Source organism: Pinus tabuliformis, chromosome 7 (genome assembly GCF_031772625.1).
Source record: "Pinus tabuliformis cultivar Carrire ecotype Pingquan chromosome 7, CPIR1, whole genome shotgun sequence".
Classification (NCBI taxonomy): Eukaryota; Viridiplantae; Streptophyta; class Pinopsida; order Pinales; family Pinaceae; genus Pinus; species Pinus tabuliformis.
Window position 1 is genome coordinate 1,128,071,142 of NC_142293.1, and position 72,089 is coordinate 1,128,143,230.

General features: G+C 39.9%; 1 protein-coding gene across 1 annotated transcript; it reads left to right on the plus strand.

Annotated features, from left to right (window-relative positions):
• The first annotated feature begins 20,421 nt into the window (after nt 1–20,421).
• On the plus strand, nt 20,422–48,869 carry LOC149251485 (syntaxin-132-like). Its single transcript, XM_089459461.1, has 13 exons — nt 20,422–20,795; nt 21,854–21,967; nt 22,335–22,391; nt 22,818–22,866; nt 22,998–23,086; nt 23,271–23,344; nt 23,556–23,598; nt 24,093–24,153; nt 24,321–24,346; nt 24,477–24,554; nt 24,650–24,730; nt 43,952–44,017; nt 48,263–48,869. Exons 1-13 carry the CDS (start codon nt 20,778–20,780, stop codon nt 48,431–48,433), a joined length of 927 nt encoding a protein of 308 aa, XP_089315587.1. The 5' UTR covers nt 20,422–20,777; the 3' UTR covers nt 48,434–48,869.
• Nucleotides 48,870–72,089: the final 23,220 nt, after the last annotated feature.

Consider the following 72,089-nt stretch of genomic DNA (forward strand, 5'->3'; position numbering starts at 1 on the left):
TTCATGAATCTAGCACATATCCACATAATGTCAGACAATATCAAGATTAATAAGAATCCATGTATGCAAAGAACTCATTTTTTTGGAATTAGGGTTTCCAAACATAACCAAAGGAATTATTGTCCAATTCCTTTCTTTCTCCCTTTTTACCTTATTGCAATCGAGGCTTACTATGTGTTGTCACATCACCCAACTGTTAGTTATATAAACACATCAACTATTACCTTGTCACACTAATACCAAGCATGTTTCCTGCAACTACTCACACATGTCAACCACATGTTCCAAACATCAATACAATCATATGTATCAATTTGAAATCAACCTTTACCAAGACTAACAATCATGTCATAATCCATAGTCAACTCATAGTCATTAGACATAATGCTACAACTATCACCTACTACACTCAAGTACATATCAACTGTCTCAACACATATGTGTTAGTACAATCATCTTAAAACAAAATCATTTGAACACATACTCATATTATGCAATTCATCAAACATTAAACCAACTTGCAACCATACCATGTTAAATAAATCAACTAGACAACATAATCAAACAGTCAAGTACCAAATATATGACATAAGAAAACTCATACCTTAATGTATCTCAGGGGAGGCGATCTTGTCTGCACAATCAATCCAGGTTAGCACAATACAACTTCACAACATATCAACTCAAACATAAATCATGACATCCATAACAGTAACTAACTAACAAGTTCACATCATAAGCTCATAAGCATTTTTCATTCATGCATAAAAATAACATATGTACGATCAGTCTAGATTAGTACGACACCATATCACAATTAGGTCGGCTCATACCTGAATATCGTAGCCCTAACCATCTGCATAGGCCAATCCAACTCAGTGTGATACATATACCATCAAGATATAAATGTGATAACCGTATTCATCAAGCTAGCTATCATTTAACAATAACAAGTTAACCTATAATAGACTTCATCAACAACATATAACATAATCATCAGGTTATCTAATATAAAACAACAATAGCAATGCATACAACTACAAGTTACTATCATTCTTGACAATCTGACACGTGCATATAACTACACTAATCAACTAACATATATCATGAATGTAACCATAACATAAAAATACATGTACATAAACCTAATGCATATAACAATCCTTGACTTACATACATGCATGCCAAACATACAATACTTGTATGACGATCTACTCTTATCCCAAAGTCCAATGCTGCAACCTCATTATGATGACCTACACTTCCTGCTCTATCTCAGCCAACACATTAGCATCATAACAACCAACAACATCATGATGACCTAAATTTCATACAATGACTTCACTAGGAATGTCTGACATACTATTCATGCATAACCGTAACCAAGACCATATATGCATAACAATTGCATATAGACATATAACATATGAGTACCAAACCATATACACCTCATTCTAGCTAGAGTCCAATCATCAATGCATGACCATATCAACTACACAAACCATGACCTCATGCATGACAACAACAACCACATCACGCCACTGTACACATTGCCCCATGCAACCATCAACATGCATAAACAATGCATAATCAACTACACATACACATGAATGCATGTACTCAAGCATAAGCAATCAATTCTTGTAATCAACCTACAAGACTGATACATGTAATCAAACACACAATAATGCAACCTAACATACAAGGATGTAGTCAAACTGCATATAATCATGTACCCAATCATATGCTCCTAACGATGCATTCCACAAAATCAACATCAAGTTCCTCATGACAACTCTGCTACAATCACGATCAATCATTTGTAATGCAACAAGCACATGTAATCTAAGTGTAAGAGACACACATCCAACTGAAATGCATGCATGACCAACACATTCACCCAAGGATAGCATAACCACGCTCTAAGACCACTCTGTAACACCCTCCTCCCACATCTACCCAAGTAACTAGCCAACCAGGGTAAACATGAGACGAGAGGCCACTATGATTGGATTCGACTTCCTATGTGACCTTAAGGAAGTGGAACCAACAGAAACATCACACACAGTCATCCAACATCAGCTTCAAAATCCTCAAGAGACATGTCAGCGACTCAGACAGCTTGCCCCTGGGTCCCATTGTTGTTCTGGATCTGTTAAGCCATAGTCACTTTCATGTTATGGGAAAGGGAGCGACCAAAGACCCAAAGTCGCTCTCACATGCTTGCCTGCCAGTGACCAGAGCAAACTTTCCAGTTTTGTGTCAGTGACCTCAGGATTTAAGCCACTTTTTCAGGCCCAGAGACCAAAGTTTCCAGTTTTGTGCCAGCGACCCCGAGATTTAAGCCACTTTTTCAAGCCCAAAGCCCAAGTCACTACCCAGAATGGAGTGATAGCTTAGAATCAGCAAAAATACAGGGAAACAATGATGAAAAAGAAATAAGTTGAACACGACCATAACCAGGCCCCTACTAGCCATGACAGGAATTTCGTCAAACATATCATCAACATGTAACCTACAGGTGTAAACAACAGAATTAAGTGTAGGGATCTCATACTTATCTGAGAATTTCTATGAACCATTGTTCCCTCATGTCAATTATTGCATTATTATCTATTAGGTCATAGACACCTTATCCATTCAGAGACAAGTAAAAACATTTTGAGAGCCATACATAGTTGTTGTCATAAAATATACATATAAACAACATAATAGGAACAAAAATACCATAAACATATCAGCCATCAAATTCCACATATACATCAGTACATTTACACATGAAAATCAAGGGAATGAATTTATCATTAACGAATGCAATGAACTAACCAGAGATGGGACTACCAGGTTCCACCCGACCATAGATTGGATAATCCAAGTCTCTCTTTAGCCAATTTCTCCCGTGCCATATTCCAAGCATGAATGTGGGACTCAAACCAAAAGAACTCAACCTGGGCATATCGAGGCTAAACCATCTCACCCTCATCAATAGAAACCAGGCTTTACTGTAATCCATCTCGGATCACTAGGCCAACACAATGAACACATCATAGGATTTACCATTATCTCCACCCAATCACCAGGCCAAACAAGCATGGATGCCACTAGATTTCTCCACTTACACTGCGAGGAATTTTCCTGTCTCCTAGTCTCTTAGGCTTTACCGCAATCCAAACCTAAATCACTAGGCCCTAAACTGAGACCCACTCTCCAGACTCTACCGCATATCCCAAACCCGGGATTACTAGGCCCAACTGAGAGAAAACCACCTCTTGGCTTTACCACATATCCTGCCATTCACCGACAAGGATTCCTAAGCCAACCGAGGCAACGCAATCCTGTTTTGACCGCAACCCACAGTCTAACTCAAGGGTCACTAGGCCAATGGCTTTATCGTGATCGACAGTCTGGTTAAATGACAATTGAGCCATGTTCTCTATCAATATGAGATCCACCCCACTCAGCTTCAAATCCATCCGACAATCTAGCTCAGCCAAAGCATGAGAACCCCATCACACCATGGTTATCATAAAATTGCAAGGCTAGGCTGAAAACAATGTTACACTTGGCAAAACCCGTGCCATGATAGAAACGAACCACATGCAATACCATGCATGCAAAATCTAGCAAGGAAGATACACATGCAAGTTGATACCTACAATGAAGCCTGTTATAGCTGTTTGATCCTGCCTGTCCCTGCTTGATCTTTGCTTCCTCTTACCTTATTTGCCTTTCTTGCTCCAATACCAAAGTGCTCTAAGAAAACTCTAAGTGTCCAAGAGCGAGTGAGAGAGAGAGAATAATGAGAGAGATCCAAAACTGAATTGATCAAGCTTGCCCATTGATCCTTAGAATCCTTTTTATCATTAAGGCCTCTATTGTCTTCATTTTCCATTATTTTCCTTCATTTTCCTCCTCACATGCAACTTGTGACCTTTCATCTTCCTTTCTCCTAATTTCCATTATTTTCATAAAAAAATGTGCCAAAAATGCATTTTTTTCCTTTTAATGCCTTAGCCATTGCCTTTTCCAATTTCCTTAGCCATAAATAACCAAATGAACACCCCCTAGGATGTCTTTCCCAACATTCAACTTTGAATGCATGTCCCATCAACTGTGGTTTTTATATATTTTTACATGGAATTTTCACTAGGGCTGTTACAACAAGAAGATTTTGAAGGTATTTTTGTTTAATAGTCTGCTACCAGATGCCATTCTCATTTATAACTGTGTGCCACATGCTCTTAACCAATAGAGCCCATCTGAAATTTTCAATGTCCTTTATACCCTAACCTCCCTCCTCAACCCTAAGAAATTTTCTCTAGTCAAATAAGATGGTTCATGTGAACGTTTTGTGTACCCGCCCATAAAAGCTTGGATATAATTGAATTTATTCTACTGATGATATTCTTGGGCATCATACAAAGATGCATCCAATAAATAGGAATCTTTGTAAGACAAATTGAACAAAAATCAATATACCCCACCAAAGTCAACCAAGAATGTGCATAGGATAAAAATATACATTCGATTTTTTCGATCAACTAGCTTTAGTCCTTAAGCCCATAATTATTTGGTTTTAGATGGAAACTGAGATATTGGAAGCCCACACCCAATTTGACCAATGCCACATCAAAAATATTTGCAACCGCTGAAACAAAGCTCTCCCCTAGTGCCGTGAAAACCAATAGGAACTTTGCTTTACTCATGTATAGACCTGGTGCATCACCAAAAGAATATTCGATCTAGTCTAAATATCGTCATTCTACAACAAAGGCCTTCCCTAGGAAGAGGACATTGTCCAGAAAAATAAGTTGGTGACGTAAAATAAATTGTGACCCAAAGTCTTGAGAAAAACCCATAAGAGTGAGCCTTTGAAATCAACTTGCTCATCCTTTCAATCACCAATAGAAATAGTAAAGGTGTTAGAGAACATCCCTGCCTTAAACCTCGTGTAGCCTTGAAAAAACGAGAAGGCACCCCATTAATTAAAATTAAAAAATTTGTAGATGAAACATGGGCAATAATCCAATCTACAACCATCATAGAAAGATTGATCTTATGTAATACAATCATCAAATATCCCCAATCAACACTATCATGTGCTTTGATCAAATCAATTTTCATAATCAGATCATCCATTTTTTAAACCTTAATAGAATGAATGCATTCTTGGGCAATGGCCATGACATGTTGGCACGAAAGAGTCATCAGGGATAAAAGACCTTGGGTTCGGGTGCAGAGGGCCAACAATGGTCCGTTGTAGTCTAGGACAACACCGACATTTTCACCTTACCCAAAGGGTAAGGAGTCTCACCTGAGGCGTGCCGCGACCAGAAGTAAGAAAGGTTCAGCATGGGATCAAGGGAGCACCAACTGAGGCATCATCCAATAACAAATATATATTCATTACACACGAAACAGATATAACAACATAACAACGATTACATAAGAATTGCTAAATACATGCATTTGATGGGACATTTAATTTTTTTAGAAACACATCACACCAGGGAACCCATACATATCATGATTTGCAACCAGTCTATCCTTCTTTCTATTAACTTAACAATAAAATAGTACAACCTAACTTCGGCATTCGCCGCAAGAAACTATAAGGAATATCCGGTTTAGATCCACGGGTTGGGTCTCAACCTTAAGGGCCCAGTTCGTCTAGACTCCTGCATTCTGCTATCAGTCTGCCGCAACCAGATGTCTGCTCGCCAACTCCAACAGCCTTGCCAACTATCCCATTAACCAGCCAACCTCTCTTCTTTTCTGGCCCTCTCCTTTTATATTCCTTTTTCCCACCTGGACTGACAGTTCCTGCTTGGCTGCTCTTGCACCTTCCCACCCACTCCGTTGCCTTTGTCTTCCGCTGCCACCTTGCCACAACTGCCTGTTCCTACCTTGTTGTCCAACTGACTCCTCCACAAAATAACCGTTGCTGCCACCCGCTTCCTTCTCATCCTTCGGTCAGCGAAAATTGATTGAAACCTTTTGAAAATTAAACGAAGGCCCCAATAGGCCCCAACCACAATCCTTTGACTCGTCCCTGAGTCAATTCATTTCGACCTCGGTCATTCCTACTGGTATTTTCATTGGCTCTACAGGTGGTGGTTGTTGGTTCTACTGACGGCTACGCTGGTGCTTCTTTTGCCTCGGCCATTGCTCACGAAGTAAAATCTGTCTCTACTACACTTTCCTGCCTCTGAGGGTCCCCCGTTCCAAACAAAGGCTCTAACTCCGGAAGAGTGGCCATGGTCTGTTGCATGAAATCTCTGCATCTTTGAATGGCAGTGTCCCATTGAGCAAGGATTGCATCAACACGTTGAGTGAATGCCTCGGTCGAATTAAGGTTAGCTCTATTGGCCACTGGCTTTGCAGGTCGCTCCATTGCTGTCCGCTGGAGTCACACACCTCCTTCAGAGTCAAAACCTGCATCCAAACCGGTGGCTGCAAATCTTTGATTACCTTCTTCATCTTTGCGGACTCCTCCTCAATATGATCAACTTGGGCCTGGATGGTATCAATCTAGTCGTTGATCTACTGTAGTTGGGCGGGGTTTGTATAGTCCTTTGTTCCGGCAAATAGGGTCTGTATTTTCTCTCTCATTGGATAGACCAAGTGATTCTTCAGCGCCAGGCTTCCTAGCCAGTCATGGACTTTGTTCATCAGAGTGTAGCCGTTGACGAGGGCGTCTGCTAAGGCTTGTTTCTTTGCTTCCCCTTCGGCGATTTTTCCCTCAGTCATCCTTGTGTAGATCTCCACTAGGTTTGACAGTGTGGACCTCACCGTCTCTAGCTTCTTCTTCATGTCAGCATTGGTAGCTACCAGGTTCGAGCATGTCGCCTAGATGTGGTCGCAACATTTTACCAGCGTGCATGTCATGATGTCCGTCACCGCCTCTATGTTTGCCTCAATGATCGATGGCCATAATGTCCGGAATCACTACGTGATTTGATCAACCTGGCCTTGCAAATATGAATTTGCTTATCGTAGGTGACCACACTCCCCTGTTATTTCCTGCAACCACTTTGCTTGTTGTTCATGTTCCTTGGCCAGATCCTCATGGATCCTTTCAGCCCTGTGCATTGCTTGTTGTATAAATGTAAATAACTATGTCGACGACCAATTTTGGAGTGTGTCAGCCTGCATTGCATTGGGTTTAAGGAACTGTTCTTGGATGGGTAGGTCGCTAGCGATGGATTTTTCGGAGTGGGAGGCAGGCGAATGAGCTTATTATGACTGCGGAGTGAATTGTGGAGTGGGTGGAATGATGCTAGGGTTTGGGACTACTGTGAGCTTTATAGGGAAAGGTGGCAGGTACGGTTCAATCCTTGCTTCCTGTAGAATAACATCTAGGCTTCCCCCTTGTGGTGGGTCCGACCCAAGCATCGGTGATGCAAGTGATGTTGGTTGCGTTCCATTGGCAGGAGTGGTGCCCTCTACTTGCCTGGCTGACTAAACTTCCATTTCCATAGTCGTCTTTCGTCGGCCTGTCGGAAGGGTCTCTGACAGGGTTGTAGAGGTGGAGGTTGTGTGTGGGAAAGACTCCTGTGACTGATTTAAAAAGATGGAAATGGTGGGAATCTCTTCAACTATGGGGGCTGCAGAGACTGAATGCTCGGTCTCGTCAGTAAGGTCGACAATCGGGGCTGGTGGAACAATTTTCGGCTTTTTGGCAGCCAGACTGCGGACAACTCGTTTTTTCTTTGGCTTGGGGACCGTTGGCTGGGAGGGAGCCTAGGCTACTCCAATGGGGATTTTCATGGCCAACGGGGTTGTTATAATAGGAGAAAACATGGTAGAGCCTTGAAATTGGGCAAGATAATTGCTCTCACTTGATTCAAAACTAGCAATTGTTCGCCTGAGTTTGAACACCTTCTCCTCCTTTTGAAGAACCATTGGTTGGAGTTCATCATGGGCTGGACGCTTCCTACTACTCTCCGTCACATCTCCCCCTTGCGCCTGCTGCTTCAAGGATCCGAAAAAAACAGTTGTATTTCCCTTCTATGATTTCACAGGCCACTCCCGGCCATGATCCCACCTCTTTGTGCAACGCTTCTACCGTTAGTACAAACCTCTACTGCCTCACCTTAAATGTCTATGGGTGGAAACATCGTGGTCTCAGGTAGATGTGCGCATGTCAAGCCTCAAACCAAAGCTTTTATGTGAATTCATCCAACAGAGCCTTTGGTATCCTCTCCATTGACCTTATGGTGGCCAACATATGCTCGTACCAATCCTTTAAAGCTATTTCATTTATCTCCTTCGTGTTGGGGTCTCCTGAAGCCCGTCATGGATCATAACAGAGTGTTATTGGTTGGCCTTCGACAATGGTCACCATTTCCCTCTCCTTCGGCGGCCTCCACTTCCACATTGCCAACGACATCAAAATGTACCCAAACACGAAACTGGTACCTCGCTTGTACACATCTTCACAAGCTTCAAATAGCTCGTTGACAACAAATGTGGACGAGTTAAGTACCTCTCCCCAGCAACAATGTTCTGCCACCAAAATTGTGTCCAACGTGCATTCTTTCTTCGTAAAGTGTCGCATTGTTTTGCTTGCTCTAATGTAGCAGGAAAACTTGATGTCAACCTTGTTGATCAAATCCAACTTCTCTCCTCTCCCCCCCTCGCTCAGTCCCATATCTGGCATAGATATTATCCTCAGTCTGCTTCTTGGCTCTCTTAGCCCTTGTCTGGAATGTTGTGCTAACTGCATTCCCTCTTGTGGACAACCTTGTTAGCCGACTAATATCCTCCACATGGATGTGATACTCCTTGTCCAACCAGAATGATCCTTTGTGCATCCTGCTCGCCAAAAGTTTGGTACACTGCATTGCGGCGAATTGAATTCCGAACATAAGTAAATTCCTCAAATGGAGTAACATTGATCTATGTATGCCTTTAAACTCCTCCCTGACCCTGGAGGTCTTGGTGCCATCCTCCTTCTGGAATTCCTCTGCATAAACTTCTCTTTTCATGGTTGGGAACTGGAAACAGTCTGTAAAATCATTGTCGACCAAATTCACCTTATCATATTTGCCATACAAATTATCAACCACTGCAATTCTTTCATATAATGTGTCCTGTGGGACGGATACAATTCCTTTCGCCTGTGATAAACAATCTGCACCTGAGGTTTCCTACTTCTTTGTTTCTGCAATTGTTCTTCAGAGCGGCCCTATAATTCTTCTGCTATCTGCAATTGAAGTTTTGGAATGCCCTTCATTATCCTGCAAGTTAAGTAGCCGAACTTGACATGATGTTTCCTGACTGACTGGACCTTAGCAACTAATTACTCTGGCAACTTTCCCATGTGTTCTAGCTATACCTTGCCGCCATCGGCCGACCTGGACGTGACAACCATGACGTGGACTAGGAAAGTACAGAGTGGGCTGCATGGTGTATTTATTTTTCCGTGATGGGGTTATTTATTAACTAATTTTGTGCTTAATGGGAAAATATTTTGCAGCTCCTACTTTGACAGTTGCATTATTAGTTACTTAATATGGAAATGACTATCGGTACGGCGGAAAGGATGGGTACAACATGTGATCATAAAGTCTGGAAAAAGTGCATGCCCACATGTACCTTGCTGACTGGGATTACATGTGTGACTACTAACTCTACCTCTTCTTCCCCTCCCCCCCCCCCCAAACCACAAATGGGTTGCAGCGTGCTGAAGTTGTTGCCACAACCTTATTATCCTTCTGCTTATTTTTATGACAAGACTAGACTTGACCTAGTGGCTTAATTTAATTGACTAATTCTTATTACTTCCTATCTACTTGCAAGCTCGTTTCCGAGACCCCCCCCCCCCCCCCCCCTTTTGTTTTTGAGTTATGCGTTGTGGAAGGGCTTTAGGCATGTGCCATTCACCCATCCATGTAGTAGGACTCCATCCAGTTGCGCGAGCCTTACTTCTCCCGAATCTCTGATTTCCATGACTATAAATGAGCCTAACCAGTGCATCTGCAGTTTCCCTGGGAACTTTTGGAACTTGTTGTCATATAGGAGTACCTGTTCCCCTATTTCAAAAGACTTCTTCCTGATATGCCTATCATGCCAAGATTTTTGCCTTCTCTGCTCCACTAATTGATGAAACTCGGCCAAGAACCGGGTTTCATCAAGTTCCAACAACTGACCCAGTCTGTCCCGCAAGGCTATGTTGTCTGTCATTCCCGTGGCTTCAGATATGAACATACTTGGTAATATAAATTCTGCTGGAACCACAACTTCCCTTATGTATACTAGCTGAAACAGAGTTTGCTTATGAAGTCTCTTTACTGTTGTCCTGTACGCCCATAGAGTTGCGGGTATTCTTTCATCCCAGTTGTCCCTGTTGGCTGACACAACCTTTGTTAGCCCTTTCTCCAGGATTTTGTTGAATGCTTCAACTGCGTCGTTGGCCTGTGGGTGATAGGGGCTACTCTTGTTATGCTGAATCATGAAGGTCCTTAGCAGAGTCTCAATGGTTTCATTCAGAAAGTGCGTTCCCTGGTCACTTGTGAGGCTCCTTGGGCATCCAAACCTTGAGACTATGTTCTCGAAAATAAACCTTGCAGTTGTTTTTGTTGTACAGTCCTTGACGACTTCTGCTTCTGCCCATCAGGTGAGGTATTCTGTTGCTATTATTATGTATCTCACTTGCGAGTGCCTCGCCTGTGGTGTAATGGGTCCAATAAAATCTACTGCCCCTCAAAGATTTGCATTGTGTGGACAAGATGTAGAGGCAACTCATCCCATCGCGAAGGCTTTCCGACCCTTTGACTGACGTCACAACTCTTAGAAAATTATTTATAATCTCTATGAATAGTTGGCCACCAGAGTCTTGCGTGTAGTATCTTTCTTGCGGTGGCTTTACCTCCCACATGGCCTCCTGCGACCCCCGCGTGGCATTCCCATAGCACATCGTTTCTTTCATGTTGGAGGACGCAACACCTCAGTATTTGATCTAAGCCCATCTTATAGAGGTGTCCTGCGATCAACTGGTAATCTGCTGCCCTTACTACCAAGTGTTGTCTCTGTGCTGCCGTATATCCTTCTGGGCAATGACCTATTGTTAATAATGTGGCGATCTCTTCTAGGTGATCTGGGATTGCCTCTATTCTGAATAAGTCGGCGTCGGGCAATTGATCATCCATTGCTCCTTCATTCTCCCCTGTCTCCAATCGTGAGAGGTGGTCTAGTCCCACATTCAATTTGCCAGGTTTTATGACCACCTCGAAAGTAAATTCCTGGAACAATAATAGCCATCAACATATTCTCCCTTCTAGTATTGGCTTGTTTACTAAGTATTTGAGCATGGAATGGTCTGTAAAGAATTTGAATGGTGCGCCCAATAAATAATGCCTAAACTTTTGGAGAGAATAAACCATTGCCAGGGCATCTCTCTCGATTGTTGTATAGTTTCTATTTGCAATTGACAGCTTTCTGTTATCATAGTACACCAGGTGGTCTATATTCTTCTCCCCTGGTTGCGTTAAGACCGCTCCCAGCACTATACCTGACGTGTCGATGTGCACATGGAACATTTTGTTCCAATCGAGATATATGAGGATATGTGCGCTTACCAACCTTTCCTTTAACTTATTCATAGCTACCTGACAATCCTCAGTCCAAATGAACTCTTTCGTTCTCTTCAACAATTTTTCCATTGGGATTGTGATTGATGCGTAGTTCTTGTTGAATCACTTGTAGTACCCATATGACCTAGAGTTGGTCTTAGTTGTTTTACATTGCGCGGTGGTTCCATGTGGAAAATTGCCACAACCTTCACTGGGTCTACACATACTCCATCCTTGCAGACGATATGGTCTAGTAGTGTTCTAAATGGGACTGTGAAGATACATTTCTTGAGGTTTAAAGAAATTTGCAGTTGCCTGCACCTTTCAAACATTACTCTTACTAAGTTGGTATGTTTTTTTAACAGACTATACACTGTCCAGTCATCCATGTACACCTCTAGAAACTTGTGAATATAGTCTCGGAATGCAGCTATGACAATCCTTGAGAAGACCGCTGGTGCATTCTTTAGTCTGAATGGCATCACATTGTATGCATATGACCCCCACTCAGTAGTGAATGTTGTTTTTATTTTATCCTCCTCGGTTATTCGAACTTGGTGGTAACCTGAAAATCCATCTGTGAATGAATATGCTTCGTTCCCCGCCACATTGTCTAGGACTTCATCACTGAAAGGTGTTGGGAACGGGTCATGCACACATGCGTTGTTAAGGCTTTTGTAATCAACACATACCTAATCTCGATTGCATCCTTCTTGTTCTATATGACTATCGGGCTTATCCACTCAGCTTCATCTACCATAAATATAATTCCTGCTTCCAATATTTTGTCAATATCCTTCTTAACTTTGTCCTTCACCCTTGGATTCAATCTGTATGGTCTGTGCTTTACTAGCCCGACATTAGGTCTCAAACCAATCTTCATTTCCCCTTTATTTCCTTTTATCCCCTTCAGCTCTGCTACTGAGGCTGGGAACAGGTCCTGATATTCCTGTAGTAGGTCAAAAATTTCTTTTGTGGTCTGTTCGTCCTAGTAGTCTCCCACAGATGCTATTTTGGGTTTATCCTCCGTCCCAAGATGTTGTTTTCTTAGTTTCATTGGTATAAGGTGGGCACCTCCTGTTGAGGGGCTCTCCTGGATGTCCATCTCTCCTTCCGTTTCCCCGAAGGTTAGGCGTCCCAATCCATCCAACCAATCCTCCTCTGGCTCTGCATCCACCTTGTTGTAGGTCGCATATCCTGGCGATTCCATGTTGTATAGATATTGCAGAAAATTTTCATCAGGCCCTCCTTCAACCAATGGCTCTGGGGTGAACATAACCCATTTTATCGCTTTGAGTGCCTCTGTCATGTGTGCCTCGTTACCTCTGAATGAAAAGTTGCTAACAAATTGTACCTCCAAAGCATCCCAATCTGTCGTTTGCGGATGGAGCTCCTCTTGTACATACCAAGCTCGAGGGATAGTTCCAAGGGTATGTATAAATGCATGTACTCATCGATCCTTCGACATTCCCTGGCTCTTCCAATTGGTTATGCAATCTTCGATGTGCTTCTCAGGACTTGAATCCCCCTTGTACCTTGCCTTATCCTGTGGCCGATCTTCCTCCTGGGCAAATCTTTCCTTCATGGCTTGCTTGATGCTCGTCCAGTCTCTTAGTGCATTGCAGTGCATCTTCCACCATCTTGCCAGTGTTGCCATGAGGGCGATATCAAGAAAGGGAATCTTTTGATCCTCCATTATTTCCTGGTCTACCTTGTTCAAGAAGGTGTCCATTGGTTCAAGGCCATAATATTTGGGATAGTCGCCTATCTCCATTCCTATCCAATTTACTTGGGTTACCATTGCACAACATCTAGTGTTTAGTTCATACTTGCCTTGCTGCCATGCATCCCATGTAGCTTCCGAGCCAGTTTCTAAGCTTTGGATACTTCTCCAGCTGATGGAGCCTCCTGTCGTGGGATTTATATTCTCTTCCCTCTTCCCAGCTGTGAGCGTGTAAAGCTGGTCCAGCATTCCTGGTTCATCCCTGTCATCTACTGGTTCTGTGAACCTAGGTCGTTGATAGGGTTCCAAGGGCTAGATCACCCTTAATCTTTTTCTTTGAAAATCATTAGTTCTTTCTTTAGGTCTATGAAAACATAGTTTTCATAGGCCCAATCGATCCCAAGGAGCACCAGGTATGGGTCCTTATCCCCCATGATGTCAATCACCTCGAATTCAGTGTGCGTCTTCACCCCCACCACATCGACTTCCACATTCTCCAACCTCCCAATGGGCAGTATAAAGTATTGATTTTCCATTCTTAGTTGAATTGGTGAGTATTTCAGTTGTGGCTTCCCCATTTCCTCCCATGTTTTTCTAGGTAGGATGTTTACATCCGACCCCAAGTCTAACATTGTGTCCCTTATCTGGAACCCTGCAACTTGCGCATTGATTCAGAACTCCTTGCCGCTTCTCCTCTTGTTCTGTTTCACTCTTCTAGAGTTCTTTTCTGGCAAATCTACAAGTGATCACTCCACTTCCCCTTCTTCTATGGATACCGCAGCCTTCAAACTTTTCCGTAACTCCTTCAACATGCCTTCATCCTCAACAATCTTCATGAATAGTTTAAACCATTCTTCAATCATCTGGTCGTGCTCAAGCACATGATCCTATAATTTCTGGTTGTCTCTCTTCTCGGTCATCCCCTCGAACAGCTTAGTTGCCTCATGATAATACTACTTTTGGTGTTCGAGCTGATATACTTTCTATGGAGATGTTGCTTTAACAATCAAGGGTGGGTCCGTTGTGCTACGATCCTCTCCTGTCTTCTTTCCTCCTTGGGTGATTATATTAATATTGGTTGCGGGAAGACCGTCATCGGTCCGCGGTTCAACATTAACCAGGTTAGCCCCCCTTTGCCTGGTCCTTTCTTCCCACTTTGCAATGAGTTCTGGACAATCCTCCGTGGCGTGGGTATTAATCCTACACTGTGAGCACCAAGGTCTCCTCAGGAGCAGGCATTCCTTGGCGACATGCCCTTCCTGGTCACAGTTGTAACACCTCACAGGTCCTCTTCCTCCAGTTCTCCCTCCTCGCCCGTTTCCTCCTCGTCCTCCCTGATTTGACTCATTAATTTTGAACGTAGATCTGTCCAGACATTCTATTAGAGCATCCAATGCTATGCACTGATCAGTATGATGCGTTGTAGATTCGTAGAACTCACATAAGTTTTTATTGGGGACATTGGAGTAATTTTGCAGTATCAGGCACATCCGTGGCAGGTGTCCGTACACTCTACAAATTTCTCAAAATTCTTGGCTATTCCTTCCTGGTAAAGATCCTTGCGCTCCTATTGCCGCAACTCCTGTGGTTGGTGAGGCCCCTGATGACCCCGCGACTCCCCCTGGACGATTAATCCCTCGCAACTTGGGGCACTCTGTCGCAACATGCCCTTCCACCATGCAGTGGGTGCACCATACATTGGGTCTGGTTGGTTATACCGGCTGAAGATCCTTCAGCTTCTCTGTTAACATTACGATCTGATTCTAGAGACCCATGATCGACTAGTCTTTCAAGCTCGTCCCTCCCCTATATTCATGAGGATACCCAACGATGACTTCTATTCAAGATGCTTGCTCCAACACATCTTGGAGGGTTCCGATTTTCTGTTGCGTCATTAGCATTCTGGTCAGGGGCAAGAGTGCTTTGATAAACTAGGCCCGCTGGTGATTCGGGTCCAGGGTGTAACTCAACTTCACGATGGCATCCTTGAACCTTTTTGTGAGCTCTTAGGCTGTCTCACCCTCCTTTTGCATGATTTACCACAACTCCGATAGCCCCTGCTGGTCCGTTTGTGGTACTTTGAATTCCTACACAAATCCTCTCTTGATATCATTTATCGTGGGGTTCTGGTTCTACTCCGCCCATTTTATAAACTAGCGCAGAGCCCTCTCCCTCAAAATGGTCTGAAATTCCACTGTCCTAACATTGTTTGGAGTTTGACAGGCTCTCCAAATAGCTTCACAGAGATACCAGTGCTGCTCCACATCCTTATTTCCCCTTCCTGCAAATTCTAGATATTTGGTAAAAGACCTTGCCATACTGACTTGGGTGTAAGCTAATAGCACAAACCCTTTGTTCCTAGGTTGCTGGGATCCCTGCAATCCTAAGTTACTGATACTACTGGCTCCTTTGTTGCTCCCAATATTAAAACTGGCTTTATATTTCTCACGTGCACTATATACCCGTACTGCCTTGGCTAAGCTAATAACAAATTCCTCTGGATTGTAATAAGGTACCAGGGGAAGATCGGGGGAAACGCCACTGGTGTCTCGGGGGTATTGCTGCTGACTCTTAATGGATGCTTCTCCTTCATTAAATAATCTCCTCATCACGTCGCCCATGTCCTCTTCTCTTTCCTCTCCATACCCACTCGGCCTTTGCTCTTGCGATCCACCTTCCGCAACCTGTAGGGAAGGTCCCTCTTCATTCCTCTCGCTCTTGCTCTGCCCAATGTCTTCCTCTCCTCCCTCCTCAACTCGGGGTTTTCCCATCACTGCTCCTACTTGGTGGGGCCCCATCCTCCTCTTCCCCAGAGTCTGAATCACTCTCGTCTGCCACTTATCCGCTAGCAGTGCTCTCCTCTGCGCTCTGACATCTCTAGCTTTCTTCAATTCTTCCGCATCCATCCCTTCAGCAACATCTCTATTCCTCAACTGGTAGCATTCCCCCCTCTACGTCCTTCCCCCAGTATTGGGGTTTTATGCTGCCATCCCCGCGGTGGGCGAGGGCAGTAATCCTTCTTCTACCATAAACATCTTAATCCACGTAGGTACTTCCCTCATCAACCTTCCTCTTAATCTGGAGCTGAATACAACTTCTGCCTTTGAGAAAGACTGATAACTCTCCGCAACAAACTTGACTATATATCCTTCCACCGTAGTCTTTACCCAAAAATCGACTGCTCTAGTCAGATCATTGTCCAATTGTTGGAGCAGTGCGATATCCGACGGAGTCCAGTTGCAGCAAACTGTCGTCGATCCCCCTGACTGGTTCTGCCCCTTCAGCCTTCTTAACCAATTGTACAGGTCTTCTGGAAACTTGCACCAGAAAATCTCATACTGATCATTGGTACCATCGGCATATAAAATCCCCTCACTCACCTTGCTGATCGGTTGATTTCTACGGGTAGCTTGCTCTGCTACAAACTAATCTACTTTATGATTCCACCAATCCCTGATCTCTCTCTTGAATATCCTCGACACCATGTTCCGAACCAGTTCTTGTAACTTCAGGTCCCGAGCAACGGAACCATTTGTTGGCACGAAAGAGTCATCAGGGAGAAAAGACCTTGGGTTCGGGCGCAGAGGGCCAACAATGGTCCGGTGTAGTCTAGGACAACACCAACATTTTCACCTTACCCAAAGGGTAAGGAGTCTCACCCGAGGTGTGCCGCGATTGGAAGTAAGAAAGGTTTAACATGGCATCAAGGGAGCACCAACTGAGTTATCATCCAAGAACAAATATATATATATATATATTACACACAAAACAAAGATAACAACATAACAACGATTACACAAGAACTACTAAATACATGCATTTGATGGGACATTTAAATTTTTTAGAAACTCATCACACTAGGGGATCCATACATATCATGATTCACAACCAGTCTAGCCTTCTTTCTATTAACTTAACAATAAAATAGTACAACATAACTTCGACATTCGCCGCAAGAAACTACAAGGAATACCTAGTTCAGATCCACTGGTTTGGTCCAAGCCTTAAGGACCCAGTTCATCTGGACTCCTGCATTTTGCTATCCGTCTATCGCAACCAGATGTCTGCTTGCTAATTCCAACAACCTTGCCAACTATCCCATTAACCAACCAACCACTCTTCTTTTCTGGCCCTCTCCTTTTATATTCCTTTATGCCGCCTGGACTTACACTTCCTGCTCGGCTGCTCTTGCACCTTCTCGCCCACTCGGCTGCCTTTGTCTTCCGCTGCCACCTTGTCGCAACTCTTCCGCAACTACCTGTTCCTGCCTTGCTGTCCAACTGCCTCCTTCGCAAGCTAACCATTGCTGCCACCCGCTTCCTTCTCATCCTTCGGTCAACCAAGATCGATCGAAACCTTTTCAAAATTAAATGAAGGCCCCAACACAACATCTTAAATATGTCTATGTTTTAAGAACCCAAAGTGTTCAAGAGAAATATATTTAGATGGAATACTTTTTTAATATGAATGCAATAGTCTTTGATATCAACTTGTAAATGATATTATAAAGTGAGATAGGCCCGTAAATAATAAAAAATTAGGCTTAGGGACTTTTGTTATCAGGGTGATGAATGAGGAGTTGAGAGCACCCGAAATCCAGCAGGTGGTCCACGAATCCTCTCCCAACTAAAGCAGGTTTGGACCCATGATGTATAAGAAATAAATAAATAATTCCACAGTCCACCCATTCGGGCTAGGACTCTTTTCTTCAGTGAAGAACTTTAAAACCGCCACCAATTCCTCATATGAAATTACCCGACCAATACCAATATTATCAGCTTCAATAAACATTTGTGGATATAGTTGAATGACCTTCAACTCGTTAAATGTCCACATTCTCTCTGGAACAATACAAATTACTGAATAAGACACTGCCTCCCAATGTAAATCCTTTAATGAAGAGATACATCTATCCTAACCATCCTGAAGCTCCCAAATAGTGTTTTTATGTCTTCATTGAGAAGCAGAGTTATGGAAACATTTTGTATTTTTATTCCCTATATATATCAAAATAACACGACTTTTAAGCCTCCACTCCTCCTCTTGTTGTTTTAAGATCGCCCTCTTGCAACCTTCAAGTTTCAGAATCAATTGTTTATGAGTAACTGGGAAGAAATCTGGATAAGATGGTTCAAACAATAAAGAGTTTTTTGTTTGTTTGTTTGTTTATATCCATCAATTCTTTAATATTGATCCCCTTCTTCCTCCTTTCCCAAATGCAAATCTCCTTTTTAAATTCCGATAATTTCCAACAAACCGCATCCATACAAGATGAATCTATAGGATAAACAACCTTTTTCCAAGAAGACCACACCAGGTTTCCGAAATCATTGTCATTTAACTAATAATGATTAAATTTTAAGGGAAGTCCCTTCCAATCAAGTTCACCACACCATTGGAGGAGAATAGGACCATGGTTGGACATAATCTCTTGAACGACCCATGAACGCATCACCCCAAAATGCTCCACTAGGTTTTCCTGTACCAAAAAGCAATATAATTATTTTGGCAATCCCATATGTCCCAAGACGATCATTCTTCCATCTAGGGACCAACGGGTCTGACATGAAATGCACAAGGAAGTTCAACTCAAACAAATCCTTAAAATAACCCCCAGAGGGTCAATCCTGCACTTAGTACCCCAAATCTCCTTCGACGACAGAGTCAGATCAAGATCACTGACTAGGATAAGCGAATTGATCTTTAACATACCACATTCATCCAAACGACCCCAAAACTCTCGTTTGGAACCATATGGTGCATAAGCGTTTAAAATGTGAAAGTGAGCCGACAATCCCTTAGAGAAGCTGGAGAGCAATATACCTACAACAATTTTAAAAGCCACAAATGTAACAACCATTGGATTCCACATGGCAACAAAATCCCCAAATAGACATAGAGTGTCCATTGCTCAAACTCGCCACCCCATACACAATTTCAAGAAATAAGGCTAAGCCTTTACCCAAGAGCCATAGTCTCCTAAATGAGGATGATAGATGGTTGCTGTACACTTATCAAAACTGAAGGGACTTCCATTTCGAGCCATGCCCTAGACCCCAAATGTTGTAAGACATAATCATCACAGGGGAACGATTTTTTTGGGTGAATTCTCTCTAAGAGCCTTAGTAGCAAAAACCTCACGTAAAGGAGGTATATGGGAGTCCAACTCATCCAAAAAATTTAATGATAAGCCCAATTGCCGAGGGGCCCTAGGTGAGTTTAGCTTAAGCTTATCTCATCTTTTCTTTCTCATGATAACATTTCCACGAGAATTTGGGCTAATGGGAAGACAATTAGCAAGAAATAAAGACGAATGTATGGTCAAAGGTGCCATGTCCAAAGCCGAAATATGCTTAAAGAGATCTAAATCACTACTAATTGAGTTAGCAAGTGAGAGCTCCCTAGAAAAACGAATGACATGAGCAAAATGAGACAAGCAAGAGTGTGCATTCACATCCCGAATAGAATGATAGGGTTATTTAAAGAGACCCCAAACTTGGTGAAACAATAAAGTTTGTGCAAGAATGTAATGAGAAAAAAATCTTAAAAATGGATTAAAAAACCATTAATTATTTGCCCAAATCCTTAATATATCTAAGAGTTACTCAACTAGTTACCACTTCGCCCTAAGAGTTACTCACCTAGTTACCACTTCACCCTAATAAGAAAAAAACAAAAATAAATAAAAAAATAAAGTTTGATATCTATCTTCAACTTCAGATTAAATTATTAGTATTTTATTATTTTACAATATGCATTTGGCACACATGTCGTCGCAAACCATGTATAACAACATATTCTTTGGTGAGTTGACTTGTTAAATTTGTTTTCAAAACAAGTCAGCCTACAGGTTAAATATATACATGTCTAACTTTAGAACGGATATACATCCAAAATTAAAGCCAGTGCGATATAGCCGTTGCAAATATAGCTCTTAACACGCTCCAACGCTGAACCAGGCCAGTTGTCCAACTTAAATACGTACCGTCGGATCGACAAAACATGATAGTAGTATAAGGCGAGGCTTTGACCGGGGAAGTTGTCATGTCCTCTCATGGCGGACGCGAATGATTTGTTGAATTTAGTTAATAATACATCCTTCCCCTAATCTGCCAACACGCACGCAGGCAGGAATGATGTGATGTGGGACACCCCACCTCACACCCCCTGCTGGCCAGGTCATTGCCACTGGCAAAATGCTGGAGTTGCCAAAATACCCACTTTCTTAATCTGACCCAAACCCTACTCACCTCAAACCACCACCACTAGGACCCAAATCCCATTCCTGTTCTAAGTCCCATTTCCATGTAGATCCGTGTATGGGTTTTGCTTAATATGCAGAGTTGGTTTTGAATTTCATCTTCCTTCGTTTTGCTCAAGTTGCCTTAGCCAGGGCACTGTAAGCTGTCTGAATAATTCACAGGTTTTTGGTTCATTACATTACTTGCTCAGTGAGTTCTTATCAGTGAGCGTCCAAGATGAACGATCTATTGGCGGTAATTTTTAAACCAATTTCTTAAATATTTAGATCCCAGGTGTTGGTAGGGTATTTGCTTTCGGATCCATGTTGTTTAGATGTATTTCCACGCAGATAAAATTACAATAGCCATCTCTAAATCTTCAAGTAGATTGCAGGGAAAAACCAACACGATTTTATTCTGTTAAACCTCGTCAGAATTGCTTGACAGAAGAGTGCAGTAGGTGAATTAGATAGAGATTATCTTAATTCAATGAGTGGTGGAAAGTGGCCCTTTGAATGGATTTTTCAGTCGTTCTTTCCTTAGCAAAGTAACTCAACCGGTCCTTATTCCTGATACAAAAGGTTTTCAATCCATGTGCTTGGTGGAGTTTGACTAAAATAAAAATATCATTTTTAGACAGGCTGTTTTGCCATGATAAGATTTAGTTATTGTGTGATACATTTGATCAATTTCAGTCTTTTGAATAATGACCAAGGTGTGCACAGAGACTTACCTGTCTCTGTTCTGTTGCACAGCCACATGGAAATTGGAACATAGAAGTTTTGATTGTTTTGAACTATTAACTGGCAAGATAATTTGACCTTTCAAACTGCAGTTCATGTTTTGGTGGCCAAGCACATCATTTATGAGATCATTTCTTAAATATATGTATGATAGATTTGCTATGAATGCTTTTACATAGCACCCATTCATTTTCCGGAATGCGTTTCCAGTATCATATGCTATAATTTCTCTTTTGTGATTTCACCAATCCATTTGAAGTTACATCGCGCCTGACTGTGCACAGTAAAATATCTATTCATAATCCTAAATGGAGGTCTTTTTCAATATTTATTGGCCTTGTTCTTTATTTGGGATATTGTCAGTTCCTTTAATGTAAACCACCCACACCTATGGTGCAAATCATCTACATGGCATGTTCAGAAGTCCGTTCTAGTGTACAACCTAGTTATAGTCGTGTCAACTACTTTGTTGGCTTACAGAAAGAAAAAATGCAGTTTTGTTGATTATACAACTTTCCAAGTCTGCATGATGTGATTTATTAATTTACCTTGTCATTGATTTAATTGCAGGATTCTGTTGAGCTCCCCAGAATGGGGGCTTCCAGAGATGCATTAGATCTTGAGGCAGGGACTTCGGTCACTGCCAATACGTCAGATCTTGGAATGGAAGATTTCTTTAAACAGGTAATAATCCTTTAACATGTTTTCATGTGTATTAAGGCAGATTTTCTGGGATGATAAAGCCTAAAGGTATGCTTCTATGTCTATTATTTACTGTATGAACCAACCAAAGCTTTTTGATTGACACGATGGTCACTTGTAAATTGTTATAACATGATGTTTCGTAGTTTTTCTGTCAAGTAGGATTTCTTAAATTGCTTTTGTAAATATTGCGATTCTATCATCAGCAAGAAGTTTTCAAGTGATTAGGATATGACTACTCTTTTAATTTGTCTCTCATTCTGATTTATATGGCGATTGTTAAGTTTGTTGCTTTTCCATTTATGATATGGTTTTATGCTTATTTGTATGTGTTACGTTTCTGCTCCAGGTGAAAGAAATTGAAAAGTTGATGGAAAAGCTGAATAAACAATTGCAGAAGCTTCAGGTACAGCTTTTCTCATGTGCTAAATCCTTAAGAAGCTTCTCATTTCTTTGATGCAATTTATATCCAAAATATGATGACTGTAACTTGAACAATTTACATGTAATTTGAGGTCATGCCAGTTATTTTTGTTGTCTGCATAGTTGCATTCCCCTAGCTTCATTGATAACCTAACTGGTGATTCATGGATGTTGCGCACTATCCATTCAATCTCACAGAAGATATTGCTGAGATATTCTATTTAGAACTTGTGAATATGTATGGACAATGGATCATATTTTGGTCTTTGTTCGTTGTTTTGTTGCTGGTTGGGTGATCTACTTGAAATATTGTTGTAATTTTAGTTCTTTCAAGATTGTATTGTTTTTGGTTGTTGTTGCCTGGTTTGCTAAAGGGTATTCTTGAACACAGTTTTTCTTAATTCTGCAGGATGCACACGAGGAATCCAAGTCTGTTACAAAGGCATCTGCTATGAAAGGTTATATCATGAGTCCTATTGTAATCAGAATAGCTGTGTGGAGTTTTAACATATTGCAAGATATGGGAACATCTTCATTTTTGGTGTCTATTGTGGTTGGAATCTTGAAAGTTAATGCTAAATCTCTGCAGCAATTAAACAGCGCATGGAGAAAGATGTGGATGAAGTGGGAAAAATTGCTCGCAATATCAAGCAAAAACTTGAATCTCTTGATGCAGATGTATGTGTTCGTAGTTGGCACTATGGTCAGCTTACAGATATATTGAAAATGAAATAGTTTTATAAAGAATTTTAATTCAGTTTTCTCAGGTTGAACAAATGATCTGATAATATTTTCAAATTTAATCTTTCATTCTAAAGAATCATGATAATTTCTTTCAACTGGTTCTGATAATGCTTTACAGAATGTAGCCAACAGAAAGAAACCTGGATGTGAGAAAGGCACCGGTGTTGATCGCTCTCGAATGACAATGACTACGTAAGTCTGGCCATGTTAAAATTCCATTTGAATTTAATCCTGCGAAAAAGGTTACAGTTTGTTTGTACAAAGTAAACCTTTTTTTGATGTAAATCTCATTTTCTCCCCAAAAACATCTGAATCTAATTTTATTGACTGGGCTGATTACTGTTTTCTAGCTTTGATACTTTCAAACTCATTTTCTGAATGATTATTTCTTTTTGGGGTGCAGCACCTTGAAAAAAAAGTTAAAGGACCGCATGTCTGATTTTCAGGTAACTTATTTTATAAAATGCTTCAATTTATTTGTTAGTTCTGACATTATCTCACCCATATCAGGGAACCTTTTGCATGTTAATTTCTCATGTAAAAGCTTCAGAGGCTAGGAAAAATGGCCCTATCTAAACTGTCTGTATAAGTTGCGATGGTTTATTTTCAAATCTCTCCCGCATTCTCGCTGTCTGCTATCCTTCTCTTTGCAAACCTGCCTTCTTCAAGTTTCAGTCTTGCCTTGTGCAGTCAATTTTTCTTTGCTTGTTTTTAATCTTCTTGTCATCTATGCAAAAAGGAGAGCACTGAGTGACCATGATTGTCCATTTTGTTCAATATATTTTTTAACTCAAATATATATTTGAACATAGATTGTTTAAGTGTTTATGTTGTCTGAAAACTAAATGTTATGCATCTCTGAAATTAACTACAAAATTATAAATTAAATTTCAAATAGGCGAAGTTTATCCAATTCAAATCATTGTTCTGGAATCTGCAGACACTCAGGCAGATGATTCAGGAGGAATATCGAGAAGTAGTTGAACGAAGAGTTTTTACAGGTTTGGATCTATTTCCAATCAATTATCAGGTTTTCCATATATCAAACTGAGGAGTTCTATATATCAAATTGATTTTTTTTCGTTTCACTCCTCACTTTGAAGAGTCATTTTATGCAGTAGTTGATAATATGTTTTTCTTCCTTTTTGCTCTTATTCCATGTGTGTAGTGACTGGGACGAAGGCCGATGAAGAGGTGAGTTGTATATTTATTGACTTGTGGGAATATGTTCTAGTGTTGTATAATTTCCTTGATATGGCTAAATTGTTCTATCAGTTTGTGTGGATAATCATTTTAGAGATTTGCTCTCTGATTTGTCATTTAGACAATTGATCGCTTGATAGAGACTGGGGATAGTGAGCAGATCTTCCAAAAGGCTATTCAGGAGCAAGGTCGAGGACGGGTCAGTGTTGTTTCCTTTTTTCATGAAAATTCAAAGGACCTATCACACAGATTAGTGGCCTCTCCCTTTGTCTAACATTTGATATATATCTATAGATCATGGACACCTTAGCAGAGATTCAGGAGCGACATGATGCAGTCAGAGACATCGAGAAAAAGCTTCTTGATCTGCATCAGGTATTTTATCTGGGCTGGACTAAGTGTTCTCTTCTTTATTGTACTCTTGCAGCTTATCTGTTATATTTTGGTAATAATTTTTTTTTTTCAAGATGTGATGGCATTTATATTTACTTGTCATATGCTTCTATGTCTTGTGTTTACCTGTATTTTAATATTATTCAAGGATAAGTGACTGACATGTCATGCCCATCTACAATACACAATACTGGTGTTTTGCAGCTTTCTAATCTTTTACCCTTTTGCTGTGGTCCTTATTTGTGCCCCTTCTCTATAATTCCATTTGCAATTTCATTATCATTCAGTTAGATTTCATTCTAACTTGTTTTTATTTCTCCTCAAGGCCTTCCTACTTCTCTGAATTTGTGTGATGGTTGTTTTTCAAAATTCTGATAGTTTCATTTATTTTCCTTTGGGACCTATCCCCATTTTCTTTGGACTGCTTTCCTGCAGTGCGTTTCTGCTCCAATTCATCTCTACTGATTGATGCTACAGCCATTGGAGAATCCGGGTTTATTTTGTGTCCCTTGTCTATAATTCCATTTGCAATTTCATGACCCATCAGTTAGATTTCATTCTAATTTGTTTTTATTTCTCCTCATGACCTTCTTACTTTAGAGAATTTGTTTGATGGTTGTTTTTCAAAATTCTGTTAGTTTCATTTATTTTTCTTTGGGACCTATCCCCATTTTATTTGTACAACTTTCCTGCAGCGCTTTTCTTCTTGAATTCATCTGTACTGATTGACGCTACAACCGACGCTACAGCCACTGGAATCTGGAGAATCTGGATTTATTTAGCTATTGGTTCTTTTCACTTTCAACATGTTCAATGCAATTTCCAGTCCCATATTTATTCTATTGACAAATACTTTTGCATATGTTTTGAAAGATTGAAATTTTGTAGATAGGGAATTGCCAAATAAGATGAGCATTTCTGTGTTTTTGTCTTATAAAAGAAGTGCCTTTTTAGGTTGTAATCAGGAGAATGGCCAAATATAGAGCAGATGTTCCTGCCTCTTGGTGTGAATTGCCTCTAGGTCTAGGAGGAACTTCCTGCTTCCGGGGCACCTCTTTGCTCTATTTTTATGAACCAGAGGTTTCTCCCTGGCTGATCATCGATTAGCTGCATTAGGTGGCTTTGTTTCAGCCAGTGTTTTTTTTGCCTGTAGTGATGTGACAATTTGCAAGTATAATGTGTGTATCTGGTTGACTTTTGAACACAATAATAACTTAGATTTAAGTGCCCCATTATTTGTACTTTTATAAAGAAGAAAAACTGGCACCAAGCTACCAAATAGTTTGTGCAAAGGAGGATATCAACCATGATTAGAGGTTTTGGGTGAATATATCGTGCAGACATTTGGTCACATTCACGGAGCAGTTAGAAGCAGATCATTGGAAAAAATGCATGACAGTCCCTATCTTGCAGACATTACGCGGTTATTCCTAGAGGTCTCCATTTCATATATATTTTAGTCGAGGACAAGTGCCCATTAGATGTCAGGCCAAGCTGAGAAAGCCTCTTTTGAAGTAAGAGAGGGGCATCTCAAAGCATTTCAAATTTTATGTTTGACATAAATCCAGAGTTTATTAAGCTTCTCTTATATGTTGAGAGAGGTTTTGAAAGTGAACACATTTGAGAATTAGAGCTTTTGTAGTGCTACTCTCTGTACCACCCTTTTAGGAGAGTGATTGATACCTTATAGGAGATATAATGAGGCATCACAAACTTGTTTTTATCGTACAACTTAAGCTCATTCCATGATTTCTACCTATGACTGGTTTTTATTAATAGGTCTTGAATTGTGGCAGTCCCTCTATTATTGGGTGTTAAACCAACATACCCGGACCTCTGTTCAGCCTACCATCGCTTCCTTCACCGCAAGAAGCGCCTTTTCATTGCCCATAGGAGACAGGTTCTTTCTACTCTCCTCCTTCGCTCCCCTAAAGATTTCTGGGGGACCATCCTTTCCTGGCGCAACCCACCAGACTGCACCAGCTCTCCAGGATTGGATCCCCACCCCTGGGAGGTGCCCTAGAACCTCTAGGCGACACCCCAGGATGCCCACAGGACAACAGAATTTGACAAGCTTCTCTTAGTTTTCTTCTCTCGACCTCGGATGTTAGGAGTAGGAACTGGACAGGAGACTCCTTTCTTCTCCTTCTCTGCTTCATCGCAGTGCTTTGTTTCGAAGCCGAGAGCTTCTAGCTTCTACATTTACATTTACTTAGATTATAGATGTATTCTATGCTTTTTAAAAGAAATGTTAAAGGGGACTGTTTGGTCCAACGGCTAGGCATGATGTAATCTTTGTAACGGACAGTCCCGTTGACCTATTATGGTCATTTGTTGGACATTAATAAAATTATCTTATCTTGTCTTATCTATACAAGGATCTTCTCAGTCATTATCTTTCTCCATGTGTGATTGCCTACTCCATTCCCAAGTCTAGGATATGGTTTTGCAAAGAGAAAGGTGTCTAATGCTGACCATGGTAGGCATTACAAGTAGAGTGTGTAAGTGCCTGACGTTTCAGTTGGGGAGCTCTTTCAATATTAATTTTGATGATAACTTTCCAATCTTCATGACATTTGGAAGGTATGCTTATATATTTTGAGCAAAGAGTCTACTTCTTGGGTTGTAGTCCCGTGTTCTTGGTGTGAGCCTTGTTTACGTAAATTACAATTTGGTTTACTTGATGTTGTACTTTTTTTCTTTAGCTCTTGGTCCTTTAGCTTTTGCTTGTACTTGTCGTTAAAAAAATATACTATTAGTTTCAAGTCCCAGAGAAAGTAGTTTCTTTAGCTTCTAGAATCTAAACTGTCCTAAAAAATGGCATTTAACTGCCAAAGGTAGATTTTTTTAAAGTCATAGTGAACTGCCCCTCCCAATTATTACTATTGATTTGTATCCCTAGTTTATAAAACCTTTTGACATCATCAACAAGTAAATCTGCCCTGATCCAGGATCCTTGGGAAGCATTATCAAAACCAGTGTAGGAAAAGCCATGTCTTCGTTGGAGGAGTCTTTTATGGTAATTCTGATTTTATAGATTCCTTGGCCTTTATGACCACTTCTTCATCCCACTTTTTCCTGCTCATTAGAGCCTTTCCCTCACTCCAAAACTTTTTGGTTTGAATTTATGTTTGCTATCATTAGGCTAACTTTCAATGCTACTTTATGTACAACCTCACCTATGCTTTTAAAAGAAAATATAAAAGTCAAATACTTACAAGCACATTCTTCTAAATATTGTGAAGTTGTTTCCCATCTAGCTTTACAGTACCTCACAAAATAACTCACTTGTTAAACTTTTATCTGTAGTAGATAATTGGGTTAAATGCAAAATAAAGTATTGGAGAGCATAGCTGATCCCAGACTTGGGTCCTTCTTGGGAGTGTGTTTGCCTGCATGACGGTCCATAGTTGATTATTAAATCTTGAAGCCATCTCTAAATGTGTACTCTCCTATTTTCAAACCATTTGTCCAAATAAATCTATCAGGACTCAATCTTGTACGAATTCCTAATCATGCAACTTCCCCATCCTCCATTGTCCAAAATCTGGGGGAAGATATGGCATAAGGACGAATTACCTAAAATCAACACTTTTTGTTGGGAGTTAATTCACGGGAAGATATTAATGGCGGAAAACTTACAATCTAGGAAGATACAAGGTCCTTCAAGATGTGTATTATGTAAAGCAACGAAGGAGAGTATACATGTCTTCTTCAGATGTCCCTTTTCATTGGAGGTTTGGAACTACTCAATTAGACCTCTCAAATCTCTTCAAATCATCCTTGAGAGCTGGTCAGGTATGTTTGAAAATTGGAAGTTCCATTATCCATGTAATCGCAAGGCCGATTCAGTAATGGTTCAAGGTTGAGTTGCTAAACCAAAGTATGTATGTTGGTCAATTTGGCTCTCATGCAACCAAGCTATATTTCAAAATATCAATCCTGATCCAATAACATCAGCTATGAAGGGATCATAGATGCTCTTCGAGGTTATTTCATCTAGAGGTCTTGATCCTGATGAGTTAAAAAACCCGTCTTTTGAAGAAATAGAATGGTCACAATCAATTTTGCCCATTTATCATGCTGGCAACTTCAAACCACAGACCTTCATTCCTTCGTTTGCAATCAGATTAGAGGAAGATCAATCTATAAAATGACGAAATACTCTGGGAGGGCATCAACTTTATTTTGATGGAGCATCGAAATAGAGCTCAAATTTGCATGGAGGCTGGGGAAATCCTCCAATAACCAGGAAAAAGCACTAGCATTATGGCAAGGGTTAAAACTAGCTTTGGCAAGAGGAATTCGACAAATATCTGTATTGGGTGATTCAATGCTAGTCTTTCAAAAATTCCACAAAGGTAAAAGCTTAAGAGACGAAAATTTGTCGCCCATGGATGCTTGGATTAGAAATCAAGATGCAAATACAAAAAATTGACTCTATTTCCTTCTTCCAATAAAAAGAGAGAATAATAAAATTGCAAATGAACAAGCCAATAAAGGTGTCCACCTTGAACAAGGCGTGTTGCTCCTCGATCAAGGAGATTCCTTATTTCATTATATACCATGAAGTTCGAAGGGAAGAATAAGCTAGAGGCATGGAATAATATAACTAACAAGGCATGATGGAGAAGACATACCTTGAGGCATGTCATGATGATTAATAACAATATAGTTAAGCCTTTAATAATAAATTTGAAGCGATGGTCATCGATCTCGACAATTCATTGATATTGCCTCTCTAGGTGGTTATCGAAGATGGTTCTCGTCACTCTCAAGGACTGCAGATGTCATTTGACATGCGATCCCTCCTTGGAATATATTATACCTCAGGGCAATACCACTGTCCACTGCTTGTGGATTAAATGTGGGATGCATGATCGTTGGGGGAAAGATAGGCTGCAGGATACCGACGATTCCATCAAGGAAATGCAACTCAGAGGCAATCGATTCAATTTAAGGCAGATGGGGATTTGATTTGGAAGCAATCTAGAGTATAACGGCGAGTGATGAAGTTGGAGCTACATAGAATCTCAGTGAATTGTCGACCTTTGTTAATAATGGCTTCTCCATTCGAAACAAGTGGTGAATTGGTGATAGTTCTCGACTGACTCAGGCAGTGGCCTCATTGGAGGAGAACCTGGCCAAACTCAGAATTTCAGTGGCCACTCTAGCCTCGAAGGTTGATAATCTCGGTTCAAAGGTAGAAGGGATTGAGGTGACAGTTGAGACTGCGGTAGTGGGAGTTCTTAAGGAGGTCATTGGACTTGAAGACCCACCCATCAGTGGAGCAAAACCGTCAAGTGACCCTGAGGAGTAGCGGAATCCAGAGCTTACAATGCAGGTAGTGGAGGAAAACAGTAGTGCGCTGACAACCAGCGGGAATCCAGGAATGTAGTCTTTTTTTAGTAATCTTTTTGATAAATGTTATGTAAAACGGTATTATATAATGGCCTATTTTGGAGACTGTATGGGATAAATCTTGTTAGAGGCATACTTAGGTATAGGCAAGGTAGCAATTGATCTCATTTTGATCAGTTCTGGAATACAACAAATGAAGATCAGCACATGAATGTAAGGGTACTGGCCCGTTTACCAGATTGATTAATGCAAGCTACCCGTTTCTTTTAAAATAAATATGTTGTACAAATTGTGAATGTTTTGAAAGAAGTTATGGGTAGTCTAGCATGTTTATCTCCAGGCCTGAATTGGAAGCATATAATTTTTGACGAGTCACTTTACCAATCTTTTTTCTTCTAACCACTTCCTTAGAGGAGCCAACTCCAAATGTTCTATTGAGAGGTTCCCATGATTGAATGATACTAAATGTTGCCTTCAAAATTGTTTCTAGTCAATCAAGAAAGAGTCTTCCTGATCAACTCAAAACCTTTTTTTTTAACACTCAGATCCAGAACCATTAACCAAGAAGAAGTCTGAAAGAAGTCTATATCCCTTCCTCAGATCCTCTTCCATAGTTATTAAGGAGAACTCTCTGCCAAATAAGGTGTGATAAAGAGCCTAGTCTCCACACCATTTTGTTGCTGAAGCCTCAGTAAAAATTGCCTCTAACTATTCCTGAACCATATTCCTTGTTGGAAAGGCACACAGCTTCACACTTGATCTGCTGGATCTCATTTGTTTACCTCGGATCCAAAGTATTTTTTTTAGTTTAATCCTCTTTTAATAATTCTGATTTTGAAGACTCTCAATTTAGAACCCAATAATGTTGATCATTGAAAAATTGGGGTCCTGGATAATCACTGATTTTATAACAATTTTCAGCACTCTAATATTCACTACCAAAAAGCATCAAGTTCTAATTTTTTTTCTCCAACTAAATGTACAATTGATTTAAATTGATTATGTAATGAATTCATTCACACAACAATTGATTACATGATTTAAAAATTCCCAAATTAATAAAAACATAACCAAAATGAAATCGTGGTATGTAGCTGTCAACTTGCATCGCCTGGGATGGTTGTGGGAAAATGAATTACTGCCCAGCCATAGGCTATCCAGCAGGACGACCACCCCCAAGATAAGGCAGTGAGTCACACACCCTAAATAATAAAAAAAGAAAAACAAAGAACCTCTCTATTGGCAAAAATCCCATTTATAGCTTTTACCCCTCATGCATGTACTGGCCAGTTGTCATCTCCAAGCATAGCCATCCATTATAAATTTATATTGGTTGTTATCTGAAGGAATATTCATGCATGTAGGTTAGGTGTCAACTCACAAGCCAAGGGGTATTTTGGATATAGATAGGTAAGATAAGATAGTTTTATTATAATATCCAACAAATGATCTCAAAAGTAGGTTAATGGGACCAAGATAGTACATCCAGTGCAGATACAATGTGGGAGTGTGAAAGCTTCTCCTTTACTAATGCGAAAAGAAGAAAAATATTAAGGTCTACAAACAAGCTAGAAACTAATTGCTAAATGTCTAGCTAGGAAAGAGTATAATATAAGATATTGTGCAGGTACAATAAACTAGAAACTGGAAATCTCAATGCAAGAAAAAAATAGAGAGGATAGAGAGCATGTGGTCTTGCTGGAGCTGGTGGCTGAGGATGAGTGAGGGGACTGAGATGTGGGCTTTGCCATTGGAGTCATCAAGCATTGTGGAAGGGTGGATGCACTGGTGGATAATAGAAGAGTTATTTTAAAAGTTAAGATTAATTCTTATTTTTGCTAGCTTGGAGTTTGTTCTCATACTTGCCTCCATGCTGTTGCCTTTATTCTTTTCGATGGTGATGTGAAGCTCCTTATGTTGAGACACTTTTTTGTAAACCAAGTATTCTACAGATTCTACTTTGCAATTTATGACTACAGTTCCAAAATAATTGAAGGATTTGTCCTTTTCACTCTGTTCAGATGCCTCTAGATACAAATATAAGATTCTTCTATTTTTTTTTGGTAGTTTGTTCGAGTCAATGCTCCACCAAAAAGAAGCGTGTCATCCGCAAACTGACCGTGACTCTGCTTTGATACCTCTGATTAGGTCTCTTTCTCGTTCTTTGTTTAGAGTTCAAAGTTCATATGGCTTCTGCCATTAGAATTTAGAATGCACAAACAAGGAGAGAGAGGACGTTAATCCCCTTAGTTGTTTGAAAGAACTCTGTAGATCATCCATTTATGAGTACTGCAGTCAAATGAATGTTCAGATGTGTTGAAACCCATGTGATACAGTTCTTTTGAGACCCAAAGACCCAATTTACATTTTCTAAACATTCCTGTCCACTTTATTGGGAGTTTTTTCCTTGTAGAAGTTTCTGCATTCTCTGAGTTTATTTCAAAACAGAAATTTCATCTCACAAAGAGGTTTTTGGGTCTAGTCCCTGTGAATTTCAGCCTTAGGGCTGGTCTGAAAAATTGGTTTAGATTAGCAAACAGCAGACAATATTTCATCACATTTTAACCCAACATGCTAGGCAGCCCCAAGAGGAAAGATACCAAACATATGCCAACAATTTTCAGACTTCATTCCTTAGACACTTTTCCAAACATAAATCAGATCTGAAATTCAGTTTATTACAGCATAACATGCTAGGCAGCCCAAGAGAAAAGATACCAAACATATGCAGACAAGTTTCAGCCTTAGACACACTTTTCCAAACATAAACCAGATCTGAAATTCAATCTATTACAGCATAATTTACAGTAGTAAATCTTCCCCATTATCTTCGAGATGTTTTTCAAATCACTTAACAATTTCAATCTTAACTTACGTGCAATAAGTAAGACATACAAAATTACTAAATAATGAAGACAATGATAACCAGAAATTAAATCTGCAATCACACAAGTATTGGACATCTGGAAAGTTCATATATATTTGATAACATCCAATATGTCTCTCTCTTCCTTTGTCTTCTCCTAGGATTTCCTTGTGAATGCTATTGACTAGCTCCTATGGTTTCTTGACGAACCATAATGTCTCCAAGACAAGTATAAAGAAGAGTTCAATGAGAATGAATCAATACAAGAGCTCACTTATCCCTTATATGTACTAGTAGGTGAGGGAGGCTAACATAAAACAAGGTCATGTGTCTATACAAAGTACCAAACAAGAAGGCAACCCCGCATGGAGTGCTCTATGATACAAGGATGTGCATATGTCAAAGTAGGTTTTATACATTTCCCAAAGATGTTGCATTCTTCTAACATGATACTAAACAAATTCTCCCTCTTACATGGTGGTCCTATTGTTGCCTGAAGTGTACACTTAAGGCGCAATGCTTAGAGTAGGGGCTGTCACTCTCTGATCCCTACTCACTCTGTTTAAGCTATGTCCTAGGCAAGCTAAGGGGGATAGCCCCTAAAGGTGGAAAACGAAGGGGAAACTTGTTGGGAGTCAACAAGTTCTAGGACATGCAACTACCTATCTCAGTAACTTGATTAAAATTAGGTGACAAGTTTGATTAATGAGCAATGTGAGATATATTCGATTAGATTATTTATGAGTCACTTAAGATTGAACAAAGAGACCAGTGCCTTCATAACATTGCTCAAATTACAAATTAGAAACAGTTGCAAGTAGAATGCCAAGTCACAAGTTAGGTAACTGCTGCAATGGAAAAGTTAGTACGATGAGATGGCATGATATCAAATATGAGAGATATGAAATATTGCTTGCAAAATGAATAAAGCTTGTACTTCAATGATATGACAATATTTCAGCAATGTGACCAAGTACAAGAGCAATAGTGGATAATTGTAAATGCAACAAGATTAGAAGCCCACAGTTTCCAATAGAATGCTAAATGAGATGATGCAAGACGATATGAGAACTGCAAGATGCAGATTAAATTGTTTCACTGAGCTCACAATTATGTTCCAACACCAAACCACTTGCAACCAAGATTAGCAATTAAAGAAGTATTTCGAAGTCACTCAATGAAGCAGCAACGGAAATAATGCCAAGCTGATTAGGTGAACTTTATTATGATTCTCTTCCACTTATGGAGATGTCAATTGTAAACAAGAGAAATTTCAAACTTATGCAAGCACCATGATATAAGTACTTTGAGATGTGATTAACAGTGATTTTAAAGGAGGCAAATGCAGCAAGAGCTTAATGTGAATTCCAATCACGAAATGCAATTTATGACTATGTAATGATAAGAGAACAACAGAAAATGAAATAGGATAGTAGCTAGCTAAGAGACAGAAGCCTACCCTTGATACCTTGACAAGATCATGATTAATGCAATTACCAATCTGTTATGCTTTCGACTGCCACAATAATGCATGAGAAAACCAATGTAGGACTAATAAATGCACCAGACCCTAAGATATACCAATATCAGTCCACTGTATCTACTTATTACTGTGATGAAATCAGCTCTCAAGATCATTCACAAGATGTGTAATAACCAAATTGAGAGCTAAGAACAATGCAAGGATGCCTTTGTGAAGAGAGATCAAACCACTGTAAGTTCAGTTCAGGCTTCTGCAACAATGATATCAGTCCTGTAACAATCAAATCAGTCATATACATGCATAAGATTATAGGCAAAACACTTGTGATTTATCTTGCAATTATTATGGATTATTTTAATTTATTAATGTTTTTGGGTTTATTATTAGGTGTCAATTTTGATGATTAAGGTCACTGTAATGTATTGCTTCAGGAATCAGAACTGGTTATTGTGGCAGTCAACAAAGGTGGGAATGCGAGGCCTTCCCTTGATCACTGTTATATCAATGCGAGCCCTCAAAATTAATGTTTAGACCATAAATGAATATTGTGATCCCTCCTCAAGGCAACACAGACCTGGAACCACAATTATGTTAGCCCTAATGTGACAAAAGGATATAGATCAGCCCTCAAACTCCTTGCATCCAGGGTTAGAGAGGGTCCTAGGCCTTTCGGACAGGACTAGAGACCAAGATTGATGTATCAATGAGTTCCCAAAGTCAAAATAAAAGTAGAAAACCTTTGCCCAAGTGAATGCTAGACCTGCAATCACCCACAGTTAGCCCCTAGACAAATCTATGAGCATTCAATGGGCCAGAACCCTGCAATAATCAATGAAATCTAGTGCCAAACCCTTGGAACAAGCCTGCAACAAAGTCAAATCAGCATGGAAATGGAATGCAGCTCACTTATAACCCTTCCAAAGGCCTGTGGCTAGGGCCTACTAGCCCAAAACCCCAACAGCCAGCTCAAATTGGTTTGCAATTGCAACTTTTCAACCTCATTTTTTTTGTTTTTGTTTTTGTTTTTTTTTCTACCTGGCTTGCAATCAAAACAAGTTAGATGTATGCCACAATTGTTAATTTAGCCGAATTTTTTTGCAAATAATCTTCAGAATTCAAACCCTTGGTGAGACCTTGTAATCATATTAACCCCTTGTAGGGTTAGCGCTTAGCGGCCTCCAAGAATGGCTTAACGTTGATGAAAGGAGGGACTACAATGATGGATCTGGGCCTTTCCTCTTCCTTAAGATGGACGACTTTCTCCAAAAAAGAATAAGTGCCCAAACCTTAGCTGCTAGGCTAGGTGAGGACATGCTTCCTCAACAAAAATCAGATCAGCCTTTGATCTTGTGATTGAATACTTGCAAAAAGACAAACTAAATTTCTTCCACTATAAATAAAATTCAAGTTTGTAAAATAAAACCCCTCTAAGCATTTACACTAGAAAAATAAAACACAAGGGTTAGTAAAATAATTTCACAAAAATTATTTACAAATATTTGCAAATTTAAATTTACGAGCTCTAATAAGTAGATCAAACTTTATTGCTCAACTTAATTTCGAAGAAAATTTGAGTGGATAAATAATTTTATGCCATGGCCAGGTTGTTGCACACAAATCGTTAGATAAGCCTTGGAGAATTTAACACGATGGACTTTTAAAACTCGTCTCTGGAGTTGGTTGGTCCAATTGAAGACTTCCCTTCACGCCCAAGATCTGAATATCAAATTGTCTCTACACACTTGAAATAACATTATTAGATCATAAAGGGCTAGATACACATTAAAACCCTCTAGATCTAGAGATACCTGCTAGATCGAGTGAGATAAAACGCTTTTCCAAACCCAATACCTAATGTAAGATACTTGTGCAAATAGATAATCCCCAACTGCTAGAAAATGGAATAATAACTTGATAATATTATTCAGTAGAGTATTAAAGCACGATTCAGAACAACAATGCCACAAGAAGTAGAAAAGGAATACCATCGCAAGATAAACCCCCAAAGAATTGGATTTTATTAGTGCAAAAGAGAAATTACATGTAGTAGCTTGACTCATAGTTTGCTTAAGAATTTTCGTTCTAGTACATGATTAATGAGGAGCTCAATGGCTTCCTTATAGAAAATGAGAGAATCAAACCCCTCCAAGTGGAAATAACGACTAGTTTCCTTGATCTCAGAGAATAATGGCTAGTTGCCGCTTGATCCATGCCAAAATTAAATTTTGTCCCTTGATCTGGAGGAAAAATTCGAATTTGTTGATCAAGGCCTTAATCCCGTACAAAAAATATTTTTCTCAACCTTTTTCCCCTGAAAATTGATCCTCAACTTAATCACCATGTTCTAAAGGTTTGATTTTCTTAAAAAAATGATTTTTCCTTTGATGGAGGACCTCAAAAATTTTTTTTTTTTTTTTTCTGCACCCACGAATTTTTGAGGGTTTTTTCTCCTTGGAATTGAGTCCTTCAAATTTATTCTTCCTCGGGAAAGTTGCTTCTCTCCAAAATTTATTTTTCCATTTGAATTTTGGAGAGATTATTTTTCTCTCATTTTGATTTTTTGATTAATTTTTGGCTAATTAATTTTCCTTTTATTTTTATTTTTGCCAGAAAATTAAATAAAAGACTCGAGGGGATTACACATATTTTTTCCACCCTCAAATTATTTTTGGCAAAGGTGTCTAATTAAGAGTAACCATTCACCAAAAATACATTTTACATCAAGATATTACAATAATCACCCATAGAAGGGGAATTTTACGATAGACAACATCTGAGACTCAACCAAATTCTGCGACATAAGACAGATGATCTAGTATGATAAAAATACATAGACTCGATAACACTAGGACTCACCTAAGACCTTATCAGAAAATTCCACTCTGGCTTTGGGTAATGCTTGGGAGAAAAACTCTGCTAATTATTCGTGTTTAGAAACACAAATAATTTAGGGAGGTTAAAAAACTCCTTAGAGTGAAATCCTTTGTTAAGAATCAAAGGCTTACCTAGGTGTTTTTACATGGTTTCATAGTTATACTAGACTCATTTTTACAATAATACTGTAGAATTTGGGATTTCAATGATGACAATGACTTTTTTTTTTGTCCACTGCTGTGTACTCTGTTTCTCGGAACTGTTGACATGTACATCCTCAATGGGTCCTCTATCCAAGCATCCTCATGTGAGACTCTCTTCTTTTAGCTGTGTGCCATGTGCCCTCACATTGACCCAATTCTACTCTCATGTGTACCAATGTGGTCACACAGCTCCAATGCTCCTCTTGAACATATATGTGTTTGGGTCCATCACCAACCTCTATGAAATATGCTCCTCAACCCAAGTATCCTCAAGTCAAGGTCCAACCTCCAAGGGTCAATGCCCAATGCTTCTCCTCCTAGGTAGGCACCTCCATTGATTGAGCAATAGATTCCCCATTGTAGTATGTTGATTAGGGTAACAACCTCCTTGATAGGGGCACCATGCCAGTACCCTAACCAAGGTCATCCACCCAAACTGAGCAATCCAAATGTCCATGAACCATTGCCAAGGGGCTAGGAGACAACGCTCTCCTGTCAAGGTGAAACCACTTGGTGTAACCCCAAAAGCTAACATGCCATATCTAAATTAAAAACATATGACTCTGACTTCTTCTTATCCATAAAGAAAGTTTTTGGAGCTAAATTATATATATCTGAAAAATGTGTGTTCTTATCAACTAAGAAACCCCTGTTTCTCATTAGCAATTAAACTAGTATAAAAGGCTGCAATCTAGGAGCTATCAATTTAGAGATGATCTTATGAATGGTGTTGCTAGTGAAATTGGTGTAAATCTACTACAATATGAAAGTTTTTCCCTTTGGAATTAAAGCAATGAAAGTTGAGTTTACGAGACCTGTAATTTTGCCTTTTGTACTTGATTCTTCCATTTGTTCCAGAAAATCCAGCTTTACTATCTAGGCTGGTAGAAATTTATTCAGGAAACATCTGGTCTTAGTGCTTTCTTCTTCTGTTAATAGAAGATAGGTTCTTCCGTCTCCTCCTGAGAAACAGGCTTCAACAGAAAATCCTTTAGTTCTTGGTTTACGAATCTGGGAATGTTAGCAAGTAAGGAAGAAGCATCTTTGCTTCCCAAATCCCGACACATTATTTCCCATCAAATTAGAGAAGAAATGAATTGCTGAAGCTTTAATCTCATTTTCTCCTCCCTGATCCAGGTTCCAAATTTGCCGTGTGAAGACCACCGATGCACCTCTTACTTGCAGCTGTTTTTGGAAGAATTTGATATTTCTGTCCCCATCATTCTGGATTTAATTCTCCATTCTTATTCCTATCTGCCACATATATCTTCCTATTCCCTTAATGCTCACTCTTCTTCTATCTAGAATGATTCCGTCAGTCTTCCCAGCATTCTATCCTTAATGTATTCTAATCTCTTGTTGATGATCCGTCTTAATTGAATTGGCCTCTTTCCACTTTTCTTTTGACCAAAATTTTAATTTGTTTTTAATATTGGTTAATTTTATTTCCTCCTAAACAACGCTGACCCTTCTAGTTCTTTCTTCCACCATAGCTTTAGCATTTCTAAGCAAACCTGATCTTCCTGAAGAGTCAGACACATTTTGAATTGAGCTAGTCCCTATTTTGGGGAGGGTTATAATCCAAATGAATTGGCCATTGATTTGATTTAGTATCCTGATAGGATACGTGATTCTAAATTTAAGCTGCTTGAAACAAGATCCTCTTAACTAACGACTTATTAGTCTTTTCACTACACAGTCAAGACTTTTTCTTCTATTTTGTAATGTATATATATACTTTTTGTTGGTTTGATGTCTGAAATTTCCTATGTTCATAAATGATTACGTTTCTTCTCGAAATAGTTTGTTAATCCTTGTTCTTCCTTTTTCTTCATTCTCATCAATAGTATTTTAGGATCTGTAGATGCCATCCAAGTCCTAGGGTTATTGAGATCCCTATCTTTGAAAAGAGTGTCCCACAATTGACCTTTTCCAAGGAAAGAGTTTGGACATTAAGGGGTTTTTAATTCTTAAGGTTATCGAGATCCCTGTCTTGGAAGAGAGTGTCCCACAGTTGACCTTTTCCAAGGAAAGAGTTTGGACATTAAGGAGTTTTTATGCGTGATGCTTTCTAGAAATTGTGTTCTGACAGTTTATAATTCCTCAATCTTCACATTCCAACAGCACCTTGGAATTACTTGTGGTAAATATTCTAATCACCATGAATTTGTAGGCATCACAAGATTGCTCTGTATCAAATTGGGCTTAGCATTCCTATGTTTCATTTGTTAGGGTTTCATGATGAGCCCAAGGTAACTGAATGAGCACAATGCATTATGTGTAATGTGCATGTCAAATGAAACTAGAGCCTTACCAATTAAGGTTACCCATAAAACCCCAAAGGGTGGGATTGCAATAAACCATAAATGGAGTGATCAAGAAATCCTAAAGGTCTAATAAACCCCTCAAGTTGGGTTTACATTAAATATTCTCATATCCTCCCTTAAACACAACTTGGAGGAGCTATGAAGGTGGCATTATCTTAACAATGTTCCGTAATAATAATTTCCTGCAGTTAACATCATTATTGCAACCTTTCCTATAATTTCCCATCATTTCCACCCTTAACATAGTGAGGCTGAGATTATTGACAGTGAAAATCCCACACCATAACGAGGTGCAACATAACAGTTACCTTCACAACACCTCTACCCAGTCCTCTTTGGAACACAGTGAAGCAATCTCATGCAACAGGGCTTACAATTAAGAGTTCTTTATAACTTGAACCTCCAATCTCCATAACCTAAGGTTCAACAAGAGCCTATGAGCAAATGGTCAGAAGTTAGAACAGGTTTCCTGAAAAGCACTATTAAGAGTAGTCTCCAAAATCATAGTTCTATCAAGTTATCAACTAAGCAATCTCAATCATGTAACCTGCAATCATAAATTCTCCCAAATCATGCAAGAAGAGCATCAACCAAAGCAAACTATAGAGCCATCCAAGATAGTAAAAACTTAGCGTTCTTTGCTCAAAAGCTCTTTTTGGTTTTTGGTGTGTATAAAAAAGTAGTTTCTTTAATCTGAGCAGTCCCTAGGTCTTCAGTCGCTTCCTTTTTGACTTTTCCTTATTTTCTTATCATCAAACAAATCTATATTTTTTTGTTGACTAGTCATACAATAATTGGGTTCTTGACAACATCAAGTTGGGTTTTTACATGCAAACAAGCTCAATAACATTCCTCTTTAAACATAGATAAAAGGATCACTACAATCAATAAGGCTCACATACAATGGCTTGAATCAATTCTTTCTTGCATGGCATAACATGCCAACATAGCAACAAAAGAAATCAATAGGAGTAAAGAGATATTTATGAGTGTTCAATTGAATATAACACATCTTTATGAAGTTCTTTGGCACTTTTACAAATGTTGCCATGACCACTCATCAACCCAAGCCACAATCAATCTTGGTGGTTGGCACTGGTCCACAATTCTTCCTCCTATGCCTCTTCTACAAAGATCTATAAGCATCACTGCTACCATACTAAGAATTTAGACTCTCGGATCCTCTTCTCTATGATGAGGATTTTTGCAGGGAAAAGAGTAGTGTTCTTGGTAAATAGATGGTGCAAAATGTAATCATCCCCCAAACAAAGGTGCATGTTGTCCCTTCAAATCGACAGATCTAAAGGATATATGTTTTGCACTATAGTATAAACCTTTTAACAATAAATTCATTGAATCTTTCCACCCTTTGATTCTAGGTTGGACAATTACCATTCTATAATTCTTACCAACTCACTCTTCACACATATCGGTCTAGTATGATTTTGAGTGAAAATGTACAGGACCTTTCCTTTAAACTGAAGCAACAATATATATAGAAACTTGACTTATAGGAATGAGTTTGCTTCAAGAGTTTGAAGGGAGTTAGGGCATGTTGTTGAGACTGGCTGCTTTTGTGGATACACAGACATATCACTTATGAATGGAAAATAATATATGCTCGGATCATGATTTACTACTTAACACAGGTAGTGCCTCCACATGGTCAATAGACACCTCCTAGGCTTTAGATCAGATTATCATTAGACTTAATTGACTTTAGCATGTAGATGCACTAGAAGTATGCTGCTATTGATGCAAACAAGCAAGCCAATACTCCATTGCTTATGCTTCAGTTGACTCTTCCATTGTTGTCAACACTAAACTTCCTTCACTTTTCACCAACAACTCTTAACAACACTTTTGTATTGGCTAGAAAATCACCGGTCAATTGACCACTTCAAGGATTTAGTCCTTTTTCCAAGAAAAAAAATTGTATATTTGCTATTTCAAGTAGAAATCAAAATATTGTGCCTGCTCATAAGTCTCCTTTCAGACTGCTTCTAGATTATCATCAGATTCTAAAAAACGTCATTCTAATAAACAATGACGTTACAAGGACATTTCCAGCTATAGTACTAACATCGCAGACAACCCAAAGTAATATCTTAAAACTGCTCGTAAAATGCCTTTAAAGTTTAAAACAATAATTCTTGGAAAGCTGACACCAAAATACTCTCTTTGAATTCCTTGCTGTGAAAATCCCTTCATTGACTGCACTATCCTTTTTTCTTCATGACGCATTTGAATCTTATGGAAAGCCCCCTCATCTAGACACTTGTCAAATCATGCAAACCAGACATGATAGTAAGTTAATACATCAATTTCTCCCCTTTCATTCTTTCCTCACACTAGTGCGGGTGGTTCAGAAGTGTGCAATGGAGGAGTTTGGCACTGCATGTGGGTTTATTTGGCCAGGCATTGGGATGAGGACTCATTATTGCCCTTTTTATGGACTTTGGTTTCCTCTCCAAGCGTGAGTGTTGTTTGGTTTTGAATTGGAATTCTATTTGAGTTATTTGTCTTCGTTCCAGGATTTGGCCTCCAATGTGATAGAGAGTGGTGGTTTGCTGTTTGTTTACAGTGCTAGGGTGGTTCACTGCCACTATAGCAATTGTTGTTGTGTTTTGTTTGGGCTTGATGAGGTGAAAAGAGGAGTGAAGTGGTGTGGAAAGAAGATAGTGCTAAGTGGAGGCATAGTGTAGTGTGATGAATTCTACCATTTGTTGGGATAAATGGAATGAAGATTTTGAGAACCAAGTTTAGAAGAAAATTTGTGCGGGGGATTCTTGTGTAGTGAACACAGAGGCATATGTTGGAAATTGGGGAATGGCAGAAAGAAGTTGAAGCATTCACAGGGATTGAACACAGGAAACATTTGGAGTTCAATGTTAAGCTAATATCTCTATAGTTGCTAGTTGGAAGAATTGTGGTCCATCTTGATTTTCCTCTAGAAGTTGTTTCATCTTCCCCCTGAAGACTCAAGCCCATTTGTGGAACTTTCCCTCTTTCTTTGGCCTTGAGGTCTACAGATCTACACAATGGTTTCAAATCTGGGATTGTTGAAGGCATAGGTGAGGTCAGCCCCACTATCGTGATTGAGAAAGAGAGGCGCTTGGAGGTTGTTGGAAGTGAGCCAAAGGAGGACAAGCAAGCAGAATGCTCGTAGTGGGCATGGGAACTTGGAAGTACGCATTTTCTTTTCCACTTTAGATACGTTTTGTCGTGTAGTGTTTTACTAAGCAATATGTAAGGCAGTCCACCTGCCAAGCCATTAGAGGTTGGAACAGTGAAGACTGACCCTATGGGTTGAGGGATTTACGGCTTTGCATTTTGGACATTTGGCTATGACCACCCATCTCATTGTTGTATTACAAAGCTGTGCGGTTTGGCCACAACATTTTATAATATATAATATTATGATTATTGTGAAAAAAGACCCTAAAGGGTGGGAATGCAATAACTGCTAAAGTGGTCAACCGTAAATGAATGAGTGATCAAATGGCCCCAGAGGTCCAATAAACCCTTCAAGTTGGGTTTACATCAAATATTCTCAACACCATTCCCTCTTCAGTTATGTCATACTTCATTACATCACACCATCTATATCTCGTGCAATTAATTTCCATTCTTATCTGTCATACCCTTGTGGCTTTTTAATCTGTTCAACATGGATTTACAGTCTTTTGCTAAATTCAGCTGTTCTTATTGGTATAGTAAGGTCAATTTCTGTCTTCTTTGTGCTAAAAGTGGAATCAAGTAGGTTCTGCTAAAAGTTAATTGCTGTTATTAACAAGCCTGTCAACTTCAACAGATATTCTTAGAGTTCTTTTTTTATGGAAGGAACATGGTCTTTATTATACTACTGTAATTTAAAAATATAAAGGTTTACAGAAGGCAACATGATTCTCCAATGGACATCTTTCTCCATGCACTATGAAAAGTATAAGTTTTGCCATTCTTTGAGAAACGAGTTTATTGTGTTTGCTGGTAACAACTTGACATATTATCATTGCTTCCATATTCTTTTTTAATGTAAATAATGCTTGATATCAATTACTTAATTTCCATTTTACTTTGATCTGCCAGATTTTCTTGGATATGGCTGTGCTGGTTGAGTCACAAGGAGACATGCTTGATAACATTGAAACTCAGGTTTGGTGTTTCTTCTTACACTTGTGCTTATTGGACATGTCATATATCGTATAAAGATGTAATTGCTACTCATGGAAGAGTTAAGAGTACAATTTATTGACTGTTTGTTCCATGCAAGGTCTTTGGGGATGGGAGTTTTCAACATGCAGGTCCTTTATTGCTTCTTACTGTTTATTTAACTCTTTTGCATGATACATTACACCCTTGTTAGGAAAGTGTGTTTTCAGCACAGGAAATGGAAACATCTCTGGTAGAGGTAGAAATGGAAGAAACTTGTATTGGCTAACCTTGAGGTAGTTCCAGAAATGATTGAATGTGGGGCAATGCTTAGTAATAACCTATTTGTTTTTGCACCAGAAGAGGGTCTAAATTCCAATTTTTTAATCTCTCATAAAAATCTTATTTTCTGTGACAATCCAGCGATGAACCCAATCTTCATGTTTCGGTGTTTTTTAAGGTTGCTTTGACATCTCCTTCAGTCCTATTGTGTTGTGGGATTTAATTTGGCATCTTTGGTTTTGTTTATCTCTCAATCCTTTTAGTTATTATTATCTGCTTGAAGAAAAGCATACTTTTTGATCATGCAAGCTTTCACATGGTATGATCTATTCTTCTCTGAATGTTGTATGCATGAATACCTGTTTCTCAAAGTTGAAGGGTCTGCATATCTGCCTAGTTTCCTTGTTTCCAATTTACAAACTGGTCAAAGCTGTTTGAATAAGTGAGAGCAGTAGGTTGTCTTTCGTACAGGTGTAAATTAAGTATTGAAAATTGAAATGTGTAACCATGTAAACCATGACAAGTGTATGCATATATGGTTCTCTTGTTAATGAACCTATGCTTGAATAATGCGGAGTCAAAATGTCTTCTTTGTTGGGTAACTGTAGGACAACCATACATCATATCCAGAGGAACCTTTTAACAGGTGAGTAACTAGCTTTTCTGGTAGAGAAGCACACGAAAGTATCATTCTGGCTCAGCTTTCATAACTTTTACGGGATGTGTTTGATGTGAATCTCGAATTTGTGTATTATATTTGTTTTTTGTGCAAAAGTTACATTTTGTCATATTTCCCTGCATTTGTCAAGAGAATGTAGGCAGATTACCATTGTGCAATTTATGTGAACTCTTAAACTGTCACCCATCCCATACATTGAAGGGTCTTATGAGGGTTGGTCCTGGAATGGAAACCTTGAGTTTGAAGGGTTGGAAAATTTGAACCCCAGCTAGAAAGGTTGGTACTGAAAGGTAAGGCTTGAGTTAGAAGTGTTGGGATTGACCTTCTTGCTATGAGAAGGTGATGAATGGAATGGATAATGAACAAAGTTACTCGTGCTTGCTTGTAGCTGTTTGGATGGAACAAAATTGTCTTCTTGGATTCATTGAGCTGTTTAGGGCCAACATTTTCAATAGAAAAATAGGAGTCTAATCCAAATGATGAAATTGCATAGCAGTGTTTTTCTACACAAGTGGAGAAAAGCTAGCTTATTGGTAGAGTATAGCAGGGCTAAGGTTGAGGTTAGGAGCCAGAAGTCAAAGAGAGAGTGAATAGGCTATGAACACATCTAACCCCTAGTATTATGCTATTTATAGTAGCCATGTTTTAGTGTGACTATCCATCCAAATCTGGACTAAACATGGTGTAACCAACCTTCAGGCTGACACATCGTTGGAAATATAATTCCCATATACATAGTGGAAAAATTATGAGTCTTGGATTCAACTCTTGAATGTAGTTGATTGAGCCAGGGATTGTCTACAAACCTTAGCTATTCTTTGGATCCTTGTACAAGCTTTCATACAATGCAGAAGCAATAGGATAAGCCCAGAGAAATGTGTTTTGGATGAGCTATTAGATGCTTACCAAAAAGTGGAGAATTGCACATAAGAAAATGGATGATCCTCATTAATCAACTCCCACCAATTGAAGTTTTGTGCTTCTTAGATGGTGTAAGTCTTATTTGATAAACTGGTTCTTGCAACAAATATGGTTGCTGATAAATTTAGTTTCACATATCTATTGATTCTGTAACTCATTCGTTTTCATTTATTAATAAATTTAAACATACATGTATCTATACTATAATGAGTAGTGTGGATGAATAAAGTAAGAGAATTTCATCCACAACCTTTCCCTCTAGTTTCCCTATTCAAGTTCTACCATAACTCCCATAAACAAATCTCAAGTTATTCTAATAGTAACATACCTTCTGGGATAGCTGAAGCATAAAAGCAAGGTGTAACACTCAATGGATCATGCTTATGGTTGACAATGCCATTGTAGAAGTTTCAGAGTGTTGTTTGAAGTATTAAAATCTTTCTTTGGATAATAAATAACTTTTTTATTGTCTTTTTGTACTCATGCTAAATAAAGCACATGTACTTCAAGTTTTGTGCTAAACACATTGTTAAATGTGAATTTACTAAATTTACAAGGTTGGAAGTGACGACGAGACAAATCTAATCATGAAGAAATAAAGGAATAACAATCACAACTCCATACATACATAGAATTGCAGGAATTGTCATGAAGCTCTTAGTCAATTTATAGTATGTGAAATAATGTAAATGCAATCGACAAAGATGGTGGTGGGATGTGTAGTATTCAATGCTATTGTCTCCATTCGTGATAGTAATTAAAACTTGGGGCTCTTTATACACAGTCAACATAGATAGCAGTTTGTGAACACAATTCACCCAACTTAGGACTTCCTATTTAGGGCTTCCAAAGGATGTCTTGTAGTATCGATCTTGTGATTGAACTCATGACCCACTTATAAGGTAATAAAGTACAACATACCATGAAATATTTACTCCATTGGCCACATGTTTTTCACTAAAGTCAAAATAGACCATAAGACAAAATATATCCAAGCAACCAACTTCGGGCTAGCATCCACTCTAAAATAAATTGATTTCTTTTTATTATCAATAATGAGTCCCGTGATGGTACACATTGACTAGTCATGAGGTGAGGGGTTACGTGCCCATTTACCTTTCATTTGTCTAAACATGTTACTACTTTTTTTATAACATTGCGACCCTCTTAAGTAATGATTTGTCCTCAAATAATAATAAACAGGATTCTGTTTAACTGAGCATGTTTCCGTGTTGTAATAAAGGTTGTTTGGTTTTATAGGTTTAACTTCATTCTTGCTTTGAGTGTTGATGAGGTCCCTTTGTAATGTTTGCATCATATTTTGAAGTCTTTTGACTTGGTTGTTTAACATAAAACCTTGTTGCTTCTTGGTAACACATTTTCCCTTTTTTTGGTTGTTGTATGTGCTCCTATGTCCCTTGCATTTTTTCTTTAGTTGCAATATATTCTTCTTGAGAGTGGAACCTCCTTCCACACCATATAATTTATAATGTTGACCTTGCTAAGTAAACTCCATGAACTCTTCTTCAAGATCTGTGCTATAAGTGCTCAACTGCATCTGCCATCAACCTTTTTGCGCCTAGCACCATATCAATTTCTTTGAGCAATTGAGGATAGACTGCTTTTTGTAGCTCTAGTTCTTGTGTTTGCATTTGAATTAATGACATCTTCCTACTTTGACGTTTTTCTATTGGTGATTGTAATGTTGAAGTCCTTGGTGGTGTACTAAAAAAGGTTTAGTTGTTTAGCAACAATGATGTCTATACAATTATGAATATTGTCAGAATCTATTAGTATCATTACATTTCTGGAATCTATTAGTATTGTTATATTTCTATCTTTTATGTCTCCTTTAAGCTTTAGGTTCTTAGTTTGTGATCTCCCTGTCATGGTTGCTAGTGGAACTATGGGCTTGCTTTCTTTTTTTCTTGGAACCTAGTTCTTATCAACCTTTTTGAGATGTGGAAGAATGTATTTTCCAATTTGTTGTATTTTGTCTTCTACACTTATATTTTGTTGGGTGCATGAGATTGAAGCTAATGATATTTTTGGTGGATCTTTGTTTTCAATTGTCGATATTTAGATTTTGAATCTATCGGGTTGAATTTTCATATTGTGACCTATTTCATGAACTATGGTCAATGAGTTTATAACAGTCCTCTTGACCACCCAAGCTAGACCCATTTGAAAGGCCACATTGAATATATGAAAGCATGTCAGTGATAGTCAGATTATTCATACGAATTTTGTGGATCAGAAACTGTCACATGCATTGGCATGCTAATTTGCTTTGTTAATTATGCTCGATATAATGTCTACAAATCGTTTTGCTGATATAGGATCTGCTATGCAATGGCTTTCTTCAGGTTTCAAATGCTGTGGACCATGTGCAATCAGGGACTGTTGCTCTTCAAAAGGCCAAGACATTACAGCGGAATTCAAGGAAGTGGATGTGCATTGCCATCATAATTCTTTTAATAATTGTAGCTGTAATTGTTGTTGGAGTTGTTAAGCCATGGCAAACCAAACAATCTTAATAAGTCAAGTTTGGAGAGCTAGTTTGGTTTTCTTGGAAATCTATGTTGTTATTTCTAATTCATGTCTTGTGTCATGGACAACTTCATCCAAACTTGTAAGCAATCTCTTCATCCTATTTGAAAAGTGCTTAGAATATCCTAGTTTAGATTTTGCCAGTCATGCCAGAAACCATTTATCCTTGTGGGTTGTTTCATTCAGTTGTTATTGTAGCTTAGCTGATGAAGTTACCTTTCACAAGGAACTTCAAGAAAACTATGTAATGCACTCTTTTGTTGCATTTCCCACATTATATCTATTTTCAAGAAGACATTCGTTCTGAAATCTACAGTTGAATGCTAATAAAGTGCAGCAATCAAGTATGCAGTCACTATTGTATTTTTCTGGTCAAACAATTGAATTGTAACAATAAAATGCCACTTAAATGAACATTTCTGACGCACGCTATTATGATGGCAACTTTAAAAGTTTCAATTTGTCTCATATTATTTTAAGAACCATCAGATTAAACGTCTCTTCAGCTCTAAAATATCTAGTTGATGTCGTTTCATAATATCTTTCTTAATCAAGTTTTCAGATTCATTTCGAAATATCAAAAAAAATGATAGTGAAATTGTAGAAATCAAGTGTTCAGTCATTGTACTTGTATTTTTCTACTCAAACAATTGGATTGCAATTATAAAATGCTATGTAAGAGAACGGTTCTAACAAACACTATTATGCTTGTTTTCTTTGTAACTCAACGATGATAACTTCTGAAGCTTCAGTTTTTCTCCTGATGGCCTTATTTTATTTTAAGAACCATAAGTTTAGACAGCTCTCAATGTTGACAATTTCAATGTCCTTCTATACTTATCTTTTCACCTGCAACATATATATTTACTATTCAAAGTCTTTGCAATCTGCCTTAGCCATACCCGTGGATAATCAAGTATAGAGGTGGAGAACACAAAATTCCAACAAATGTTTTATGACCGGGAGTTGACAAATTATGTTGGGAAAGGGGGGTGGTGGGCATGCGCACTGACCCGGAGTTGACAAATTATAAAGAGGGGGGCTGACCCGGAGTTGACAAATTATAGGGGGAATGGGGATGACCCGGAGTTGACAAATTATGTGGGGGGGGGCTCACCCGGAGTTGACAATTTATAAAGATATATATTGCCAATGCTTTTGTTTTTTGGGGGGGGGGGGTGACCCGGAGTTGACAATTTATAAAGATATATATTGCCAATGCTTATTTTTGGCGGGGGGGGGGGGATTGCCAATGCTTATTTTTTGGGGGGCGGGTGAGGGGGTGGTGGTGGTTAATGTGAAACATTTTTAAGTGATGTATTTCTAGTGAACATTCAAAGTCAGGGTAATAATAAAGTGTTAGCAATGAGGGATACTTTTATAAATTTAGACAAAAGAAGTAAATGGATAATTGAAATATGAAAAAAAATTACAAGTAAATGTTGTTAAAAATTTTGATTGAAGAATAAAATGAGGGAAAAGGGAAAAATGTTAATTAGCTAATGTTAATTTTTTTTAAAGAAAATAACAAAAGTCAATGAAAGATCACTTGGATGGGGATGTGACATCCCACACGTGGTGTGTGTCCATCACTTTGATCAACTTGCTAACCCTATTGTTGCAACAAGTAGTTGGAGTTGTGTCTCTTGGTGCAAAGGGGAGGAGAATGATGGGTGGGAATGTGACATGCCATGCATGGTGTGCATTCGTTTCTTAGGTAAACTTGCCATCCCTATCATTGCAACAACTGGTTGGAGTGGTGTCTCTTGGTGCAAAGGAGAGGGGAACGATGGGGAGGAGTGGGAGTTCCGCTTGGTCAGGATTGATGTTGTGATGATGCATGAAGCAAATGGAGCGGGTAAGGTTGATCGTTAAAGAGATGATCATTGATTGACGAAATCATTAAAATTTCTGAATAGAACCTTAACAAAAATCGTTGATCGTCGATGGGACATGTAATGTCCCCTTCGAATTGATTACCCAAGGTGGGTTATGAAGTAACCTATTTATCCCCATAGGTTATAGCCATTAAAGGGGGAACCCATTATTTGATGTTGCTTAGGTAACGTTAGATAAAGTGGGGTAAGTGAAGGGAAAGTTGCATTAAAAGTCAAATTTGGGGCAAATGGAGGGAAATTTGCTAATCACTCAAAATTGAGTTGAGGAGGGTAGCCCTAAAGAGAATCTATAAAAAGGACAGGAGATTCATTTGATCATCATGGATTGTGGTTCTTTTTGATTTTTGAGCTGAGGCTCTTGGAGGGTTTAAAGACCTACTTTCTCTGATTTGTATCGGTGGTGAAAGATTCCATCCTAGCCAGTCCACCTTTCTATTTACTCTGTCTAGCATAAATTCTGAGGCAGAATTCGTCCAATTTGTGGCAACAAAGGTTCTGAGGTAGCAAATTTTGGTAGTTATCTCGGCAGCAGATCACCCCTGAGACATTATTTGAGGCAATCTGCATTAACACATTATTTTTGTGGCATGATCTGGGCAGTGGATCACCCCTGTGACGTTATCTAATGCATCTGTGGCATGATCTGGGCAGCAAATCACCCCCTGTGACATTATCTAAGGCAAATCTGTGGCATCACACGAATTATGAGTTGTAACCGAGGCAACAATCGACCTATGAAGCTATTCTCAGACATCGAGGTCCCTCTGAGGCTTTGTTGATGCCCACAGATCATCTCTGAGGTGTCAATTGTGGTAGTGAATCCCTTTTGAGGAGTCAATTGTGGCAGCGGATCCTTTCTGAGGTGTCAATTGTGGCTGTGGATCCTCCCTAAGGTTTGGTCTGGTCAGTGGGGTATCTCTAAGGGCCAAAATTTTTCTCTGTGAGGCAGCGAAACAGTGTATCTGAGGTAGTGAGAGAATGAGGGATTCCTTCCTTGTAACAGCGAAATTGGGAGCTTCCAAGCAGAGGTGGTGAGGGTGCATTACGGCTGCGGGAGAACCCATACAGAACTGTATAGGTTCACTGTGGTAGTAAGGGTCTAGTTGCTATTCTTGAGGTTGCAAGTAGCAAGAATATGAGGTCTGCAAGGAATAGGAGGAGCCGGTTGAGTGGGACTAAAACAAAGAGGGCAAACACATCTCGGGCAGCCAACAAGACCAAATCAGAGGCAACTAAGTGACCAAGGGTGCCAAAACCACAACTGGCTGTAAGGTCAGAACAATAGTATAGGGATAGTAGGGTCTGTTGATGCAATTAGAATTAGAGTGTCTTATAGGGAGGACTATGGATTTGTGACCTCCTGTTGAATTGGTTTTATTTGTATTTGTATGAGTTGTTGGTTGAATTACTTGTTTACACTGTTTGTGCATCAATATTATCTGTCTTCAAAATTGAATGAATACTGTAATATTAGTTAGAATACAAATTTTGTCATGTGTTCTTTTTCAACCCTAAGGGTAATTTTCCACATGGGACCATCAACGTTCAACATTTTCTTGTGAGTACTAAGAAATAATACAAATTTATTTGTTGACGTCAATGAAACCTCCACCAAAACTTTGAAAAAACATTTTGGTTGTCCATTTAGGAAAAGCGAAATAAGATCCCATCTGTTTGTTATGCCACATGGATTGTGCCTATATCATATACAATGCATGTTAGTAATCACATAAACCTCGCATTGCAACTTTGTACATGTTGTCATCCTCATCACCAACCACATCATTCCTTCGTACCGTGCACGTTATCCTCATTACCAACCACATCATTCCTTCGTACCGTGCACGCCCAATGTATGGATGTAATTTTTGACTCAAAACTTTAACTTGAACGTCGACAATTAGTTATGGCCAAAGTGTTTCACATTGTTACAATCAAGCGTCATGAAATCCACCTAAGACTGATGGGAGAAGTAAAGTGCACGAAGCCCTTCAGGGAATATCCCTAAAAAAGAAAGCCATTGCAATTCACTTCACCCCAAAAGAAAGAAAGAAAGAAAGAAATTATTTTAACGTCCACGAGGCTAAAGATAGCCTATGGGACAGATTGCTTTTTCATCTGCTTGATGTATTCAGCCCTTTTTTTGTGAAGCTTCACAATAAATGCTCCCGTCTTCTCGACAAACCCCTCGTTAAATAGATTATCCCAAGAGCTAGCTGCCAGCGTATCTGCATAACTTTCCCTGTTGTCTTTGAAGGCCTCACATTCTAAAATGAAATGTTTTTCTGTTTCCACTTTTCCGGAAGAACAAAAAATGCATACCCTTTCCTCCCACACTTCCTTTGGCCTTTTCCAACACCCTGTTTCACTTCCTTTGGCCTTTTCCAGCACCCTGTTTCACAATGGAGTTGATGAGAATTAGTCCTTAACTGAGCAATAAGAATTTTGGCTCTCCAAGAGATATTGGCCTCTATGTATGTTTTTGGTTGATGATTATGAGTGGGATTAAACACTTCAATATAGTAATTTTTCTTTCTTCCTAGCTCCTTCTCCCAAATACGTTTGTGGAACTTTTCCATAACAAAAGCTTTTATCTCTTTGTTGTTTATGGGGCACGCGTTCAAGCAAATATCCCATTTACTAAACCATTTGTCATTTTGTTGCATCCAAGTTTTTTTGCTCTTGCACAATCTATCATTAAAGACAACCTTAGGCCATCTACCCTCTTCCATTTGCTCATTTTTTTTTAAATAACTTATGACTCGCACCATAGCAATTGCTTCAATAGGAGCAGCCCCTGTTTCACTTAACAAGATATCATACGGCACTGCACTTTTAATCTTAAATTTGTTTGTAATCAAACGCTTCTGAATTTTCTCAATTTGTCTCCACTGCATGTCGGAAGTACTGCTAGCCCACAGTTCACAACCATATAGAATCACTGGAATCACTAGAAGCCCAAAAAGAGTTTGAGTGGTCTTCCAGTCCCATAACTCTGCCTCTCTACACCTATTTTGAAAAGCATAAAATGCTTTCCAACCCCCCAAAGTTCTTTTCTTTCTACAACCATTCCAGCTTAGATTTTTGTTGAAGTAAACTCTGAGGTATTTGTATTCCACAACTTCTTCCAGAATGTTGCCTTCAAAGTAGAACTTATGTTGGTTATGTTTTCTTTTCTTAGAGAAGACCACTACTTTCGTTTTGCTGATATTGACTTGCATCCCCACACTTCTACAAAAATGCTCAAGGGATAGTAAGTGCTCTTGCAAACCAAGCGTCGATTTAGCAATCAGAATAAGGTCATCTGCATACAAAAGAAGCCTTATAACAAACTTGCACAAATAGATACCATCACCCCCTTGTGAATTTAACCACTCCTCAAGCTTGTCGATATATAAACCAAAAAGGGTAGGAGACAGTGGGCAACCTTGCTTGACCCCGATATCGCTTCTAAAACTTTCAGAAATGCCTGCCGAAGTTCTAATTTTGACTTTCACCTCTTCATACAGCCTATGCACAGCTGCTCTCAAATGTTTAGGAACCCCAAGTTCCTCCATTCTTTGCCAAAGTTTATCCCTAGGAACCGAGTCAAACGCTTTTCTGAAATCAACAAAGCAACAAAAGACTTCTTCCTTATTCTCCCAAACTTTTTCAATGATGTGCCTTAAAGTTATGCAATGATCAACTGTTGAATGCTTAGGTCTAAAACCTGCTTGCCCTTTAGCACGCTTATTTCTTTCTTCTGCCCACTTGCTAATTTTGTTTTCTAGCATGCTTCCAAATAGCTTTGCAAACAAAGGGTTTATCATGATGGTCCTGTAATTGGAGGGATTATTGATGTCACCGCTCTTGAAAAGAGGTATTGCTAGACTAGTTGTCCAATCTGTGAGGAGCCCTTGTTGTAGGATGTTGTTGAAGATTTTTGTAATGTGAGGTGCAAGGATCTTTGAGCCCCACTTTAGATATTCTGCTTGGAGTTCAGCTAAGTCTTTTGCTTTTCCAACACCCAACTTCTTGATACCCATCTCTACCTCTTGTATCGTGAAGAGTTTAGTATCCGTGTTGACCAAGGGGGGAGGGTCAACCTTGGGAACCTGCTCATAGAGTTGTCTTGCATAGTCAAACCATTTAGAAGCTGTAATATTATTTCCAATTTGTATCTTTTTCAGTTGGAGCTCCTTCCAAAATAATTTGGGATTATTTTTCCCAAGGAAGATTAGTTCTTCCCTCCTTGAAACCATGAAATCAACCTTTTTCTTGCTTAATAAATGCTTGTAAGATTTGAGCTTTATGTTGTCCTTGTTTGACTCTTTCCAGATTCTCCTTGCCTTTTTGCATTCCTCGTCAAACCAAGCATTAACCGGAAAGCAATTTGTTTCAGACTTCTTAATTTTTGTTCTTTTGCACTTTGCAAGTGCGCATTGAATTAAATGTGTTAATTCATGACTATGAAGGCTGTGAATTGTAATTTTCTCCTTCTCAAAGAGCCTCTCTAACGTCATTTTGAAGGTATTACAATTTTCTGGGGTCAAAAGAATTCTGCCCTGTGGGAGATTTTGTTGGACATGCTGAATTTTTGACTCTAATTGTTTCTTTCCGATCCAAGAGAAACATAAATAAATTGGCTTGTGATCTGATTTCAAATCCCACAGCTGATCTCGAACCAGAACTTCGTCCATTTTCTCACACAAACCATGCGAGCAAATTACATAATCTACCACACTTGCTCCATTGTAAGTGTTGCAAGTGAAATTACCGGACTTTGCCCATCTAGTCAAGCCATTACAAATGACTAAATCAAAGGCCCCACATAGAGTAAGCAATTGTTCACCAAAGAGATTGCAGCCCTTGTCCTCTGAAATTCTTTCCCACTGATGATTGCTTTCTTCTGTAAGCCATGTAAAATGCTAACTATTTTCTTGAATGCTGATGGACATGAAAGCACACAAACAACATTTTCGAATCCACCAAAGATCAAGCTTTGATGTCCAATACACAACAGATCAACGATTAATGGCAACTTGAACCTACACATTTGCATTTAAACTACATCATTTTGAATTACAACCATCATGATAATTTATGACTATTATGCAAACTCTAGTTTGACTTTTGCACAACAAATGTAGTCATACAAGCGGTAACTGTCGGTTCTAAGAACCTAGGCATTAAAGAACCATAATACTTGGTCTTTGTGAACAAATTGCCTAATTATTGTTTCTAGCTTCAAGTAGAGGCCTCTAATCTCTAGTTTGCTAATTGCGATATGTTTGAAATTTTTTGACCCCTTCCACTGCATGATTATTCTGTTAAATTTGAAGGCAAATTATGCATAGGCTAGACGGTCGTAGTTAAAATTCCTTTTAGAAAGACCACCATTCACAAGTCACCGAAGAAATCACAAGTAACAGGGAAAGCACTGAAGGAAACGTTTAAAGGAGAGACTCAGTCGATGAAAGGACCAGAATTAGTTATTCATCTTCCCCTAAGAAAATTGACCACACAAGTATGGGTGTATGGCGACACAGAGCCGAACATTGGTTCAACCATTCAGATCCCAAGATGGAATGACTTGTTTGTCAAAATCAAAGATCAAGATACCCAGAATCGACACTACACAGTGAGTTGGAGGAATAGTGGATGACTAGGTTTTGAACTTCCTCAAATGCTCTAGGTTACAATTAGTTGTAGCGAGAGCACCTATTTCCCCTTGCATGGAGGCAGTGGAGTGGATTATCAAACACACTAATTTTGAAACACATGCAATTGGGAATAAAAAGGGTGAGTGCATAAAAAATTTCTTGCCTTTGGAAGTAGCTGGATATAAATTTCAAGAATCATGTTGAGGAGATGTTAAACAAAGTCTATCATTTGAGCAATGAGGAGCTGTTAAACAAAGACTTTGAAAGGGCAGGAAAGAGATCATAAAATTCATATAATAACGACTGAGAACAATGCGTTAGCAGAAAGCAATAAACTTTTAAAAGAACAAGTGGAATTGCTACAGGAAGCTCTCTTGATAGGGAAGACAGAATGGCAACACATGAAGGCAGATGTGAAAAACATAAAAAAATATGTAGTGGAAAGTACATAGGTGGTAAATGTGAAATCATTCTAGGATAAAGGGAAAATGATTGCGCAAATAAACAACCATGAAGAGAACGCAAGAGAAGAAACGAAAGGAGATTCCACCAAAGTTTCCAAAACTTGGGCTCAAGTTATTAGCAATTCTACTAATAAGTAAGGAGAAACAAATATTCAGGTTGACAACATGCAAGATAGTGAAGGCAAGGAAAGACAAAATAGGGCAGCAAACATAATTATTAAAGGGGTGAAAGACTATGGGAAAAATGAATGTACTCTTGACCTTGCAAGAGACTTCTTGAAAGACTGTGGGAAAAATGAATGTAATCTTGACCTTGTGAGAGACTTCTTGAAAGACAAGTTGCTATGGCAAGGACAAATATTTCAAGCATGGAGGGTGTATAAGTTTAACGGGGAGAGAGCCAGGGCCATAAAAGTCATTATGCCTAGCTTGTGTGATAAATATATTTTGGGCACAGGTGAGTCCATGATGGTTTTGATGTTTTTAGGAACAACAATTATACCTTCAACTGAAATGACATGCCCTAAGTATTGGATTTGATCCTTATAAAAACCACATTTTCTAAATTTAGCATACAATTAATGTTCTAGTAAAACTTGAAGTGCTATTTGTAGATGTTCCTTCTGCTCCTCAACATTTCTAGAATAAACTAGAATGTCATCTATGAATATTAAGGCAAGTTTATCCAGAATTAGGTGAAAGATACCATGCGTTGAACTCATAAATGTTGTCGGTGCATTGGTCAGTCCAAAGGGTAAGACCACAAACTCATAATGTCCCTAACAGGTTCTAAACATTGTCTTACAAATGTTCTCCTCCTTTACCCTAATCTTATGGTAACCAAATCGTAAATCAATCTTAGAGAAAGTCGTGGTGCCTTTGACTTGATAAAAAAGATAATCCATTCAGGGCAACATGCACTTATTCTTGATAGTTAATTTATTAAGTTGCCTGTAATCGATATAGAGTCTCAAAGTGCCATATTATTTTCTTACAAGCAACATCAGAGCTCCCCAAGGTGACACACTTGGACGAATGTACTCTTTTTCGAGCATCTCCTGTAATTGAATTTTGAGCTCGGTTAATTCAGGTACGCTCATACAATATGGAGCCTTTGACACATGGGCTACTCCAGGAATCAACTCAATTCTAAAATCACTTTCCCTCTTCGGGGGCGGTCTTGGGATAGACTTGGGAAACACATCAACAAGATCTTGAATTACTAGTATCTTCTCTAAGGTAGTTTTTTTCGTCTTTGGAATTAGAATATCCTACTTGAACAACATATATCATATAGTCTCTTGGTTCTATGGTTGCATCAATTTTTTCTTGATTAATATGATGGAATTTACATTTTTATAATGCAAGTTTGGGGGGCTAACAATTGGAGTGGTTGTCAAAAATAAAGTTTAGTTCATGAGGTAAGTAGTTAAAGGACAACATTTTGATGAATTTGAGCATGTATTGAAGATCTCATTACTCATATGGCTACTCCACTAATGAACAAAGCCTATTTCTTATAAATTTAAGTGTTATCTTCCTAAGGGTGACATAAGAAGATCATCATCCTGTGGAAACTTCTCTAAAGTTTGAACCACTTCTTTAGAAGTTGAAACAACTTATTCTATGAAGAAATAAATATGCACATGAGTTAAAGTGGGAATGACCTTACCTGAATTAAATGGTGTATATAACGTTCCAATAACAATGAAACAACCACAAACATTGTCAAAAAAGTGACCAACGCTCTTCTGTTGAATATTTTCTTGCCAAAGTCAAGATATTCCTCCTGTCTGTCTATTTCATGGGCCATGGTCTACTAATCGCATGCATCATGATAGATACATAAGTCAAACATACAATGTTGAAAGTCTAGTTGTAGGAAAACACCTATATTGAAGAAGAAGCTTATCAACAATAAGTTTGCAATCATTAGATGCAAAGGATGACAACAATAAAACACCAAAAATCAAGATCAAATAGACTGCCAGAAATTGCTCTAAAAATGCCAAGCTTAGGCATCCATCATCAAGTCCAAACCACTAGATGAAATGCAAACATACACATAAAGAAAACTTTACGGCATTGGTCACTAATGTCTAAACCGTTGAGGCCATACCCCACACAGTAGCACCCTTAATGAAGTGTAGACATGAACACAAATGTGCTTGCTTCAATGATTTAGGGTTTTTACAAATTTTGATCCCTCACCCTATACCATCAGTTTGATGGAAAATTGGAGATAGATATGAAAAGAATGTGTGTAAATGAATTAAAGCAATATTAAAGGCATGGTGGATGACTCCAACACATCAACCATCATGGAGTGTCGGGGAGGCATGTTGCATTACATGCAGAGAGATTGCAGGGTCATGCCAGAAGAGAATTTATACCAGACTGCATACCATCCACAGGTGTAAAACATCCAATAAAAGGTAGGCTTTCGGCACTTTTCAACAAACACCATTACACAAAGTCTAAAAAATAGTCATTTCTTGATTTAATTAATAATACGTCATCGATTGCCGACTGAGAAGAATCTGCTTGTTTGTAAGTGCTTATGAAAGTCTCTTTCAGAAGGAGGATTATAAGTTGTGTAAAATGTTTCTTTCAATATAATATTGTCATATAATTTCATTTCCAATTCCTACCTTAGAGAAACAATTTCAAAGAAGGAATTAAAGAATCATATATCCCTTCTTTATTTAATTAGATGTTGGAAATGCTATAATAATTATGTTGGAAAAGCTAATAGCCCTCCTTATGAAAGGGATTTTGATACCCACTTACCCACCATCATATTTTGCAATGGTCATTGCAAATTGATTATCTAATTCCTTGAAAATTGGGGTTGATCATTGTTTCTTCCCTCCTATGTGAATTATTGTTGTTTGACTAGAAAGATGAGGGTTGAATTCCATTGGTTCTTATTCCTTTTGGGTTGAACCTTTTGATTTTTTAGAAGATGATCTTATGGATTGAATCTATGATGAGTGCCATGTAAGTTAGGGAGAGGAAAAAATAGGGTGCTCAGCTCCCACTCACAACCACCCCCAAACCTCTTAAAGTAAACAATTGCTGCTCCTCAACGGTAACATTCCACCCACACTGAATGCAGAATCTACGAGATCCAAAGAAATAGGAGGGTCAATGGCAGAATGGACTTATTTCTATAGAGTAGTGAGGATCTTTAGAGTGCACAATAATACATGCTTTTCTATTGAATATATATGTGGCTGGTGAGTAAACCTTCCCATCTCTGCCTCGTTCGAGTAGCAAACTGCTAGCGTACAGTAGGCCATCTGTCCATACAACTATTCATGCATGGACGAACTGAGAAGCCACTCGAGAAAGGAAAAATAGCTTTGAATGTGGAGAAGCTATGGGTTCAGGAAAATAACAGTGTTGGGCCTTGGTTTGGGGGGGAGAGGGGATATATGTGAGTAGAACCGCTTCTTTCCTCACGATTCCATTACCCCTATTGCTATTGCAAGATGAAACTAACCACCTGTAATGAAATGCTCCTAGACCAACCTAGTTATTGATATGGTCCAACCACTAATAATATACACACAATATACACACAGTATTGTTTCTCGCAAAGAGCACCACGATTGTTTTACCACAATATTCTTTCTTGCAATGAGCAAGACGATTATTTTACTGCAGTATTGTTTTACCACAGTATTCTTTCTTGCAACAACACGATTGTCTTACCGCAATATTCTTTCTCGCAAACTGGGTTATTAAAATAGGAAAAGGATTATTAAAACAAGAATAGGTGCGGTGAAAATATGAGTGTGCGCTTAGGGTTTTGCTAGTGCCAATACTGTCACCAAAATCAAAATACCTGATATTGCCAATACTGTCATCAGAATCAAAATAATAACTGATATCTGGGAACTTAACTCCCTTTTTAACATATTTCTGTCTGCGAGCGAGCCTGCTCCCACGTGAGCCTATCCAATTATGGGCACGCCACCAATGTCTAGTCAAACTTATTGTGGATGGCTACTGTTGTAACAACTTGCATCACTAATCATTCAATTTGGCATCCTCGGACTGCTACCACCATGTAGCTTGGTAGAAGGCTAACCCTAGTTTCCTTGAGGAGTTACTACCCAATTTGCCTTTTGTTCCCCATGAACTTTCAATTTCCCCCCTTATTCATCACATGATCGGCCTTTCCTTTAATATTAAGGTTCCTCAAACAACATTTCTATTTACTTGATTCTATTCTATTTACCTGATTCTATTTCTATTTCTGTTTACCTGATTCACTATTTACGTGATTCTATTTCTATTCTATTTACCTGATTCAGTACTCTAAACATAACTTGTTTATATAATAAATAGGAAGACAAACATAATTATAATTAGTATAAGTAGACATAACAAATCATAGTTTTGGGATCTTCAAAAATAAATAAGTAGAAGTAGACATAATCATAGTTTTTGGATGTTGAGAAATATAACGAACTAAAGGAAATATGTAGACAATATGAACAAACACAAAGTAGTTGAAGTATGAGAAGTAAAGAATTGCGTATGCGGCCATGATAGATTTCACAGGTGGCCTATCAAATCGTGAAGAGAAGGATGGTCCAAACAAACCAAAGCTCTGAATTCATTGCAATACTAATAATGTCAAAGCTCTGAATTCATTGCAATAATAATAATGTCAAAGCTCTGAATTCATTGCAATAATAATAAGCGATAGGTATACAACATAATATATATATATATATATATATGATTAGAAAATTCAAATATGCAGAAAGAACTAGTCTCCACTCTAATTAAAGCATCATGTGCACCTTCAATTCAGGGTGAGCTTTTTCAGAGCAGTGCGTTATTATTTACAGTTTTACTTCATGAGTCCGGAGAACTTCAAATATGAATAAACATAACTATTTACAGTTACATTATTAATGACGGCCACCTTAGAACAAAGAAAGAATTAAGCACTATTAGCGTGCACAATTGAATTTAACCAACCAATTCCAATTCGGCCTGAAAAATAGCACACAACAGAAAAATTCTATTATCTTTAATGAGGAAATTTACACACATATTTATACAAGCAATAGTCTCAAGATAGGAATTCTATATTAGACGTACAGTAGTGTGGTTGAGAGATTCTCTCAACCACACACTAAACTAGGAGAAACCAAATTCCTATTATGTAGGAACAAACTCCTCAAATAGAGAATTACAACCATATACAAGTAGGAATTAATTATTTCTAACTGCCCCCCTTAATGACTACTTGTCACGATAGTCAAATCCACCACCATCAAGTGAATTGAATGTACAGAACCTCCAAAACACAATCTGCCTCCCCTCGCAAATCGTCAAACGAAGATAAGGATTCCCGCGAATCCCCTTGAAGGTGAATTGGCTCGATCTTTCCGTAAAATTCCACACCAGTCTGGTATTTTGGCGTGGTGGAGCTATTAATGGCCTAACAGACACCCCAGTTGCGCATCGTGGCGCGACTGTCAGCGCGCAAAGCGCGCCAATCCCCTTCTCAGAAAATTAAAAATCATCTGAGTCCGAGCCAGGTGTTCTGCAGTCCACCTGCTCAATTGAGCACAAAGCTCTCGCGTACACCTGGCCACAAAGACACCTCAAGCCACAGAGGCGATTCTGCCATAAAGGCAAGCACTTCAGCCACAAAGACTCTATAGATGGTTTCTGGCTCACCACCAACCATCACATTATAGTGACAAAAGATGGTTTCAGGCTGACCATAAACCATTACAAAGTGGTTTTAAGATCACCACGAACTTTCAGATGCCTTTAAAACTTACATTTCATACCACATTTTGGAGTTTCTCGGTACATACAATTACAACAACTGGACTTGCTTATAACATGCTAGAGAGTCTATTCCCAGAAGAACCTATAGGTGAACATCAAGAGATATACAAAGATCCTATAGTAGAAGAAGAGTTAGAGACCACTCCATCTGAAGCTATGGCTAACAATAGAAGAGAAGATGAGAGAATAGAAGGTGCCTTCCCCATCCGAGAGACCAATGGAGAGATGAAAATGAAGAACATTAGCCCCTCCGCCTTACCTCACTTCCATGGTTTGACTACTGAAGATCCTGATACCTTCCTGTTTGAGTTTGCTGTCCTCTGTAGAACCTATGACTATACTGAAGATGAGCAAAAGCTGAAACTCTTCCCTTCAACTCTTAAGGATGCAGCATTACGCTGGTTCATGGGCTTACCTGGGAATAGTATCACCACTTGGGCTCAGATGCAGCAAGCTTTCAATACCAAGTACAGGGATTATTGTAGGTCTAAGGAAACCAAGGGAGAAATCTTTAGGATGACCATGGGAAATGATGAGTCCTTAGAGGATTATGAGGAGAGGTTCTAACTAAGCTATAAGCGGGCCAGGTGCACACTTGACCCTGAATCCCTCAAGTTGGTCCTGCTCCGAGGAGTCCCTGAAGACCTCTTAGATACCCTTCACATGTTAGCTGGGGGGGACATTTACCAACTGCCTTATGAGGACATCAAGACTTTGTTTAGAAACCACTCCAGGGAAGCTAGGAAACGAGGTAGGGGAAACCTCCTCTCAACTAGTGTCCCTTTCTCCAAACATGAGTTTGCAAATCAATTAGAAGATCTCAAGAGTGAGGTGAGACAGACCATTGCCATGCAGCTGGACACATTCAGGATCCAGCAGAAGAAAGAAGAAGCTGAGAGAGCCTTGGCTGTCTTCTGCCCTAGGTGCACAAGGAGACACCCTAAGAACGAATGCCCATTGCATTCGGTTGAAGTATGTTTCATTTGTGAGGAGGACCATCCCACAAATCAGTGTCCAACCTTACCTGGGTTTAAAGCCATGTACCAAGGGACAGAAGCTCCCACTGAACCTCTCTATTAACCTCAACCAAAGGAGGCCACAAGGATCTAGACCTTATCAGCAGGGGATGCAAGGGGCACCTCAAGCTTATTACAGCCCCAACCAATCGACTCCTATGCCTTCCTGGGGTCCCCCTGCTCATCCTTCCTGGTCCATGCCTCCTCCATGGTCTTATCCACCTCAGTACCCCACTCAACCTACTTCTCATTCATATCATTCGCATACCCAGCCACAGCCTCAGTGGAATGCACCTCAGTCGGGGTGGAGGCCCCAGTACAACACTCCTCCTGCCATTTTGCCTCCACCACCGGTTCAACCTCAGCCATTACCTCCTGCTCCTCCAAGGCAACCTCAAATGCCTACTCAACCGAACCCGAACCCCAACACTAGACAGGATCAGCAGGTATACATTGGGGAAACCTCATGCCCTACCTATGCTGTGGAGATCCAGGAGATCAACCTTCGATCTGGAAAGACTCTACCAGAGCGCCAACGTCCTCCCCCAGAGGATGAGGAAGATAAACAGGAAAGTGAACCAAAGGCTATTCCACCCTTTCCTGAGAGACTAACAGCCACCACACAACCCAACCCAGAGGAGGATGAGCTTATGGGTGAGCTCAAGCAGTTGTGTGTAAAGATACCACTTCTCCAAGCCATCAAGGATGTGCCAATATACAACAAACTGGTTAAGGAAAAGTGCTTCAAACACCCAGGCAGGCGGAAGAAAGATGCTTCAACCATCAATGTCATAGGACAACTGTCTGACCTTATGTTAGGACAAGTCATCTGCCCAAAGTACCTAGATCCTGGAAGTCCTGTAGTAGATGTCCACATCAATGGCACCATCATACCTCACACCTTAATTGATCTGGGGGCTGCCATTAATGTGATGACCAGGGACACCATGCTCAAACTCAATCTTCAGGATTCCTTGAGGAAGACCTCGACAGTACTGCAATTAGCAGATCGCTCCACCGTGACTCCCGAAGGGATTGTGGAGGATGTCTTGGTCTCTATCGACTCTTGGGAATATCCTGCAGATTTCTTGGTTCTGCAACCCAAGGCAAAGCTTACTGGATATCCTCTCATTTTGGGAAGGCCTTGGTTAGCCACTGCAGATGCTTACATAAGTTGTCGTGCAGGAAATATGACCATCAAAAATGGTCCTATGTCCAAACAGCTAGTCCTATACCCTCTTGCCCAACCCTCCTTAGAGCATGACTTACCACTCTGGTTAGAAGAAGGAGAGGAAGACGAGGTGTACTCAGCACCTCTGTGCACCTTAGAGACCACTAGAAGAGACCCCCCAACCGAGGATGACTTGATTGAGACCTTGATCCGGAATCCACCTTCCAGTACACTATCCTTAGAGAAATTGGTGGAGGATGCCCAAGCTAGCACTTTAGTGGATCTTTGTACAACCAACCCTGTCACTCCCAGAGTCAAGAATGTGGAGTTCGGCCCTGAGAGAACGTTGAAGATCAGCTCCTCTCTATCTCCTTTCCAGGAAAAGGAGCTGTGTAGCCTGTTGGTGAGTCACCTAGAGGCTTTTGCTTGGAGCTATAAGGAGATGAAAGGAGTCCATCCTTCGGTTTGTACCCATCACATATACATCAAAGAGGATTGTAAGCCGGTTAGGCAACCCTAGAGGAGAATGAATCCAACCCTTAAGGACATTGTCAAGGAAGAATTGCAAAAACTGTTGGATGCCGGATTCATCTACCCCATCTCAGATAGTGAATGGGTGTCCCCTCTGGTGTTGGTTCCCAAGAAAAATGGGAAATGGAGAATCTGTGTGGACTACCAGGAATTGAACAAAGCTACCAAGAAAGACCATTTCCCTCTACCGTTCATATATCAAGTGTTGGATGGACTGGCAGGAAATAAGTTCTTTTCTTTCCTGGATGGGTTTAGCGGGTACAACCAAATCCAAATCAGCCCTGAAGACCAGGATAAGACCACCTTCACTTGCCCTTGGGGTATCTTTGCCTACCGAGTCCTTCCCTTTGGGTTATGCAATGCTCCTGCTACCTTCCAGAGAGCTGTTTTGAGCATCTTCTCGGAGCTGGTCCATGATGCAGTGGAAATCTATATGGATGACTTCACTCCTTATGGGGCCAACTTTCAGGAAGCATTGTCCAATCTGGGAAAAGTCCTAACCAAATGCATCGAGATGAACTTGTCCCTTAGTCCTGAAAAATGTGAATTCCTAATGACTGAAGGGACCGTGCTAGGCCATACCATTTCTTGCCAAGGGTTGCAGGTGGATCCTAACAAAATTGCTCTCATCAAGAAGGTTCCACCTCCTCAAAAGGTAAGGGATGTTCGGAGTTTCTTGGGATTAGCAGGATACTACCGGAGATTCATTAAAGATTTCAGCAAGCTAGCCTCGCCATTGTTTGGCCTGTTGGCAAAAGATGTGGAGTTTAAATGGACTGACGATTGTCAGAGGGCTTTAAATGAATTGAAGGACAAGTTGGTGTCAGCCCCAATCCTGAGAGGTCCAAACTGGGCCCTACCTTTCCACATCCACACTGATGCCTCGAACAAAGCCATAGGTGCAGCTTTAGGACAGGTTGAGCAAAAACTTCCATATGCCATTTACTTTGTTAGCAAAAACTTGTCCAAAGCTGAGCTGAATTACACTGTAACCGAGAAAGAATTCTTGGCTGTGGTCCATGCACTGAACAAGTTCCGACATTATATTACTGGCTATCAAACCTTTGTACATACAAACCATGCTGCAATTAGATACTTAATGAATAAACCAGATGTGAATGCTCGTATTATTAGATGGTTACTTTTGTTGCAGCAGTTTGATTTGACCATTGTTGACAAACCAGGTAGAGAAAATGTTGTTGCTGATTTTTTATCTAGATTGGATTTGTCTGCAGATGAGGATGGAACGGTGGATGACCAGATGCCCGATGAACATCTGTTTGCTATTTTAGTACTCTCTCCATGGTTTGCTGATATAGCAAACTACCTTGTTTCAGCACAGTTCCCTCCGCACCTATCTTCCAGAGAGAAGAGCAGAATCATCAGAAAAAGTGCCTCATTTACTTGGATCGGGGGCAATCTATTCAAGCTTGGCCCCGATCAAATCTTAAGGCATTGTGTAAGGGAGGAGGAAGTCTTTGGTATCCTCCTCGCTTGTCATGATGGGCCTTGTGGAGGACATTTTGCAGTAAAGAGAACTGCCTTCAAGATCTTGCAGGCAGGCTACTATTGGCCCACACTTCATCAAGATGTCAGAAGATATGTCAGCCAGTGTGACCAATGCCAAAGAATGGGGAAACCGACCCAAAAGGATGAGATGCCTCTCCAACCTCAGGTGACTCTTGAGCCATTTGAGAGGTGGGGTATGGACTTTGTGGGCCCAATCAACCCTCCTTCGAGGCAAAGGTCTTACATCATCGTGTGTACTGACTACCTGACAAAGTGGGCAGAGACCAAAGCAATCAAAGCAGCAACAGAAGAAAAGGTGGCCGAGTTCCTAAGAGAAAACATCTTCTATAAGTTTGGCTATCCAAGAGAGCTGGTCATCGATCAAGGGAGCCATTTCACCTCCAACCTGGTTGAAGATCTACTAGCTCATCACAAGATCAAGCATAAGACTTCCACCCCCTATCACCCTCAAGCGAATGGGCAGGTGGAAGTCACCAATAGAGCATTAGAAGGGATCTTGACTAAGGTGGTGAGCAGTAGCAGAAAGGACTGGGCAGATCGCCTGGTTGAAGCCACATGGGCTTAAAACACCACTTGGAAGACTACCACCGGCTTCACACCTTATGAGCTGGTCTATGGGAAGAAAGCTTTGCTGTCCATTGAGTTTGAATACAACACTTTGAGGATGGCAGCTCAGCTGGACCTAGATCTCAGCCATGCACAACAAGAAAGGCTTTGCAGCTGAATGGCCTAGATGAGCACCGAATGCAGGCCCTCCTTCACTCAGAAGTGGTTCAACTTCAGAGAAAGGTGTGGCATGACCAACATCTCCATGACAAGCAATTTCAGCCGGGAGATTGGGCTTTGTTGTATGACTCCAGATACAAAGATTTCAAGGTGAAGCTGAGAACCAGATGGCTAGGGCCATATTCAGTGGAAAAATGTCATGACAATGGATCTATGCTTATTAGGACCATTGATGAGGAAGCCATCCCCATGCTTGTCAATGGGCATCGATTGAAGATCTACAGGAAGCCTCCCTCAAGACAAGAGTTCATCAAAACTATGGAGAAGGCAGTGTTGGTCAAAGAGAAGGGTTCTGCCTCTGCTTTGGGCATACCCTGAAGAATCTAAAATAAAATATATATATATATATATATATATATATATATATATATATATATATATATAATAATAAAGATCCTTGGGTGAAAACCTTTCTGAGGCGCCCAAGGCAGGTGGTAGGGGTGAAAACCTCATTGAGGCGCCCCTATTGTCCTTTCAAAAAAAAGAAAAAAAGAAAAAAAGAGATTGGAAAAAGATCCTTGAGTGAAAACCTCTTTGAGGCGCTCAAGGCAGATGGCAAGGGTGAAAACCTCAATGAGGCGCCCCTGTTATCTTTCAAAAAAAAAAAAAAAAAAAAAGAAAAAAAAAGAAAAAAAAAACAACAAAAAGAAAAACAAGGTCAGCAGATTCATTATGTAAAATTGCATGCAGGTGTTCTATGGAGGAGAGGAAGCCTCTCAACTCAAAGCCAAGGGTCCTCATCATGCAGCCAGGACACCTCACCAGAACCTCCTCCAAGAAACCTCATCTTCTCCAAGGTATGTGCAATTTTATTACAGCTTGAGTCTTCTACAGGAAGACGCAGATTTTTTACAGGAAAATGTAGAGTTTCTACAGGAAGATGCAGATCTTCTACAGGAAGGTGCAGACTCTCTACAGGAACGCATCCTTTCTACAGGAAGCGCTGTGTTTCTACAGGAAGCTTCCTGTAGAAGCTCAGAACGGGTCAGAATTAATTTCATGAGGCGATCTAATGGCTAAGGATCGGTTTGGACGCATGCATGCCACTATTGTCAACCATGCACATTGCTGTTATCTTGCTCCACCATCCTTGTCGACATGCAACAAGTACCTGCACCAGCAAAGCAGATCGATGAGTCTCGAGAAAAAAAAAACAACTTGTAAATGGAAAAAGTGCTAGAGATCTCGCACCATATTCATCACAGTCAGCCCGAGGCTCCGAGAGCATGATCGTGAGGCCATCCATCGTCGTGCAGCATGCACCCAAGGAGGAAGAACTGTTCCAAGACATCTCGCGGGAGTCCTGTAACAGTTAAACCTGCTAGAGTGGATACCATTCACCGCGCAGGCCATCTGAAGGGAAACGTGGGCGCATGCAACTGAAGCATCCCATCCATCGACGGCAGCTCATGAACATGGACCTCCGGGCCTGTGTAAGTCCGCCAGCAGCAGGTAAATCGACTCATCAGCGTCCAAAGAGCCGAAACATCGTGTACAGCCACGCAGGTAAGTGTCTCGACCCTTCCTTCCATCAGACTGCATGAATGTTACTTTGATTGATTGCTTAGGTGTAAAGGTGAATGGGTTGAGCGGCAGTATGGTCAGTTGGCCGGCCACGTCGGCCAGTTAATGGTCTAGTTGGATGTATGGGTGGCGGCCGTAACAAAAAGAATGGGCAGCACGCACGTGAGAGAAATCCCGTCGAGAAAACGAGTTCAACAGAAGAGGCGGCGGCAGATCCGCGGGAATTGGTGCGGCAGCAAGTGAACGCACAGTTGAATGATGGGGTGACGTCACCCAACGGTCCGGCGGGGACAGCTCACCCCCGCGCCACGGATTCCGCCGAATTCAAAATCTAATCGGCTAGATTGCATTCATGCATTTAGCAACCACCGGTTTGAACTCGAGCGGCCATCCTGATCCTTCTACAGTGTGATACGCCGAGCCTTTGGCTATCAGAGCGATTGAGAAGCACGCCCAAGGCGCAGACCGACTGCAATCTCTCCCGAAAACCGCGCGCTGCATTCTACAGGAACGCTGTCATTCTACAGGAACGCTGTCATCCTACAGGAACACAGTTTTCTACAGGAAAGCGGGTGCCTCACGTAAAAAGGTGGCCAATTAAAGAGGTAACCCTGAACTCTTCATGCAACTGGTTATTAAAGGTGGCAAGATTGTCGTCCACAGTCCGGTCATAGAGAAACGGTGAAATTGTTGTCTGCTGTGCCTATACTGTCATTCTACAGGATGTCGAGTAATTAAAACTGTGTTAAGTCCTCAGGGATAAGTTTTGTGGGTTATATGCATGACATTCTACGCTCTGTCTCACTAAACCAAAATCTCTTCCACAATCACCACCTCTGGTTAAGAAACTTGTTTTATCATGCCGGGTGGTTTTATAAGACGGGAACCCACTGATTCAACCAAATTGAGCGAAAACCAGGAAGTGGTAGAGGTCTTCACACGGGTTCAATGGATATCTTTTTGTGACAAATTGCAGGGGTACGATGATGAAGTGGCAGAAGAATTTTTGCAGGCTCTGAAGCCGAAATCCAAGACACTGGCCACAGTGAACTTCATAGGTCTAAGCCTCAAGCTCACCCCGCAATATATCAGTCGGATCACTGAACTTCCGATGGGTTTGCCATGGGATAAGGAAGAAAGAAAGTTGAGCCAGCAAGCCAAGAAGGAATTCTTTCCACCTGAGGAGGAATTCTCAGAGGACAAAAATGGGGTGCGAAGAACCAGCTTGCTGCCACCATGGAATGAAGTCAGTTTGCAAATCATGAAATATATAACTTGTGAAGGCCGTTTTAGCATCGTATATGCATATCACTTTCGGTTGCTCACTGAATTGAGGCACCGGATTGATCTTCCTGTAGAACAAAAACTGAGCATCCCTTATTTCCTGTTGCAGTCTCTAATTGAGTGTGCCACAAAGCTAAAAGAGGGCATACCAGATCAGATAGCCCACCATGGGCTGATCAAGCTTCTTGTAGAGGATGCGCTGCATTCATATAAGGTTCCCCTCTCATGGGAATCATTCCGGAATTTGACAAGAGATGGAGACATTAAAATGTTGATTGAAGAAACGGGGTCCTCCAGCAGTGAGGAACAAGAAGCAGTGGGCGAGGGAAAGAGAGAAAAAGGCCAGAAGACCCCAACCACAGTGCAGAAGAAAGAACAAAAGAAGAAGCATGAGGAAAAGGATGACAGAAAAAGGTGGCACACCCATCTTGTCAGCAAGAGAGAAAAGGTTGAAGAGCAGAATGGACAAAGCTGAGGTGGTCCACGTCAGCCCAAGTACCTCATCAGCACCTGCAACCAAAGCGAAAAGCAAAACCCATGCGGCTAAGCAAGAAAAGGTGGTGACACCCGTGTCTACAGGAAAGCAGAAACAGGCTTCTACAGGAAGCCCGAAAACAGAGAAAGGGTCTTCTACAAGAAGCCCGAAATTGGCAAAAGGGTCTTCTACAGGAAGCCCGAAATTGGCAAAAGGGGCTTCTACAGGAAGCCCGAAAATCATTGAGAAACAAACTTCTACAGGAAGCCCGAAGACAGAGAAATGGTCTTCTATAGGAAGCCCAAAAATTACCAAAGCAGGGGCTTCTACAGGAAGCCCGAAAGTGGCTAAAACCGGGTCTTCTACAGGAAGCCCAAAATTGGTAAAGAAAGGATCTTCTACAGAAGGCCCGGAAGTGGGCAGAGCAGGGTCTTCTACAGGAAGCCCGAAATCTGAAAAGAAGGGGCCCTCTACAAGGAGCTCTGAGAAAGCAAAACGCAAGGAAGAGAAGGCTGGTATTCTCGAAAAGGAGGCAGCAGTTGCGCTGGCCGCCCTCAGTACACCTCCAAAGCTGAAGGAGAAGAAAGAGAGGGAAATCCCTCTACCTTTTGAAGCCAGGAGAAGTAAGAGAATCAACACGGGCAAGCCGCAGCCTCCACCCAGCAGCCAAACAGTTTCAGGGGGTGTCTCTACTCCACCCAGTAAAAGATCCCCCTCTAAAACATCGGCCACCCCCGAGAAGGGAAGCCCAAAAATAACTTCCTGGACACGAAGGATAGGCCAATCGGCTTCCGAAACCCGGCTCAAGGAAACGAAAAAGGGGGAGGAAGCGCCACCATCATCACCGCCAGGGGCAGAAAAGGCAGGGCCACCAAGAACATGAAAGGAAGAGCATGCTCCGGGCTCTAGTTCTCGGCCAAGGACAAGGAGCCGGAGCAAAGTTGCTCAAGGATGAGCAAATAGTTTAGCTGGGGGGTGATGATGAGCCCCAATTTTTGGTACGATTTGGGCTCATATTGGCCTACTTACCTTGCTCAACCATTCATATTTTACCACTTAGGCATTCATTTCTTAGTATATTCGTGTTGTTTGTAGGAAGAAGGGCAGGCATTATATCTATGTGACTAATACATGATGATTTCAGGTTCTTGGCATTAAAGAGAGCAAAAGACCACGCAAAAGGAGACAAGGAGACAACAAAGGTGACATTGCGGGTTCATAGGGAGGTTGTCCACAGTCTTGATGACCCTCCTCGTGATTTTCACCTTCACTCCGAGCTCTAACAGCTCTCCCCACCGAGCTTAAAGGCAGCCAACACGTTCTACAGGATCAACAGTTTTACAGCAGTTTGACTCTCAGTTGGACAGCCAAGCTCCACGAATGGAGGAAGCCAGCTTGATCTTCATTTTGTATAAATATGAAGGCCGTAGCCTTTGTTAGGGGCTTTTTGAACTTTTGGACTGATATTGTAATTCTTGGAGCATAGCTCGGTGTTTGTT

What these genes read in the sequence shown, in the direction of transcription:
- LOC149251485 (XM_089459461.1), top strand. An exon ending in AGGAGCAAGGTCGAGGACGG is followed by an intron (nt 24,555 to 24,649) that starts GTCAGTGTTGTT and finishes ATATATCTATAG; the next exon opens with ATCATGGACACCTTAGCAGA. An exon ending in AGCTTCTTGATCTGCATCAG is followed by an intron (nt 24,731 to 43,951) that starts GTATTTTATCTG and finishes TTGATCTGCCAG; the next exon opens with ATTTTCTTGGATATGGCTGT.